Raw genomic sequence first — 72,089 nt, 5'->3', positions numbered from 1 at the left:
GACCTTATGTATAGAGATCCACATGCACCCTTGGACCTGAAACTGGCTAATATAATGGGCAAAACCCCCAGTCTGGGCTGCAAGGTTAAAGTATTACACATAGATGATGGAGCTACCTGCCCACATAGTGACATGAGCTGTGTAGAATAATCTCCCCCAGCATAAGAACAATTGTTGAAATGGAGACTTTTATAAATTTTAATTGAAATACACACTTACCGGTGTCTAGATACTAAAATACATTATTAGATTAACAAAGAGGTTGGAAAAAGAAAGATATTCACATTGCAATGTAAGTTAACTTCTTTTGTCCTACAAAAGCACTGGAAATGAAAATATCTGGTCACAGTTTTCCTCACATAATAATAATTTCATGAAACAGATGTTCTTGAAGGCATAACCTCCTTTTTAGCTGATCATTATTTTTTCACCAATGTGTCACTGTAGATTCATATAATCTGTAGGAAAAGCAGATTATATGAATCAGCAGAGATCAAGAGACTTGGCTCTGTTGTCAACTTGTTGTATGACCCTAGGTAAGTCCTTTGTTTCTCTAAAATTTTGTTGTTCTAAACCTAAGCTGTCTCCTACAGTAGCTACTAGACACATGTGGCTATGAATCACTTGAAATTAGGATAGTCCAAATTGAGATATATTGTACATGTACAACACACATCAACTTTTAAATTTTATATGAAGAAATTACTTATTAATAATTTCTATATTAAACACATATTGAAATGATAATATTCCTTATGTATTGAATTGATTAAAATATGTAATTAAAATTGACGTTATCTGTTTCTCTTTTAAAAGTAGCTACTAGAAAAATTAAAATTACATTCCATGGCTTAGTTTATATTTCTATTGACAGCCCCAGCCTGATCGATCAATGAGGTGGCTGTTCAAGACTACCTCAGAGTAGCCTTGCAGCTCTAAACTTTTAAGATGGAATGTGTGAAAAGAAGTGGAGCTGGGGATGATCTGAGGCATAAATGTTAATAGAAAGAATCAGACAAGATAATGTTAAATGCTGAGGAGACTCAGAGCATTTAAAAGCACGTGGGAACCACAGACTGGGGCAGGAGAAGGCAGTGGAGGGAAGGAAGCACTAACTGGGAAGAACAGAAACTCTTATGATGTTGTTAAGGGTTGGTATTGACGGATTCAACCAATTTTATTTCCTTTGTTTTGCTCCTTACTCTTTTACACAAGTACATACTGGCTGGAATTTTCTGGAAAGAATTTTTCAATGTTAGTGGAGTAAGAAAAGGTAAGTGGCTAAGGAAGAAGAAACAGAGAAAGAATTTCTGGCTCTATAACTTGCAACCCAGTCCTTCAATCTCCCACCCATCTTCCTTGAACCTCATTCTAAGCCGCTGGGGCAGACAGACCACAGAAGGCTTCGTGGTAGAAAAGAGCATTGAAAAGGACTGTGAAAATAAATGGCATTTAGCTTGGTTAAGACAGCTCTGATGCAGGAGGAAAGTGCTTCTCATGACCTTTCTCTTTAGCAAAAAAAGACAAAGAAAATTCAAATCTGGTAAACTGACTCTGAAAACAAAAATGGCCAGAGAATGAAGCTATTTTACGTATATGGTCACCACATAATTACAGACAAAATTTTCTGGAGCCCTGGCTTATAATTTCAGAGATGTCTGAGCAAGGAAAGATGAGAAATTCATACACTGGCATCCTGAATCTCACTTCTAGAGAAGTCTATCCAGAATGGGAAGAAGGAAAAGTTGTAAACTTGCTAGGGAAAGGCAAAACAAGGCTCAGGTGAGTCTTTTGAAGAAAGTAGTGACGGAGAAAACAACATTAGAGGTCATTTGCTAGTGTTTCTCAGAGGGGAAGGACTCATTAGCATTTTGACTGATACAGTTCTTTAGTTTGTGGGAAGTTTGACATATCTGGTCTCAGGCTTTCAACTGCCTTTAACACCTACCACTCATTGTGACAGCTGAAAATGCCCTCATGATTTCCTAGAGGTCCTGTCTTCCTTTCTTCTTCCTGTCTCCTCTTGAGAACTACTGAAGCTACAACATCTCACCCCCTTCCGAAAAACCCACCCCAGTTTTACAAACAAGATTAAGTCAGAACCAAGGTGGGGAAAAAAAAGATTCTGAATAGTCTTTGGATTGGTTGGTGGTAGGCCTTTGCTACAATCCAAGCCTCACAACTCTTAATCCACTGCATATTGTCTCAGGTTTGTTGAGAAAAACAGCATAGGATCACAACGCATCCTGGAAAACCTGTATTATCCAGGCACTGCATTATGTCCAGACCATGACAAGGAAACTTCCAACAATCTCTTTAAGAGATAAACATCTGTTGATCACCGGGGATGAAGATCTGAAATTCATCTCTGATGTTTAAAAACCATTTCAAAATTTCTAGAAAGAAAAGGTAATGCACAACAAGATGTTCCAAATGAATTACAATTTTTAAACACCAAAATACATATTATTCAATGTTTATTCCATGGAACCAGTTAATCACAGCAACAACTTAACCTTGAAGTCTAAATCAACTTTGGCTTAGCTTTGGATGAACGAAGGTTTGTTCAGTTGTGACTGTTAGAATAGCCCCAGAAAGTTTCTGAAGTGGATCGTGTCATACAGAGAGAATAAATGATAATGATGATTTTCTATGTGATTTTCTATATGAGGAACATAGTTATACTAAGTTAGATGAGTTCTAGATAAGGAACAAAATCTGCTGGGGATAGAGGAAGCCCTATACTCACTAACATGCAATTTTAATGGTAATTTTGGTTATACATATCAGTTTATTGAAATGTATTGGGGGGAAAAGTGTAAATCTCAAAAGCCAATCTCACAAGGGAGTCAGAGAAATTACACTTTAGCTATCATTTAATCCAATCTTATCATTTTAGGTACAGAGACACTGAGGCCAAGACTGAGAAATGAAATTACCTTTCCTCAAGAAATGACTCTAACCATCTATCACAAAGTTGGGACAGTATTATAATTAAGAAATGGGTCTTAAAGGAATCAGGAAATAAGAAGGATTGTTTTCCTCCAAGAAATATTTGGTAGCTTAATTTCGTGTGTGTGTTCCTTTTGCATGTTTTAAAATGACTGGTGAAACTGGTGACATTTGGTATTCAATCTTTTCCTCTTAAAAAAATGAGGCAAATACATTAAATCTCTTTCAAATGCAGAGATTAATAAAAACGGTTCTGCAACTGGGTTTAAAAACCTTTTTTCATGCTGTATAAAGAAAGTTATTTTATTTTTTGACTTAGAAATATCCAGTTAGCTGCACTGTAACTGCTTGTAAGATCTTTACTCCCCTCTTGTTAATACTGAGTGTCAACCTCAGTATTAATACTGAGGTTAATACTGAGTGTCAACCTGACTGGATTGAAGGATGCAAAGTATTGATCCTGGGTGTGTCCTTGATGGTGTTGCCAAGGAGATTAACATTTGAGTCAGTGGACCGGGAAAGGCAGACCCACTAATGTGGGTGGGCACCATCTAATCAGCTGCCAGCATGGCCAGGATATAAAGCAGGCAGAAAAACATGAAAAGGGTAGACTGGTCTCGTCTCCCAGCCTCCATCTTTCTCCTGTGCTGGATGCTTCCCGCTGTCAAACATCGGACTCCACGTTTTTCAGTTTTGGGACTTGGACTGGTTCTCTTTGCTTCTCAGCTTGCAGATGGCCTATTGTGGGACTTTGTGATTGTGTGAGTTAATACTTAATAAACTTCCATATATATATATGGATATCCTATTATATTATATTTTATATATATATCTCCTATTAGTTCTGTCCCTCTAGAGAACCCTGACTAATAGGCCTCCTGAAGTTATTTATTTGTTGGTTGGTTGGTTAGTTGTCTCTTCCCACATGGCCCACCTAGTGTTTTCAAGTAATAATGTTGAATCTCCATTTCCATTAAATTTGGAAATACATTTTGAGGATTTTTGCTTCTAAGAAAGAGGGAGATCTTCAAGACACAACAACTATTCCACAAAAAAGCAATCAGAACAGCAAGATACATGAAAACAAACAAACAAATAAACAAATAAACATGTATTTCAAAGAATCAGAGAAGCAATGAAGAATGAAGACTGTAATTCCCCCAAGAAGGAAGCCCCTTGAAGAGGCACCCTGAGCACTTTCAGCAATAGCTGGATGTGGTCATGGATCTTGGGTGTGAGCTGAAAGCGGACTATCTGGTTAGAGGCAGGTGAGGGGCCTCTGCTGTGAGACAGAAACCAGTGGAGCTAATCTCAGTGCAAAGGATTGCAGGGACCAAATTAGATATTTGCATGCCCTCAAAGAGTCAGTTTTCATCATCCAAACATGTACAAAATCCCAAACATAATACCACTCAAACATACACTAAAAGTGCATAGATCAGGAGACTAAAAGGTTAAGTCAAATTTTCAAAACAGCAGAATGGAACTTCCCTGCAGTCTCCCACGCTAAGGAAATAAAACCTACAGGAGAACCACAGATGAGAGTGGGAATGTCTTGAAACCTGGTGACCTTCACTGAGGCCTCCAACAACTTTTTTCCAGGGGACATTTGCCCATGTGGGGAGAGCTGGCAAAAGGCTGCTGTTGGGATATAAAGAAACTAGCAGAACTGAGGCCTTACCCCATTAACAGCAAGTCCTCATTTCTCCTCCCCCCAGCACCTGTCAACCCCTATTCTATTCTTTGTTTCTGTAAGTTTTACTATTTTAGATATTTCACAGAAGTGGAATCATGCAGTATTTGTTTTTCTGTGATTAGCTAGTTCATTTAGGATAATATCCTCCAGGTTCATTCATGTTGTTGCACATGGCAGGGTTCCCTTCTATTTTATGGCTGAATAATATTCCATCATATGTATATACCACATTTTCCTTATCTATTTATCCATCTATGAACATTTTCTTGATATTTGCTATACAACATTGTGTCTATAAAGTACTATATTGTGCACTTAAAAATTTAAGAGGGTAGATCTCATGTTAAGTCTTCTTGCTACAATGAAAAAAAGATAAAAGAAAATAAAGGACATATAAAGCTCCTAAAACAATGCATAGCACATGGTAAGCAATAATAAATGTTAACTATTTTAACACCCACAAAAAAATAAAAATCAGAGGCTGGGCACGGTGGCTCACACCTGTAATCCCAGCACTTTGGGAGGCTGGGGCAGGTGGATCACCTGAGGTCAGGAGTTTGAGACCAGGTTGGCCAACATGGTGAAACCCCACCTCTACTAAATTACAAAAATTAGCCGGGAGGGGTGGCAGGCACCATAAATCCCAGTCACTCGGGAGGCTGAGGCAGGATAATTGCTTGAACCCAGGAAGTGGAGGTTGCAGTGAGCTGAGATCATGCCACTACACTCTAGCCTGGGCAACAGAAGTGAAACTACATCTCGAAAAAAAAAAAAATCAGAACTTTTGTGGTTACTTTGGGAGAAAGTAACAAAGGAAGGGATGTGAATGACCTAAAGATCCCAAGCTGGACTCTGCCTGAAGAAATTGGCTCCCTAAAGAGGTGAGCCAAGCACCTCTCAAAAAGGCAGAGGGGAAATTCCCAGTCTCTCAGTTGTGAGCACACAAACAACTACCAGGCTCTCAATTGACAGTCTTGGTGGGTGACACGTCAGCAACAGGGGCAAGCAACAGAGGCAGACTACATCTTACAAACACTACCCACCTTGCCTTGTCCCAGCTTGGTCATGCAAAGTGGTCAGCATTTCATAAAATAAAACATCATTTGGGGATCCTACCAATTTGCATATACCATGTCTAGCCATCAATCAAAATTAATGGGCATGTGAATATACAGCACGGTATGACCAAAAACTAAAAAAAGATACCAGAAGCAGAGTTAAGAGCATTAGAGATCGCAGATATATACATTAAAATAACTATGATGAATATATTGGAGAAAATAATTAAAAAAAAGATGGAAGCTAGGTGCGGTGGCTCACTCCTGTCATCCCAGCTACTTGGGAGGCTGAGGCGGGAGGATCACTTGAGCCCAGGAGATCGAGGTTGCTGTGAGCTCTGATCACGGCACTGCCCTCCAGCTTGGGTGACAGAGTGAGATGCCGTCTCCCAAACAACAACAACAAATATGGACAAAACAGACTAGAAAAACTGGAGAACTTTCGTAAGTAATTAAAAATTTTAAATAACTTCAATGGACAATAGGCAATATATTAATAAAAATATAATAAAATTTTAAACTCAATAAGTGGGTTTAACAACAGATTGGACACTGAAAAAGACAGGATTCATGAACTGGAGGACTGATTAATAGAAAATATTCAAACTACAATTTAGAGAGAAAAAACTGAAAAAACAAAACAAAACAAAAAAACCTACAGAATATAATGACCTTGTGGGATACAGTCTATTTGTAGGTAAAAGGATTGTGCATGTAGAAAACACACACACAAAAAAAAACACTATAATCCATTAGAATTAATTAATTTAGCAAGGCTACTGGATATAAGGTTTTTATTTTTTAAATCAATTGTATTTCTATATATTAGCAGCAAAATACAAAATTTTAAAACTTTTGAAATGTTCCTAACACTCCTTCGTTGGTTTTCAGGTATACCTTGAACGAAAGCTGTTCAAGTCACCTAAGGTCAGGGTAAAACTGAGTCCAAGGGTTTCATTAGGTGAAGTCGTTACCTGCGGTGATGGAAGCAGGAAAACAGAGAGGTCTGGGCACAAAGCTGATCTCTCTAAACTGAGGTTGTGTCACTTCTCACCACCCTTCAATGCCCACCTTCTGCTCTGGTCCTCATTAAGGCATGCCTTTCCTGAGCCTCTTCAATGATTGGTGCTTTCATTTTGCATAACACTAGCCACACCTCAGCATAATGATCTGTTCATGTGTCTTTTTCTGTCCATGGCCTGTGACCTCCTGGAAAGTAGGCACGATGTCTCCTTCATATCTGTGATGCCAGGGCTTAGCATAAGTGCTAATACATGCCTGCCAGATCATACATGAAAAAAAATGTTGAAAAGTGGAAATCTCTGTTCAAAAAGAACACTATGAGTCAAAATAGAAAAATCAAACTTAGATTGGGAATAGAAACAAGATAGGAAAACAAAAGGCTAGCAACCAAACAGGTGAAATAACAGAGAGGGAAGTGGAGAATGAGAATCAGGTCCATTCACTAATTTTCTCATTTCCTTGACACACTACAGCACACATAAATTTGGCCATAGATTCATAAAGCAGGATTAAGGTAATGGTCTTTTGAGTATGGGGTTAAATCTTAAGTGTACAGTTAATGTAGAATATCTCCATAGGCAGATTGCTAAAAATTTATTGACCTCAGTTTATTTTAAAAGGATAAAATAATATCTAGCTAGTAATAGCTGCCCAAGAGGGTTGAGATGAGGATTCAAGAAGATAATATTCATAAAACACATGGTGCATTGCCTGGCAGAAAGTACTCTCATAAACAGTAGCCTAAATCAAATGAATCCTAGAGTCCCACAAGGCTCCATCTCAGAGCAAGATCACATTATACACCAAAGAAAACAGGCCAAGTGCGGTGGCTCACACCTGTAATCCCAGCACTTTGGAAGGCTGAGGCGGGCGGATCACGAGGTCAGGAGATCGAGACCATCCTGGCTAACACAGTGAAACCCCGTCTCTACTAAAAATACAAATATATATATATATTAGCCGGGCGTGGCGGCTGGCGACTGTAGTCCCAGCTACTCTGGAGGCTGAGGCAGGAGAATGGCTTGAACCCAGGAGGCGGAGCTTGCAGTGAGCCAAGATTGTGCCGCTGCACTCCAGCCTGGGTGACAGAGCGAGACTCCATCTCAAAAAAAAAAAAAAAAAAAAATTAGCCCCATGCATGGTGGTTCACACTTGTAGTCCCAGCTACTCCGGAGGCTGAGGCACAAGAATGCTTGAACCGTGGAGGCAGAGGTTGCAGTGAGCCTAGATCATGCCACTGCACTCCAGCCTGGGCAACAGAGCAAGACTCCGCCTCAGAAAAACAAACAAACAAAAATAAATAAATAAATAAACCAAAGAAAACAAAGAAAAAAATTAAAAACACGGTTTACTACCACCAATTAAATATTATGAAGTACAGCACTTAAAATCTCTACAGTCTCTTGAGAAAATACCCTTTTAAGATAGAATAAATGTATCTTCTTACCCTTTCTCTTTCACTATTGATGCCCTTCTTAATATCCTTTACAATAATAGTGATTCATTTTCAAAATTCCCCTAATTCTGTACCTCAAAAGCCATCTCTGACACCCACCTCGGTGGCCCTTTGTCTCTTTCCTCATATTCCACTCTCACTATTCATTTACTATTTGGCAAATAACTGAGTAACTTGTGCCCAGCATTAGGTATGAGTTGGTGAATCATGCACCCTCGATCCTTGCTTTTCTAACTCTTGTAATCTCTCTATTTTGTAGGTTCTCTTAGCCTTTCTGTTCACTCTTCCAAAGATGTCCCATTTGTTTGAAACTTATAAAACAACAAAAAAGGAACACTCACCCATTTTTTTTTATCATACTGAATCTGCTTGAAAAGTATCTTTCCAGGTTGATAACTCCTTTCCTTAAGTCACTTATTCCATAGACAAAATACTTTTAAAAACGATCTGTACCTTCATTATCACCAAAGATCAAAGCTACACTATGGCAGGCATAGACCACGGGTCTGGAGAAGAAAATACAAGTGTGTGTTGAGGAAGATTAGAAGAAGCAAGAAGGACAAAACACAACTAGAAACCAACGCCCTAAAGGCCTATTTAAACCTCATCATATACCCTAGTAATTTAATACAAAACTTATATTGCCTTATAATTAGTTAACTCACCATAGGTCTGTGCCTTATTTCTCAAACTCCAAATAAATTGTGAACTTCTAAAAGGCAAAATCTTAAGCATCTCATAGCACCTAGTCTTGCTGTGAAAGGTCACAGACTGAGGAAGGAATAAAGAAAGGAAATAATTGAAGGAAGGGAGAAGGAGCAAGAATAAAAAGCAGTGACTCAATATTCCTTTATCCAAGAGAACTGGCCAAGGTCTCTTTTCAGATGTGGTATGTCTGCTCATGAATGGCCTTCCAGGGCCCAGTCTTAAGCTCTTCTCTGATGCCTGCTTAGAAATCAACTAAAAGGCATCTATTTAATGAAGCGCCAGTAGGTTCCAATTCTGTGCTAGTTGCAGGGCTTTTGAGCAGAGGGAAAAACTAGGTCCCCATCCCTGTGGAAGGGCAGGAAGGCTCCTGGGATGATTGCTATTCACCAAGAAAAGAAATAGAAGCACTGATTTGATATAAAATAAATAACTGTTAGTTAGTCATACACATTTGTTGTTTTTCTTTCTCCTTATGTATGTGCTACATTGCTCCCTGAACTAATTGCCTAATTACAGATGGTGAAAGCATTTAAAGGATTAAAGTGAGATCCCTCATATATAATGTGGAGGTAGAGATGTTTATTCATTGCTCCACTGAAAAATAATCCAACATCTTTTACAGCCACTGAAACATTCATTAATCTGCCCCCTCTATCCATGTGTTTAACCAGCATTAATCTCTCTAAGGTATCGCTAAATACCACTGGCCATTTATACTAAGCCCTTTAATTAATCACATTAGCCATCATGTGTTGACCCTCTTCTCTCCTGCATCCCATTCATGCAACTTCCTAGGGAAAGAAGTAAAACACACGTTTTTATCAATGGCTACAAGGCACATGTAACCAATTATTCCTTTAAAATTGGAGTCACCAACCTTTCTGACAAGAAAGGTTAAAATGTTGCTATTTTTATTTTGACATATAGATGTGGCTGACATTTTTATTCTGCTCTATATTTTGTAGAGGAGGACAATAAGAGACATACACAAGGAAGAACCGACTGCTCAAAAACAAAATCAGAGTTCCGTGTAAATCAACATGCCTCTCTTCTTCAATGCCAGTACACTTGGGGGATGCATTAGTCATGATAAATCATGTTATACTGCAGTAATAAACAACCCCCAAATTCCTAGTGGCATAACATAAAGGTTCATATCTCATTCATGCAAATGTCAGTGCAAGTCTCAGTGATGCTCCTATGGTTTCTGAGCAATGCACTCTGCTTCAATTGTGTGGCCCCATCTTCTTAACAGGAAGCCTCTTCCCTAACAGGGAGGATAATTTTCAGGCTGAAATACTGCAAGTGGGCTTTTTACCATCTCAGCCTGGGGTGACAGATGTCAGTTCCAAGACTAATCATATACCCCTGTTCAACTACCAAGAGACTAAGACATTCAGTCTTTTTTGTGTCCTGAAAGAAGAGAAGGGGAAGCAGCTAATGGTAAATACTGTTAATGTTTATCTGAGAAGACTAAGTTCACTTGTCTTTACTGAAACTACCTGTTGGTTATAATAATGATACGTTATCTGATACAATGAATGCTAGTTTACAAAGAACGTTCCATTTCCTCATCTCATTGGTTTTAATTGTATTATGTTTATATCATTATGTTTTATTATGTAACTCAAAGACTAAACCCTGAGTGAAGAGGAATTTAGTTGAGAGAGAAGTGCCCGAACTGTCTACCACTATGTATTTCTATTAGGTGAGGTTTTTTTTGTTTGGTTGGTTGGTTTTTTTGAGATGAGGTCTCACTTTGTCACTCAGGCTGGGGTGCAGTGGCGTGATCTTGGCTCACTGCAACCTCTGCCTCCTGGGCTCAAGAGATCCTCCCACCACCTCAACCTCCTGAGTAGTAGGGACCACGGGCGCACCCTAGCTAATTTGTTGTTAGAGATGGGGTTTCACCACGTTGCCCAGGCTGGTTTCAAACTCCCAAACTCAAGTGATCCACCTGCTTCAGCCCCTCAATGTTCTGGGATTACAGGCATGAACCACAACACCTGGCCTATATTGCTGAGTTCTTAAAAGCCTTCTTATGCTGGGCACCATGATTCAAGATGACAAGGACTTTCTAAGGTGGGGTGTATAATTTTTCATGTGAAGGGGGTCCATAATTTTCAGCAGATTCTCAAAAAGTTTTCATTTTACTGGTCTATTGACTCCTCTACAAAATGTCTCTTACTGATCTGATCCTCCAGAACATCTGTTAAGTGCATGGCATAGGCAAGTGGACAAAATAGATCATTGAGGAAGGAATTTAAGGAAAGAAGTTGAGAGAGAAGAGATGTTCAGCAATTGGAGCGACAGAGGCTGGGACAACAGGTCCAGCAAGAGGAGCTGAATGTCTTGGAGACTGGCAGGAAGGGAACCAGGAAACAGAGTACAGAAACAAAGTAGAGCAGCAATATCTAGAAGACAACCATTTGTGCATTTGCATTTTGCAGAGTCTCAGGGGAGTCCCTTATCCATTCCCGGGTGCTGATGCTCTGCCTCCAGAGTTTGCTTTCCACCAAGCCTCTGGTGAGAGGTTTGGTATGCATCCAGACACTTAGACCACATTTTCTAGAACTAGGGATTAGCATATACAAAGAAATGTTTTAAAAATGAGTGCTATGATTCATTTCGCATTCACACATTAAGTTTGAATAAATCATCCCTTATAGTATCCTTGTGTCTAAAAGCTAGATCTGCTCTTTACTGGTGGGATGGTAAAAGGGTGAGACTCTTGTGTAGAAAAATCCAGCAATGTCCATGGAAAACTAAATGAAACATTTAAAGAAAAAATTATATAGAAATGAAATGTTATCTCAAAAAAGATAGAAATCCGCAACTAATTACTACTGCTACCGCATAGTTCAATCTCTGAGGGAGGCTAAAATCATTTTATTTTTTAAATTTAAAATCAAGGAAATTTGTTTCTTCTGAAATCCCAAGAGGTTTTTCATAAAGTGGCAATGTTCAAACATAGTTTAAAGGACATCTGGTGTACCCGAGCAGGTAAGCACACCTTTCTCACACAAGATAAACCTGCCCTCCCAGCTCAGCCTAAGTCACTAGCCCTTCCTTCTGCATTCCTTGGGGGGAAAGAAACACTCTGGTTGAACTGCAAAATCTGTGGATTTAAAATAGTCTTCTGACTCTCTGCTTTGTCAATTAACATCATACCTGTTTGTCAGAAGCCACCTTAGAACCTCAGGGCCCCACAGACTTGACAGGACCCTCTGATGGCAACTAAAATTTCCGAGGATGTACCATATGCCTGTAAAACAGCACCTTCGAAAATTATAGCTTGGCTTTTCTGACACATTCGAGTACCAATCTGCTTACATGTTTGTTACCCAGACAGACTTCTCAAAAAGGGGGAAAGGAACTTTGTCTATTCATCTTTGACTTTATACCTAATGATATTAGTCATATAGCAGGGACTTAATAACCTATTAAAAAGACAGAAAGATGGATGGAGGGAAGGAAGGAAGGAGGGAGGGAGGGAGGGAAGGAAGGAAGGAAGGAAAAAAGAAAGAGTCTCAGGAATAAATTTTCTACACTGACAGTAAGAGTCAGGGACAGAGGTTGGAACCCTGCCTGATCACATAGCTGCCTCTGAAGGCATCTCCTTCTGCATCTGAATTCCTTTGTCCCCCAGGGCTGGATTCTGAATTTGGAGGTATCCTTCTTGACTTGCTTTGTTACCTGGCTGCAGTTGTCTCAATAAAAACATCTACTAAATGCTTATGTTTTGCCAGGTGCATTACATGCTTCACATGCACTATCTCATATTTTAATATTTGAAAATCTGCAGTAAACATGGACACAGAAAGATTCATAAAATAGTAAATGTATATTTTAATGAATAATTATAAAATGGTTTTCAATGTACATGCCACCCAAATTAAATTAAAAGGATCTTATCAGAACCAGAAGCCCCTCATATGTCCCTTCTCTCTCTCCCACCCGTTAGAAACCCTATCCAGATGTTATGATAACAATGTTCTTGCTTTTCTTTTGGTTTTATGTCCTATGTCCATGAATTTTCTTATCTAATTATCAAAGTTCCATAACTGGTAAGTATGCAATGATCATCATGTGTTAGGGATGAGACATCTGATGATGTCTCAGAGTTCAATGCCATGGCCTGGAACATATGGGTAGCTGAGGCCCAGTAGCCTTACTGGGGCAGGCTGTTCAGAGCTCCCGCTTGTCTTGGAAGCAACTCCAATTTTGGCCCAGAGCTTTCTGATTCGCAGCTGCTAAGCAGCTCACGTTCAGAATTCCTGAACCAGCTTCATTTCTCAGAGAGCACAGCGGGACTCATGTTCACATCAGCCCATTTGACTCAGCTGGAAAAAATGAAAACGGAAAAGAAAAAAAGTCAGTGGTAAGTCACCCGGCGCAACCCCTCTCCCGCCAGCACAGTGAAATGCTAGCTTTGAGTACAGTTGTACTGGAGAGGCTCTGATGCTGTTTTCTATGTGAACAAATCCTTCATTTAAAAACCTTGTTAAACCAAGAGGTTGGATAGCATCTCAGAAATTATCCTGTCAAACCTCTTAAACTTTGAAAGAGCAAGAAACTCAGGCCTACAGGGGGGACATGACTTCTTCAAGGTCACATAAATGTGATAATGCACAGTGGTGGATAATCAGGTCAGGTGAATAAAATTCCTTTAAACATGACAGGCACCCAGCGAAGGTGAGGATTTAATGGTGTTTCCTTTCCATTCCAGGATGGACAACCCAGCTGGCTCATGCTCCGTTTTGATGAGGTTCTGGGAAGCGAGCCAGGTAACTCGAGGGATTTAGATAAAACTAAATAAGAATCGGTTCACTTTCTTTTTCCTAAGCCCAACATTGAGGCCAGAGTCAAGTAATTCAGGCAACGGTAGGTCACCACTGTCCCCACATGAATATACTCAAGGCCATTGGCTTTTGTGAGTGAGTAATGTTCCCTCACATCCACAGGAGACTTTGAACAGCTCTCTACAGTTTACAAAATACTTCCAGACAGATTATCCCACATGATCAACATAAGGATCCTCTGGAAAGGGGCAAGGCTGCTCATTTTATTCCTATTTTTTAAATTAATTAATTAATTAATTAATTAATTTTTTTTTTTTTTTGAGACAGGGTTTCACTGTGTTACCCAGACTGAAGTGCACTGGCATGATCTTGGCTCACCGCAACGTCCGCCTCCCGGGTTCAAGCGATTCTCATACTTCAGCCTCCCGAGTAGCTGGGACTACAGGCGTGCACTGCCACACCCAGCTAATTTTTGTATTTTTAGTAGAGATGTGGTTTCACCATGTTAGCCAGGATGCTCTGAAACTCCTGACCTCAAGTGATCTGCCTGCCTCAGCCTCCCAAAGTGCTGGGATTACAGGCGTGGGCCACCATGCCCGGCCTATTCCTATTTTTAAATGAAGAAACTGAATACTCATCTGAGCCCACAAAACACACAGAGCTGGGGTTACTCGTTTCTATTTCATCATAGTATTTAATGACAGGTAAGAAGAGAGCCCAGAAGAGAGTGTCACGTGCTTCATCCCTCACCCTGTGATTAGGTGACACCAAAAACTATTACAAAATGTTCCACTTATTAACTCTGTGTCACAATCATCTCTCCTCGATATGCCCCCAACATTGAAGGATTTCAGGGGAGATAATTTGATTTAAACAGAATTTTTTAAATAAAGAATTTTTAGAGCTATAAATATCAGTAATTATGATATTATCCTAAAATGATTCAGCCCATCATGATTTCCCAATATGGTATCTCTATACGCAGGTGGAGCATCCCTAATCCAAAATCCAAAATGCTCCAAAATCTGAAACTTTTCGAGTGCTAACATGACACCTTTGCTTTCTAATGGTTCAATGTACATGAACTTTGCTTCATGAACAAAATTATTTAAAATATTGTTTGAAATTATCTTCAGACTATGTGTAGAAGGTGTATATGAAACAAATCTCAAGTCTAGATTTGGGTACCATTCCCAATATATTTCATTATATATATGCACGTTTCAAAAAATACGAGAAGTTCCAAAACCCAAAGCATGTCTGGTCTCAAGCATTTTGAATAAGGAATACTCAACATATATTTAAGTCAGCATGATGTTGGAGCTACAGGCAACTTCACAAATTATCTTGGCCCATCTCTCTCATTGTGGAACTAAAACCAAGAAAAAGGAAGTCATTTTTCCCAGCTGACGTAACAAATCCATGGGTGAGGTAGGACAAACACCAGTATCTCCTGAGCCCCAACTCCATGTCCTTTCTACCCTGCTGACACATCCTAACCCCCTTGTCTTTCATAGAGCATCCCCCAAACTGATTTGTGCTTAAGCAATTCACACAGAGCATTTTGTCAGGGACCTACCAGTACTTGTCAATGTGTCCTGTTTATTGTCCCCTCTCTGAGCCTGAGGTCCTCATCTATAAAATGCAAATAATCTCTGTGCTTCCCACCTCACGGTGTGGGGCTGTTATGCAAGTGAGAGCGGTTATTATCAGGATTTATCCTTGGATTTGCATTCTGTACAATCTTTGCAAGCCACTGTACCTCTCTTTGCCTCAGTTTTTCTATCTATAAAGGGGAGATTCTACTGCTTTGTATTTAGCCCAGAGTAATGCTAGAATGAAAAAATATGTGTAGACATTGACATACCCTGATCTCTTCTAAATAAAATACATTTTAGTTATTAACATCCTCATCAATTTCTCATTACTATTCCATTGATCTACATTAATCATGCTTTTACTTATTCAACTAGCACTTACTGTGTGCCCAGCACAATGAAGAGAGAAAGGGGCATAGAAGACCCAGTCCCTGCCTTCAGAAAACAGACAATTCCAACACAAAATGACATAGACACAAATAAAATGGAAAAGAAATGACTCTCAAAGAGTACACATAAGCGTCTCAGGGATGGCAGGAAAGTAATGTCTCATTCTTAGATTAATCTATTAGAAGGAAGGATTTTCCACTGCTTTGGAATAAAACAAAATAAAGGAGACAATAATAATTATAATGAGACTCCTCCTCCATGCCCCCCACCCCTGCCAAAATCAGTATAAGACAATTCTAGACTAGCAAGCAGTGTGTTTTCTAGAAAGCCTCCCACTGTCTACAGAGCACAGTGGCTCTAGAAACCCAGTCACAATTAGTGGCTTCTACGAATTTCATTGCTCTGTCTGTACTTCCTTTGGTGTTAGTACCTCCACTCCTTTTTCTTATAGTTGTTTGTAAATCTATCTTTGCTCCCTTGCTAGTCCAGGTTTTATTCATTGTTTCCTCCCTCTTTTACCTTCCATCCACACCTATACTTTAACTGCACATGACAGCACTCAGAGATATTCATCCATGAAGACTGAACTGAATGAAATTGACCACCTGACAAAAGACAGGCTTGCCAATTTTCACAGTGTGGTTACACCCTCATTACGTCCCTATAATTCTTCTATTAGGGATCCATTTAAGCTAAGTTGTGTAACTGAGTGAAGCCAGGCCAGGATTTTCCCCCACCCAGAGAGCTACTGGGAAGCTGCAGAGCATACCCCAGAAATGTATTCTTTTAAAAAATCATGATCACTGAAAACACAGACACACATATGCACACTGTAAAACAGACAAAAGCAAGCAAATGCAGAGCCGAATCAAGATGGCAAAAGAGATGTGGCTTAGCTTTCACGACCGCTCATCAGCTTGCATGCACTGTGGTGGTCTATTTCCACAGCCCATCCAGCTGCTTGCGACTGTCACGGACTGCTCCCGGTCCCTACTGCAAAGCTTCACTCTATGGTCTACCTTCCTGTCCTGAATCACTATTCCAGACTCCTACTTCTCTATTATCCAGCAAAACTTTATGGAATGCCTGTGTCCATAGGAAGCTGATTTACAGATCATGCCAACTTTGAAAACTACAAATACTTCAAGCCCCCTCCTAGACATTCTGATTCAGTAGGTCTGGAATGGAGCCCAGCAATGCAAGTTTTAAGGATGATCTCTGGTTGATTCTAATGTGTACTCCTTGTTGAGACCCATAACAGAGTCAGACTGTTATCTAATTCACATGATAAATGGAGGTCCAATAAGAAGATATATGCTGTTTGAAAGTCACCCAGAGACTTCATGATTAAAAAAGGATTCAAGTCTCCTGATTCTTATTCTGTATTCCTCTTTTTAGTACAATAGAGTTGACAAAAGAAAGGAAAACTAACTCCTGTTACTAATCATACTCCATTCTAGAAAGAGACTGCAGCAGAAAATATATGTAACTATTTACATTTTATATATAATATACATTTGTAAATATATATTTCAAAGCCTTAAGAGTCATACTTATCATAATCAGAAAAGACGATTTTGTCTGAATATGCAGCTTGCATTTAAAAACAAGAAAATATAAAGAAATGGAAAGTACTATGGTTCAAATTTTCTATTGAAACCAGTTCTATGAATTAGTTGAGAGATTCTGCCAATATTCAATGTGGAAGAAGTATGAATAGCTGCAGTCATCTGGATAGAATTTCCCCTTTGCTTTTCTATCATGTATCATTATTTATAAATTTTAAACTATCACTTTTGAGATAATGAACTTGAAAAATCAAAGTCTTATAGATGCACAGCGTTTTTATTATAAATGAAACAGCAGGGCAGGGGGAAATTGTTACTGTTTCATTTTAGCTAAAACATTCCATTTCAATTAAGATCCTTGAGGGCAGGAGGCAATACATACACATTTCAAATTGGTGGCATTACACCCAAACAGAGATACCAAGAAAAAATGCAATAAAAGATTGTGTTATATGTAAGAGGGAAAAATGGGGCCCATTCTCATTGGTAACATAGCAACACTTAACAACACTTTGGCTGGGATCAGAATTTCTGTATCCCTAAAATAAAAAAAACAAAGAAAGAAAGAAAAACTATGCATGCACATACCTACTTCTATCAAAGGACTATAATAATAATCAGAAGTAGACAAGTTTCATTCCTTTTATCTCTCTTCTATTTATGGTATAATTCAATACAAAGCATAATTCAGTGGAACATGACTAAGAGATATTCTTAAATTCTGATCAATGAACACTGTCCATTTTCTGAACTGAGGAAATGGAGTCAAGTACACAAGATAATGAATTAATTGAAAGAAGGTAATTTTTTTTAAGTGTGAGAAAAACAGGGGTAGATGGGGCTATCAACACTTGGTTATAACTTTATCTCCCATCTAAGATGTCTGTTTTCATTTAGTTACCAAAAAATGTACAATTCATTCAAAAGATATTAAGAACCAAGAATATCAATGTGAAATTAAAAAAAAAACAAAAACCATGATTTTGTATCTACCCCATAAGAGGATATCTGGTCATGCTAGTCTGAATAGACTGTGCTTTGCTGTGTTCACAAATTAGTCCTCAAATCTCAGTAGTTTACCAAAATAAAGCTTTTTTTTTTTTGGTTTGGTTTGTTTTTGGTCTGATTTGAAGTCAATTATCTCTACAAGATTACTTCATCTCTGATGGCTTCCATCTTTCTACTTAGGGTGTTAGAGCTCCTCCTTTCAAATGAACAGAGAGGCAAAGCAGGAAGAGCTCCCAACACTCAGAACTGCTCAGGCTTAACATGACACATCACATCTGCTCACATTCCCAACAGTGAGAACTCAGGAATATGGGGTTAGAATTGTAACTATGCGGAAGCCGGAGATATGTAACCTCCTTGTGTATCTAGAAAGAGAAATGGTGACCATAACACAGCATTGTATCTGCCACAGACAGTCAATTAGATGTATGGGAAAATCAGAAGTAGAAGAGAGTGGTGTCATTCTGAGTGGTTAAGGAAAGTTTTCCCAGGAAGGTAAGATTAGAGTAGCCTTCAAGAATAGACTAGGTAGAAAAAACAGAGCACATGCCACAGGGAAAGAATTTCAAAACCAAAGCTCTGAAGGCAGAGAGTAGTGTTATTTCCCTACTGAAAAACTGTCAGTGAATAATGAAAGACAAGTATTCACAAGCAGGTGGGGAGGAGCTTATTTTGAATTTTAGAGAGGAGTAGAAATACCTTTTTTGTAGAGTAGCATTATGGTCTGTGAAGCATGACTGTCCAGGTATTCTAGGTATGCCTTGGATGTCCAATCAAGAAAGCTAGAAGTCATCACTTTCCCTAATTCATCCTATTATCAAAATTATCCAAATGATCACAAATCACTATTGATTCTACTTTCTACATAGATCTAAACCCCATACATTCCTCTACTCCCCCACTATCTCTGCCCTATTCCAGCACCTTAAGTTGGCTTACTTGGTGCTGGGCACTAATGTTTGTGTTCTTGCAAAATTCTTATGTTGAAACTCTAATTCCCAGTGTGTTGGAATTTGGTATTTGGAGATAGGACCTTTGAAAGGTAATTAGGTCTTGAAGCCAGAGCTCATATGAAGGGATCAGTGGCCTTATAAGGAAACTCAGTAAAACTCATGACTTCCTACCCCCACAAGGTGAGCACACGGCAAGAAGATAGATTTACTATATTAGTCAGTTTTCATGCTGCTGATAAAGACATACCCGAGACTGGGAAGAAAAATAGGTTTAATGAACACATAGTTCCACATAGTTGAGGAGGCCTCACAATTATGGCAGAAGGCAAAAGGCACTTCTTATATGTCAGTGGCAAGACAGAATGAAAGAAGCAAAAGTGGCAACCCCTCATAAAACCTTCAGATCTTGTCTTATTCGCAGCCACGAGAACAGTATGAAGGAAACCGCCCCCATGATTCAATTATCTTCCACCAGGTCCCTTCCACAACATGTGGGAATCATGGGAATACAATTCAAGATGAGAAGTGGGTGGGGACACAGAGCCAAACCATATCATTCTGTCCCTGCCCCCTCCCAAATCTCATGTCCTCGAATTTCAAAACCAATCATGCCCTCCCATCAGTCCCCCAAAGTCTTAACTCATTTCAACCTTAACTCAAAAGTCCATAGTCCAAAGTCTTATCTGAGACAAGGCAAGTCCCTTCCGCCTATGAGCCTGTAAAGTCAAAAGCAAGTTAGTTACTTCCTTGATACAATGGGGGTACAGGCATTGGGTAAATACAGCCATTCCAAATGGGAGAAATTGGCCGAAACAAAGGAGCTACAGGCTCCATCCAAGTCTGAAATCCAGCAGTATGCAAACTAAGAAACAGGCCCTTACCGGAGACCAACTAGGCCCACACTTGATCTTGGATCTCTAGCCTTAAGAACTGTGAGAAATAAGTTTCTATTGTTTAAGGCACCCAGTCTATGGTATTTTTATAGCAGCACAAATGGGCTAAGATACCTGATCTCTTACCACATCCCCTTCGGTGGTCTCCCTGCCTCTGGCTTCTTTCTTCTTTAGTATAAACCTGACACTATGGGCCCAAGGTATATCATGAGGACCCCTTTCTGACTTGATTCATGCCTACTTCACATTCTACCAATATCAAACCACTTCGTGTTTTTGTGAAAATATCACATATTTATGACTCTTGAAATTTATGTATGCTGCTCCTCGTAGCTGAAAGAACTTTCCACTCTTTCCTGGTCAGAAAAATTATATTTATTCTATTAAACTTCTTTATAAAACAGCCTCCTCCTTATCTCTTCCAGAGTTAATAATTCCCTCTTCTGTGCTTTTAAAGTTTTATTGCTTCTGTTAGTTTGCATTTGTTCATATCTTAGCCACCCCTCCACATATAATGTGAGCTCCACTGAGAACAGGGAATGTGTCTTCTGCACCTTTGCAACCCAGGTCTAAGTCCTATCTCTGATTCACAGGACAAGCTCAATAAATGCTTTGAAATCAAATGTGGAAGTTAATATTATGGATAGTATCTAAGGTATATTCTAAATCAAATACTTAAGCTTATTACTATGTGCTCTAGAGTAATAATGAAATACCACAGAATGTTAAAAAGGAGGAATATAGAAAAATGAAATGTTATTGACTCAGTAGGGTAGGATTCTTTAATAAGGCCTGATAGTGCTTGGGCACAGTGGCTCATGTCTGTGATCCCAGCACTTTGGGAGGGCAAGAAGGGCGGATCACCTGAGGTCAGGAGTTCAAGACCAGCCTGGCCAACGTGGTGAAACCCTGTCTCTACTAAACATACAATAATTAGCCGGGCATGGGTGTGCATGCCTGTAATCCCAGCCACTCAGGAGGCTGAATCGCTTGAACCCAGGAGGCGGAGGTTGCAGTGAGCCGAGATTGCACCATTGCACTCTAGCCTGGGCAACAAGAGCAAGACTCCGTCTCAGAAAAAAAAAAAAAAAAAGGCCTGATAGTTACTAACACCTTACTCTGGGTTAGATGCTGTGCTGAGTGTTTTAATATATTATTTTATTTAATACTCATCAAAACCTTTTAAGGAAAAATACTATTATTCATATTTGAAAGACGAATAAACTGAGACACATGGGAACTAGGCATCTTCCCTAAAACCATACCGTGAATAAGTAGGTGAGCCAGAATTTGAATCCAGGCACTCAGAATAGAACCCTGAGACTAAAGCTGACCTATGGTAGGAGAACAAGCTCAGACACTAGGATCAAAGGCAAAGACTCAGAGAGCAATTAAGACAATATTAGAGCAAGAGGGATGAGGGAATGGAAACATGAGGACTTGAGTAAATTGAGCTCCTTGCTCTTGGTAATTTAGAAATGGTCTGAGAATTTACTGGTAGGAGTGGCATGTTAAGTACATGTTTTAAAATAAAAACCATACTTTATTAACTATGTGCTATGTCTGTAGTTAGATTCATTTTGACAACTTGAAAACACATAAATACCTCATTATGATAAAGATAATTACTAAGCAAGGAAAACAAAATAAATCATCATTGGTAGCTATAAAAATGTGCCATGACACCAGAAATAAACATCTAGAAGAACAAATGAAACACATATCTAAGCAGGCACTTTACTGTTTTGAATAAGCATGTATCTACTTTAAAAAAAAAAATGTGAAGGTATCTGTATCAATCAGCAATGCATTTATTGCAAGTTTTCCATAGATTCCCTACCCTGTGCTATCGGTTGTAGGAAAATTTAAGAAAGGAGGAGGAGGTAGGTAGAGGAAATAGAAAAAGAGAGAAAGCACCTTTGACTCCCAAAGTTATCACTCTCAATTCAAATTCATTTGTATTCAACCAATGTGTATTAAACTTCTACCTTGCAGCATGGATCGTGCTCAATGATGGAAATACTGGTGGGAACATCATAGATACAGTCCCTCCCCTAAAAAGCTCACAGTCTCATAGTGGATACAGACACAGAGCTAGGTAGTGACAATATAACAGGGAAAGAACAGAGAACAGTGGGAGCACCTAGCGGGGCACCCAAGGCAGATTTTGTAAGTCAGAGAAGGCTGCCAGGAGGAAGTGAAATCTAAACTGAGATGAAGAAAGAATTTTTTTGTCAAAAGAAGATTGGAAGAAAGAATCTCAGCAGAGGAAACATAAGCAGTAACATAAGAAACAGCACAGGCTCTCAATGAGGCAGAGAATAGTTAAAAACAAACAAATAGGCCAGGCAGGATGGCTCACGCCTATAATCCCAGCACTTTGGGAGGCTAAGGCAGGTGGATCACTTGAGGTCAGGAGTTCATGTCCAGCCTGGCCAACATGGTGAAACCCTGTCTCTACTAAAAATACAAAAATTAACCGGGAGTGGTGAAGGGCGCCTGTAATCCCAGCTACTCCAGAGGCTGAGGCAAGACAATTGCTGGAACCTGGGAGGTGGAGGTTGCAGTGAGCCGAGGTCACACCACTGCACTCCAGCCTGGGCGACAGAGCAAGACTCTGCCTCAAAAACAAACAAACAAACAAACAAATAAGCTTAATCAGAAAGGCTGAAGCAAGAAGCAAGAGGGCAGGTAGCAAAAGATAAGGTGGAGCAGTAAACAAGAGCAAGATCATGAATCTGCCATATGGTTGTTCAATATTTTCCTGAGGGCAACAGAGAGTTACTGAGAGTTTCAAGCAGGGAAGTGACCTAAAAAAATGTACATTTTAGAAATCACTCTGTATACAGTACAGGGAGATGACCACGGGGAACAACAATGTTGGGATTGGGGGAATAATTCGTAGCCAACTGCAACAACGTAGATGGGAGTGCCTGGTGCCTGGGACTAAGGTGAGCTGTAGGAAGGGACTAAAGGGGACAGATGAGAAAGAGTATGCATGAGGGAGACATAACAGGAGTTGGACATGGCCATATGTAGCCCGGGGTAAAGGGAAAGTGACAGATAATGCCCAGGCACTGGCTTGCAAAACTGGGAGGGCAACAGTGCCTATCAGCAAAATGAAAGACAAAAAGAAAAGCAAAAGAAGTGCTCAGAGCTTGGTACATCCTGGCCTTTCCATGTCTGTGGAACCGCCACAAGGATGTGTCTTCTAGGCAGTTGGATGTTTGGGTCTATAGTTCCATTAGGGAGTTATCAGATAGACACGGGATGAAAGCCAAAGAAGCAGACAAGATCACCCTCAATATGACTTTTCCAAAAGCCATTCAATGAGGATGCATTGAGAAGAGAACGTGGAAACAGAAGAAGTCCTGAAAAACCACTATTGAAAGAAGTTAAAGGAAATGAGTCCACAAAATGTTGTAAGATGAATAGCCAGAGAGGTTGAAGGAAACCAGGAGAGTGACTGTAGTACAACGGAAGGAAAGGAAGAGCCTAGCTCAACAAGGAAGAAGTTGTCATCTGTGCACATGCTTCTCAGAAGTAAGGTAAGAACCGAAAAACATCCATCACATTCAATGCTGATGAGATCCCTGGTCCCCTTGGTGAGAGTTGCTCAGTGATGGAGCAATGGTTGCACAAGACAGCCTGTGGTGGATTGGGATAAACGGCAAGATGGGAGAGTATCTCAAGGGAGAGGTACAGTTAGGAGATGTTTTTACAATGTGAGAGACAAATACGATTCCATGCAACTGGGAAGCAGTCAGGAGAATAGGTGGAGTTATATACGAAGGTGGAGAGAAGGGGTTATTAAAAGTGTGATGTCCTTGAGAGGGCACAAACAGGTGGCATTCAGAGCCCAGGTTGATGGACTTGTCTTTGCCAGGATGGGGCCAGCAAAGGCACTAACAGAAGGGCAATCCAGATGCAACACAAAGAGCATAAAAGTTACTCTTTGCAGAGACAGAACCAAGATTTTCATAATCAGTCAATCAGTAGCCTAAAAGGGAATTTGACACCTAGGACAAGAAAGTTTTCCTGTTTATGCAGGTTTCTGCTCTAACCACAGCCTATGAGTACAGTGTGCGGGGGCACAGAGTTTGAGCGAGGAGAAAAAAAGATAAAGCCTCAGCTCTACGATGGACCTGCAATATGACTTTTAAACAAGCCCCTTGACTTCACAATGCAAACTGATACCTTTATTTACCATCTTCGTATGAGCAAGTGTAAAATGAGTCTCACTGCTGTTGAAATGAACCAGAGGATGTCTAGAGAGTGAAATTCCAAGTATTTATTAAGTGCCTACTCCTCAAGGGCTGTCCCTGTACTTAAGAAGAATTTTTTTTGTTACATTTGAGTAGCGTTTGACTTGTAATTACTATACAGCATCCAAAAGGCCTGGAAAGACTGTTCAAAATGCAAATTTCCTAGAGCCAATCCTGAGATTAAGTTTCAGTAGCTTGGGGATAGAGTCTGGGAATCTGCATTTTTATCAGGTTCCCTGATGATGCTAGAGGACCGTTTGGAAACCCAACACTATACATCACATAGCACAACTTCCCACACATTGTCTAATTTAATACATGTGTTGGGCATTGAAGCATTCAAATTAGTGAAAGCTGAAACAAACACAAATGCCGACACCTCACCAACTAAAACAGAGACCATTATTCACGTGCGCCTTGAGTCAGGCAAGGTGTATTTATTGAGTGCACGTTGCACCAAACCCTATACTTGGCAAAGAGAATATAGACTTGAATTAGATTTTGGACTTTTCTTCAAATATTCTTTAGTCTATTAATAAAGAAAAAGAGGAAAGTCAACCCATGATGCCAGCTCAATTTGATAAGTGTTTTGACAAATTTCTGACATATCTTGTGTCCAATACACAGATGGTGATATGGAAGCACAAAGGAGGGTCTCAGTTAGAGTAGGCTGAGGGGACAGATATATTGGAGGGGCTGACACTTGGAGGGGTTATTAATTTTGAGTGGAGGTTAGATCAGACAGGCAGAGAAAGACATTCCAGAGAAAAGGAAGAGCAAGTAGTGTGTCTGTAATAGTGACCCATGCCTACCCAGGAAAGTTCAACCATCACTAATATGGGGAAGTGGGCCCACACAAAAGGCATGAACTCTCCTAAAATTGGGAGAGAACACAGAGAAAAATGAATGCTAGGTGAAGATATCTTTGTATAATCCACACAAAATAAAATATTAAACCAATTAGTGCTAAAGGTTTTGCCCAGGGAGCATTCATGAGTCTTTAATGGTTCGCTGATAAGAAGCCACAAAAGACACTTTAATATGAACACTCAGTTATGGGAAGGAAATTAGAGAACATGGAAATGTGGAAGCCAAACTTGGAAGAGGGCACTGAAGAGGAAATTGATAGCCAGAGTGTCAATACATGCATGCGGGTTAAGGGAAGCAGGATACCAGCTGCAAGGAGTTTACTGAGAGGGGTTTCCCAGGCCATTTTTGTGGTCTATAAAAGTAGAAAGCAGGTAAGATGTTTAGAGAGCTTGGTAAGTCAGTCACATGGAAGCTGTGAAAATTTCTAGAACAAATAGTAGGGAGACATGGGGTAGTACCTAGAGGGGACAGCTGTGTTCATTAGTGATTTCTTTACAATCTAGGTGACGTGAACCTGCTGAAATGCTGCAGGAGTTCCAGGCAAGTTAGCCTTGGCAGTGAGGACAGATACAAAGAGAGAAGAAGGAGGTGTGTGTGGGGACGGGGGCAGCCGGGGAGATTTTTATTGTTCCGAGATAGGTCTAAAATGAAGGAGAGTATATCAGTCAGTACAGGCTAACTGCTATAATAAATAACCACACAATTTTAGAGTGGCTTAACCCAGGAAGATTTATTTCTTCACAGTCAAATGCAGTTTTCTTGGGAGGGGAAATTATCAGCTCCACACAGTCATTGAGGAGCCCCAGCCTTCTTCCATCTAGTGGCTCCTGCATCTATTAGGTTCTAGGAGTCCTGCCATGAGTCCTCTACAAATGGCCAAATGGCAAAATAAAGCTCTGGAAGACTGTGTTAATGGTTTCAGTTTCAGGAGCGGCACCTGGGAGTGGCTTATTCTACTTCCACCCACATTCCATTTGCCAGAACTCAATCACAGGGCACAGGGCAAATGACTGCAGGCATGCTGGGACTTGTCATTTAGCTGGGTGCCCAGAAGGAAGGGAAATGGGATTGGTGAAGCCATATAACCATCTCTAATCCAGATGGATACACAGTATTCTTTAGCTCAGATCAGGGTGAGTATGTTAACTGCCTGAGGCAGTGAAGGACAGGAGATGGAACAGTTCATTTCATTAAAGGATAAAGTGGGGCATATAATTTTCCTGAACCCTTACTCCAAGGCCAATTTTAAAGGATGACAGTTTGAGCCAAGGACCGGTTCAGTAAAATTTGGAGAAAAGCTTTTCAAATAGTGCCAAAGAACCAACCAAAAAAAAAAAAAAAAGAGAGAGAGAGAGAGAGAGAAAGAGGATACACCAGATGGCACCAGCAGAAAAGATCACATACATTTCATTGACTCCTAATCACTCCCCCGTAACTTTTTTCCACACACAAATTCCTCACACTGGAAATGTTCATTTAAAACAATTAAAAAATCCTTCAGGGAACCCCCACCCCACTCCCTGCCACCACATGATCAGCCCAGAGGCTCACATGCTGAAATCTATAGAGAGCTTTAGGTCTCAGAGTATTTGAAGGAGAGGCAGCGATCTCACCACCTTAACACAGAAGCAGTCCTACACCCCAATCAGGGAAAGCCTTGGACACTATCTATTTCTACCTTTTGCCTGGGGCAAAGGAGAAAGAGAACTGCACAGCTGTCATAAACAAGTAGGGTATGAGACCTCTCTCTTCCACCAAGAATAATAATAAGGTAGCCTTGATTGAAAACTCACTGTGTGTCAGACACTACGCTTACATGTATGAACTCACAACAATTCAGTGAGGTAACCACTATTATTATCTCTTTTTTACAGATAAGGAAGTTTCCTGATGCCCACAAAGGTTAAATAACTGACTCGAGGTTACCCAGCAATAAACGTTGAAAAAGAGTTTAAATTAGTTGGCTTTCAGAGTTTGTGTTTTGGACAACTATATTCTACTTTGGACAGCACTGTATTTTCTCATTGTAAAAGCAGGCAGGATGGAGTAAAAAATAAAAGTCAAAACAATTTGAAAACAATATTTTGTGATGAACATAAAACGTTTTCTACAATCAGCATCCTTCATTCGATTGTCTTCCTTTATTATCTGGTAATTGCCAAAAGAAGACAAAGTGTAGATGTATTTTCCTTAGTTTACTTTTAGCTCCCTTTATTTCAAGCCTCACAGTCAATGTGTTCCCTGCCTTATGTTTCAAGGGGGCTCCAGGGTATTTTTTCTCCCATGTGATTACAAAAGCAGTTAGCCTTTTAGCCTAGCAGGGGGAATGAGAGGAAAGGGAGGGGCCAAAAATTTTAAACTTTAGGCACTATATCTCCAATAACTGACAACATTTTATCTTAATTATGCTTTATAGTATTGGAATACTAAACAAAGAGGAACGACCTGCTTACTCTGTAGTCTGGAGCAGAATGAAATAGAACACGTAGGGCAGAACACAACAAATGAGTTGCAAATGTTTGTGCACAAGGCTTGATCTTGGGGATGGAGGGAGGATTTTTTTTAAGTTATTCAAACGCTGAGTTGCTTTCAAAGAGTTCTTCTCAGACATCAATAATGAACTCTTCAGATACCCTCATCCCAGAGAGCCCTGAAGTCCAGTTTATAACAAGACCAATAACTCACTCCTTATCTCTAAAGCTACTTGTTCAATTCTCTTGACTTCAGGGCCTGAATGAGTTGTTTATTACTTATGGCAAGTATAAAAAAGGCCATCTCAACCTGTGGTCAGTTCCACGAATGGCAACTTGTTTTCTGATAACTCGCATGCACATGGACAATAGCCAAATTTCTAAAAAGATTTAGGTACATCAATTGTATACAGATAGTCATTTAAAACCATTTTTTCCAGCAATATTTTAGCATCTAATTTGATAAATCACTGCATTTGGAGGCTGTGGGGGTGTACAGAGACCTTCAGAAAGCAAACATAAACTGGAGGCTTGGCGGTTTGAAGATATTCAAGCAGAAAAGTCTAGCAAAGAAAAAGGGGGTTCTAATATGGATCAGTCTCCATGTAACCTTGAGCCAATCAGCTGACTTCTCTGGAACACCAGTTTTCTCATTTTATGAAACAGGATTTTATTCAATAAACACTATAACTTAGTGAAAGACTGGATCTGGTATCCCATAGGCTTGGATGGATTGCTGATACTAGTACTGGAGCTTTTGTTTCCCTGTTTGTTACAATTCGGATATTAGTGAGTATCCTACAGAGAAATAACGATTAAATTGTCTACTTAATTTACTCTTAAGTGTCTGGCCACGTATAAGTGGTCAATACAGGCTGTTTTCATTTTTACTATTACTGATGGAACCCACTGCATGGCTAGCATTGGGAAAGAGGCCCAGAATACAAGCTTGTGCAGAATGCAAAGTCTATTCTCAAGGAATTCACTTTGTAGGGAAGAGGTGGGGGGTTCAAATAGGAAGTATCAAATTCCTCATTGGGAAAGAAAAGAGGCTTCATAGAAAAGCTGCTGGAGCCCAGCCTTAAAGATGAGTAGCATTGGGGCCAGAACCAGATGTCTAACAACTCTTTGAGGCTTAATGTTAGGAACTTTTGAAACTATTGGTCTGGAATGTTGTATATATGAAGTTCATTTTTTCAGCATCCAATATTCAGAACACATTCATTCATTAACTTTCCATCCAGAAGTGTAATCATTAACTACTGCTGGAGCCCCCTTTCCCACAAAACCAAACAAAACTTGCTTAGCAATCCCAATTCTGAGGCTTGGAAAACACTTTTACATCCTACTCTCTGCCTGCATGTATGAACTCACATACGTGAGTTGTGAGGTACTCCTCCTATATTCAGAAAATTGGAGGCCAATATCATAGGCACAGCCAGGTAATGCACCGGCCAAAGCTCAGGCTTTTGGGTGGCATTTGACACCAAGCTCCTTTCAAACCGGGCATCAGCTCTGGGTCAGCAGCCTCACTCCAGTCAAAGAAGAGGAGCCAAACGTCGCAGGAGCAATTTCAAAGACGTCTGGGGAAGGAAAAGGGTCTTCGATCCAAGGACCAGCCTAGGGGCCATCAGGAACCAAGGCTCTGGGGGATCCCAGCAGGGCCCAGGCGCCCGCCTCGGACAATGTCGCTGCCTGCCCCGGGCCGCTCGCAGTGCCTGGGCCATACTGGGGTGCCCTGGGGTTTCTTCTCCATACGCAAACTCAGCTTCCCCGCTGGAGTCTTGTCTTCCTGGAACACGGAACGCGGGCGGGCTGTGTTCTCAGTCACAATCAGCTCGAATGAGCCGGGGGGCGCGGGCGCAAGCGGGCAGCACCGCCTGGCGGAAAGCGCCGCGCCCCCCGCGGGTGCGCACACCTCCGCTCTCGAGGGCGGCGCGCGGTCGGGGTGTGCGGGGGACGGGGCGGGGCGGAGCGGAGCAAAGCGCACAGGAGGCCCGCCTCTGCTCCCCTCCCCCGCCGGCGGAGATTGACACAGCTCGGGCACCCGCCCCAACCAATGAGCGCGTCCTGGGGCGGGCCCTGGAACCGGCGGCTCCGGCTACTTAGAGTCGTCGGCGCGGCGGTGGGAAAGCAGAGCCGAGCCGGGACTGTCCAGTGGGAGCAGGCACCCCGGCCTGCGCAGACCTGGAGGCGCACAGGCGCCGCACCGCACGGTTCGGCGAGGGGTAGAGCGGAGCCGCAGCCCCACGCGCAGCCCAGGACCCACTCGCCACCGCCGCTTCCTCAGCACCCATGGGGACCAGGAGACTTTAAAGGAGTTTGGGGTTTCAGGAGCAGGGAAATCACGGGTAGGGAGAAGCGGCTTTCTTTGCCTTGGAAACGGTTTTTCTTCTACCGATTGTTTGGATCCTGTGCTGGGTAGGAGGGAGAGGGGTCTTTGGGCTAAAAGTGAACCTCTCTACACACACACGCTCCCACCCACACCCACACACATACACTGCACTGGCTTTCTCCATCCTTCCCCTGCCTCTTTGTTAGGTTATTTTAGACAGAGCAGCCTCGCCCTGGCGCAGTCCCATTGGCCCTGATGGGGGCAAGGCAAGAGAAGTAAGGGGCAGAGTGCACCTGCCTGTGAGGGCAGGTGTGCCCGGGTGCTTGGGCGTACGTGCAACGGCGAGCGTGCAAGCGTGGAGCTGAAATTGTGTACGAATGTGTGAGGTCTAAGTGTGCCAGTGTGTCGTCGCGAAGGTTTGCCATTGTGGGTGTATGTGACATTATTCACCAGTATACCAGCCTGCCAGTGTCTGGACTCCCAAGTGTCCAAAATGTTGCTGGTGTCAAGTGAATGCCTGAGAATGTGTCTGATTGTCATTGTGCGAGCCGCTGTAAGGGGAGGAAGGCAACCTAGTGCAAAACTGGGAGGTGGGCTGGAGAGGGTGGGGACAGAAATGGGAGCTTGCTCCCAGCTCACTGGCCTTAGGCTCCCTTCTCCCTTTCAGCCCGCCCCTCCGTCCTTCCTGGGTGTCCGTCTCCCACACTGCCACAGCCAGCGCTGTCCTCCCCACCGGGACCCCGCAAGCTCTCCAGCCAGCCTGGGTGTTTTCTTCTGGGAGTTGGACCAGGTTCCTGGAAGGGGTCGGAGGCTGTGTGGTGGCGTCTGCTCTCGCCAGACCGGTGGCGGCTTCTCCGCCCCTCCTACCCCCGGGGAGGCACGGAGGACTCGGCTGGAAAGGGTGACTCCGGTGAGGGCACGTAAGCTAGCCGGCAGGTCCCAGGGGCACTGCACGTCTTGGGGAGGGACACCGAAGGGGGCAGCCCGGACTCTGACGGTGTCTCTGCCTCTCTGTGCCTCCGCAGATCCCCGCTCCTGGCCCTCGCCTCGCCACCTCATTGATGGGCAATCAACTGGACCGCATCACCCACCTCAGCTACAGCGAGTTGCCCACAGGGGACCCGTCGGGGATTGAAAAGGACGAACTGCGGGTCGGGGTTGCCTACTTCTTCTCGGATGATGAGGAAGACCTGGACGAACGCGGGCAGCCCGACAAGTTTGGCGTGAAGGCCCCCCCGGGTTGCACCCCCTGCCCGGAGAGCCCCAGCCGCCACCACCACCACCTGCTGCACCAGCTGGTCCTCAACGAGACTCAGTTTTCCGCTTTTCGGGGCCAGGAATGCATCTTTTCCAAAGTGAGCGGTGGCCCTCAGGGCGCCGACCTGAGCGTCTACGCGGTCACCGCGCTGCCAGCGCTCTGCGAACCCGGCGACCTGCTGGAGCTGCTGTGGCTGCAGCCCGCGCCGGAGCCGCCCGCGCCCGCCCCGCACTGGGCCGTCTACGTGGGCGGCGGGCAGATCATCCACCTGCACCAAGGCGAGATCCGCCAGGACAGCCTGTATGAGGCGGGCGCGGCCAACGTGGGCCGGGTGGTGAATAGCTGGTACCGCTACCGCCCGCTGGTGGCCGAGCTGGTGGTGCAGAACGCCTGCGGCCACCTGGGCCTCAAGAGCGAGGAGATCTGCTGGACGAACTCGGAGAGCTTCGCCGCCTGGTGCCGCTTTGGCAAGCGGGAGTTCAAGGCGGGAGGGGAGGTGCCGGCCGGCACGCAGCCCCCGCAGCAGCAGTACTATCTCAAGGTGCACCTGGGAGAGAACAAGGTCCACACCGCCAGGTTTCACAGCCTGGAAGACCTCATCCGCGAGAAGCGCCGCATCGACGCCAGCGGCCGCCTGCGAGTGCTCCAGGAACTCGCCGACCTCGTGGACGACAAGGAGTAGCCGCCTAGGGGCTGCCGGCCCCTCTGCCTCCCCGCATCTCGCTCCCTTCCCTTCCCCGCACCCGGACTTCGCAGTCGGCGGTTCTCAACCTCTGCCCCTCCACGCGCGTCCGCAGCCGGTGGCCCGGGCCCGGGCTGCACCCCCGCACCCCCAGGCCAGCGGCAGGATGTCTCAGGAACTGCCCCAGGGCCGAAAGGGCGCCGCTGCGAGCGCCTGGCTGACAGCCACTGTGGCGGTGACGGTGCTGGGAGACCCCGCGTGCGCTTTCCCCTTGAGATGTAAACCGGGAACGGGGAAGGGGCTGAGGGGAGAAAGGACATGGCCTTCCCCGCGAGTCCATGGCCAGTGACTGTGGCCCGACTCGAAAACAACCCTCTTCTCAAAAGGGACCATCACCGCCCCGAGCGTGCGCACACAGACCGGTCGGAGGCGAGACCTGGTCTTTACAGGACACAGTTCAGCTCCTCTGTGGATGCGTCCCCAGATCGCAGGATTTCCAAGAAATCGAGCCTGTCCCTTGTGCACTTGGGAATAATTCCCCAAGACAGCACTTCGGGATTCCGGGTTATCCTGAGGCTGCCCGGGACTCTTCCAGCTCTCCAGCCCCAGGTCTCCTGACATTGTGTTCCAGGCTGCGGGCTAAGCCAGACAGTGTTTGCCTCCCGTTCTTTCCACCGTGGGAAGCGAACGCCACCCCCACCCGCCTTTGCCTGCGAGTCTCCCTCGCTGGCAGAAGGGAAGCCGGCCCAGTCCCGGGAGGAAGATGGCGCAGCGAATTCGGTGAGGACAGCCGGCCCCGCCCCCGACAAGGAGCTCGCTGGTTCACCTGGTGTCTGGGAACTTGAATGTGTGAAGGGCGCTTATTGTTCTGAACCCTTGATTGCTCCCTCCTCGGGCTGCATTTCAAAAATAGTCATATTTTTAAAGGAGTTGGAGGAGAGGGAGAGGGAGGACATGGCACCATTCCAGAAACCAGCATTATTACAACACCATAGCCAGTATATTTAGTTTGGCTTTTCCTAACATAGAAATCTTCAAAGGTGGGGAAGTGGAAATAAAGTTTTAAAAATGAGAGAGCAGTTTTCCAACTATGTCAACAAAGCCTATCGTGTTGATGTTTTTATTGACCATTTTAGCAACATGCTAATAAAATTTCAAATTGAAATTTTTATTTTCATGGCTTTAATCCATGATAGTTTAAATACTGGGGGCCATTAAGAGTGGATGTAGCTAAGAGCTTAGCTAACATTGCCTTTTCACTCTATTTTTCTCAAATATAAGAATTCTGTTTTTGAATATTGTAGTTAATTTTTTTGGCTTTCAACAGCAGCCCTAGTAATGGTGGAGTTGTTAATTAATGTGTATATTGTACTGAATTTCTGTCAGTTAAGGGGTTCACTGCTTTGGTGGAAATTGGTGGAAATTGCTAGCAGGTTCCATGATGTTATTTTTTTCTCCATGTTGTATATCATTACCATTTCACATTTGCATTTCTATTTTTCTTCCTCTCCTCCTGATCTCCTTAAAAATGAATGTAGAGTTGGTGGCTTTTTCCCCCTCCTCTTTAGCCAGTTCCACAGTTCAGTTCTTCCTGAAAACAGGGATGAACTTGTAGGATCAGGACAAATGTGTGTTTTTCAAAAACTTAAGGCTGGGTGTGAAACCCCTTCTGTGGACAAGGATTTGTAAACTTCTCTCCTCCCTCCAACTGCGGCCCCAGCCCAACTGATAGTTACTTGATTCAGTGTGCTAGATACTTATAGCATCTATGTCTCTTTCAAGGGAATTTGTCAAATAATGCTGTTTAGCTAATTTTTGCAAGCAATTGCATATTAACAGCTGTGATTTCGTTGGACAGCAAGTATTATGGCCAAAGCCAGTTTCTTGGCATTTCAAAAATAATGCAATAAAAACTAGTTGAGGTTAGCTGAGACTGGAAATGCCTTTTTCATGGTAAATGATTCACTTCTATATTTTTCTTTCTTTTTCTTTTTTTTTTTCCTTTGGTTTTCATCCTGGATTCATCCCCTGATCTTAAATCAAAAGGTCAGATCAATGAACTATGAACTAAAGTATTTTTCTTAAGCCTATTGAGTGATTTATTTTTTAAAAAATGTTTAAATGCATATGCTTTTCTTTCAGCACAAACAACAGCAAAAACTTTTGTAATAACTAACTTACCTTTGCATGTATGAAGAACTGAAAGTCATTTATTTCCCTAACTTATTCCTCTTTCAAGTAACAGGTGGCAGATCATAAAATGAATTCTTTATTGTATCTACACACTCCACATTCTTTACTGTGTCCTACTACTGTATCTTGGCTCCCTGCTGTATTAAACACCATCTTAAGCACCTGTTCCTGCAGGACTCCTTCTTGACATTTGTCTTCCACCTCAAAGTCACTCAAACAGTGGGACCTCATCAAAAGAAATGAATTAGTCTCTATCACACCGAATACTAAGATTTATTTCCTCTGATGGTACATAGATTTCTCTCTCACTAAGAGGGTCACTCTCATAGAGGAATGTCTTGTCAGTTTTATACTTGCTGAGGCTAGACTGACAATAAAAATGAGTTGGGCAGTTAAATTAGCATTCGTTACTGTATTGGCCTATAAAGGATCGGGTTGATGATAATACCTCCACAAATACGCAATAATAAAACAATAGTTATGAAAGAAACTTGAAAGGTTTGCAAGGTTTCTCCTATCCCTGTTGAAATTATCATTTATTATCTCTTTGTCAGTGTTAGTAAGGTAACCCATGACAGAATAATTTGAGTGATAGTTCATCATGCAGAGGATATGATCAAGATATTACCTGACGGTTTTATCCTGAAAAAGTTGTATACTTTTAGGGCATTGTTAACAATTTGAGTGAAACCAAGGTGGTGCAAGTTCCCTTTGCAGATGGCATGGGCACGCTTGATTTTTATCATGAGTGAATGTAATCTTTCTGTATTTTACCAGAGTTACAGCAATTACCTGAAAAGTTTCCTAACATTTTAATAATGTTAGGGATTTCGTTTTGGTTTTAGATGTCCTCAAGAGACAACAGCTTCACAGTAATTTCCATGATGTTGGGTGTGGCTAAGCTGGGGATTGGTTCTGTTCCCCCTGCTCCAGTGTAGAGAAAAGCTATATTTATACTGCATTCTTTCTCAACTTTCAGGTAAAACAAACTATGATTTAAAAAAAGAAAAAGAAAAGAAAAGACAGGTACTTTTACTTCAAAGAGTGCTTTGCTATACTTTTATTTAAACCAAAAATCAAATAAAATAAGGAGGAGGGCTGGGTATACTTTAAACAAAACCAGCCCTGAAATGCTATTATTCTCAAAGTACATTCCAAAAAAAAAAAAAAAAAAAACTATAGAATTTACATATGTTACATTTTTAAGTATGAGTTAAATTGATATAAAGTATTCTTCAATATTTAATAATGTAAGCTGTTGTCATGACCGTATTTTTTAAAAATAATAACGTATATTATAGTTAGGAAACACTTGTGCCAGATCAGAATATCAAGCACAGAAGCAGCTGTATGATTTACCTGTTTTTTTAAAACTTTAATGTTTACCTTCCCCTATGTTTAATTTTTCTGTGGTGAACACTTTTGTTAGAACATGGCTTTTTTATTTTTCTTGGAAAAATATGCTATTAGTATTTACAAAATAATGAATTACCTGAATAAGCAGTATATACTAAAAGTCTTCAAACATTACTTTATTGATTACTTATGTTTTGTGGTGCGCTTTCAACATCCCTAAGAGTTAAATGTCTTGGTCATCTACTAAATGGAACAGGGTCAAGTTTCAATGAAACTAATACTTATTACACAATCATAATACAGCAACCTAATTTTCTTTTATTTATAGGCATATCTTTAAAGATTTCTTCTCTTTTTTGAACAAATGAAGAGAATCCAGTTAGTTTTTGCCTTTCAGAGGTGATTTGCCATGTGCACAAAGGGTCTGTAGGTGAAAAGACAGGCTTTTGGGTTTCTTGAAACATCAAAAACTGAATTTAGAGAATGGTTATCTAACACTCAAGTCAATGTTTTTTTTTTTTTGAAATTACTAGCTATTGGTATAATATACATATGTGTACATGTATACGTATACATACACACATATATACATTCACATATATGTAAGTATACACTCATATACATATATACACATGTATATATACCTGTGTACACATACATTTTTGCCTATAGCTAGCAATTATTTCATTCAGATCCACACACACACACACACACACACACACACAGGCTACTTAAAAACAAAATGGAGAGTGACTTGAGATATACAGAAACAGGAAGAAAAGCCCTGGCAGTCATATGTGGGAGTTGTGCAATTTGTTTTATTCTCATTTTTTGGAAGAATATGTTCCTGGTTTCTCTAACTAAAAGGAAAAAATTCAAAGGAAAGTTGCAAATATTAGGAAGTAACTGAAAAATAAGAAGCAAGATAAAGTGGGGAGGCTATGAGATCATATAATGAGCTAATAAACTTTTCAACAGGGGACACTTGTTCTCCCTTCTAACTGAAGACACTAAAGAGAAGCTAAGATCCAATCTTTCAATCATTTAGTAATTTATAAAATCCCATTATTTCATAACTCAGAGTTTACCTTTGAGGTTGTATGTTTACCTCATTTGAACTCGAAATAGAAGAGGTTTAAGTATTTGAATAGGTTGAGAAAAAAAGGAAAAATAGTCTTCCCTGCCCTTGTCACTGATGGTGACACTACTTGTAATTACTGTATTTTTTTGGCAGGACACTCAGATGAATGGCTTCCTGCGCTGTGGACTTTTATCATTCTTTTTGATGGCTGATAGTAGAAAGCACGCAGTAGGTACTCCATAAATGTAAGACTATGGCAGCTGTCTAGTACAAGTGCTTCTCACTGATTCTTGGTTACCAGGAAAACCAGAAAGCCCATCATTTGCCTTGCCTGCAAAGGCGAGCCTAAAGAAATTTCTCTAACCAAAATTGGCAGGGTCTTTCCACCACAAAAGGCTCTTGGAAATATACCTTATGGGGCTTAAGGCTAATTTCAGTTGAATGGTATTTGTAATATTTGATTTGCTTCTAGCGGAGAAAACAGTCAAAGAATCCAGGAAAAGTAGAAAATGTTCTCTTGTCATTCAGTCAGAAAGGGAAAAGCAAACTAATAGTTCCAACTGTAACTTTCACGACTTCATCTCTCATTCACCTCAAGGAGAGATTTTTCTTGCATGAAACCACAAGATTACTCCTTCAGAAGGAAGCTTATTGTAGCTCTTGCTAAAAATTTTCTTCGGTATATGGGAATAGATTTACTAGATGTACACTTATCTCTGGGAAAATTAGATTTGATGGAGTCTGGTCATGGGTGTTTTTCTAAATACACGTTACTCATTTATATATTAAAATAATTGCTATGCCTCTTGGCTTTTATAATCCAATTCTTAATATGAACATGAGTTCTGAACTTTATTTTGTCCAAAAGATAGATGCTTATGAAATACTAGGTATGAATAGTCAGTGTCCTAAATTTCAAGCACAAAATGAATGCTTCAAAAGTTACTTTGAGCACCATTTAATGTTTCAAAAAATTGAAAAAGATCATATAAGGCTATTGCTTATATGTATCCTAAGGAAATTCTTGCCATCAATGTGTGATATAGACATTAATCTTCTATTCGAGAGCTTCTTTATTATAAGTACACTGATATTTACTTTAGCAAATAAGTTATTATTCTAAATTCAGTTATATTCCCTGTGACAGCCCTATGACATACCAGCTCTTTGCTCACTTCCAAGTCCACTGTAGATTTCAGATTCTGCAAGGGGGTGAGCAGATCTAGGGAGATCATACCCATGATGACTTTGTAAAACATCTCTCAACTCCCAACAGCACACGCGCTTTATTTCTTCCCACCTTTCGCTTCTCAGTGCAAGTGTCTGCCCAGGGGGTCTGAGCTAGAGGAAGGCAAGGCTCAGAGGTAGGATTGCCAGATTTAGCAAATAAAAATACAGGATGCTCAGTTACATTTGAATTTCAGATAAATTATTATTGATTTTAGGATTATTGTTTTAGGATAAATATGTTCCCTGCAATATTTAGGTTGTTTGTACTAAAACTTATCTGCTTATCTGAAATTCAAATGTAACTGCATGTCCAGTTTATTATCTGGCAACCCTTCTCAAGGATAATTTTATCAACTCTAAGAAGCAATAGAGCCCCCTGACTTTTTGGAGCTGGAAAACTAAGGACACACCCCCTACCCACAACATTGAGGTCCTGTGAGATTTTCCATGTGTCTTTTAAGGCCAGAGTCAAATTCAGTCCTAGGAATGAGCACATAGTACAGGAGAAGCCTCAGAAGAGTTCACAGCCCCCATGATCGTTGAGAGAGAGTTGGTTGTGTGTATGTGTAGATGCAGGTGGGTAGGTGTTTCTTGTACTCCTTTGATTCTATTTTATAAGAGACACCATCCTTTACCTGGGGTTATGATGAATACTTTCCTAGATACAGTCAGGAATACCGTATGCTACTGTTTTTTATCCCACCTATTTATCCCAATCTGGATTGTCACTTTACATCTGGCTATTTCTATAGCTTCCTCACCTGTCTCTACCCCTCTAGCTCCTCTATCCAAACACCTGTGTCTATAGTGATGTATCTAACCACAGAGTCATCACTCCCAAGTAAAGGCTGAGCTCCTTAGTGGGGCAGTCAGCATCTTCCATGGTCTGGCCCCTATCTTCTCCAACTTGCATTTCCTTCAACTCTCAGCTTATACTCCGGCCACACACGACTTTTTGTAGAACATGTAGTTGTCATTCGTACTTCCATGGCTTTCTATGTTGTCCCCTTAACCTGATTACCATTCTAAATTGCTGAACAGCAAACTCTCCTTCATCTATGCTTTATGGCCGAGCTCCATGCTAGCCCCTCAGGTGGCTTTAGTTATTTTCTTTTGTAGTTCCCATTGTAGTTTGTTAGCACCCCCAGACTCTCTCTTCAACTACAAATACCATTTATGTCTGTCTCTTCCTAGGTCTATTGGGGAAAGCTCTGTGACTTTCTCTTTTTTGTTTCTGGAAAGTCTAACACTTGCAGTAGGTGCTCAATTAGAGTCTATTCACTCAATGGAGGAACCGGGGAAGGTATGTGAGGAATACCGCCCAGCATCCCTCTAGGAGGTAAACCACGGTAGGAATGGGCTAACAGTGCATATCAACTTATACGAGATTCTTCTTAAGAACCATACAGTAGAAATTTAGTTTCCGTTTAGAAAATAAGCTGGAATGATGTGAACCTTCACTGTGGTATATTATACTGCAAGTGATGGGAGATCAGCTATACAGAGTTTAAAAGGTTTCTCTGTCCCGGGTATACTGGTACAAACATTTCTTCTTGAATGAACTTTATGAGTTGCATTACTATGGAAATACAAATTTTTCTCCTCTTGATCATTTAATTTCTGCCCAGGTGAGGTAGCTTTGGGTGTTGCAAATTTCGAAGGCACCTGAGGTTTGATTTGCAAGAATTAAAGATGAGACCAGACATTTCTTGAATAGACCACTGTAGTGAATGGGCTGTAGACTGCCAGAGATGTTCAGTCAGTGAAGAAAGAGTCTACTGAAAACCTAGGCATTGTTTACCTTTTGGAAAGTGAAATCTCTCCCAATCTTACCAAGCAAATTCACCTACATTCACCTACAGCATGTATGGGGAAACAAAACAAAACAAAACAAAATCACCTTGCCAGACCTTCCAGTAAGGGGAGCAGAAGAAAAACAGCCTCCTTTGATTGACGGTTGGACCTCCAGGCTGGTTGAACAGCTAGAATAATTTGAAATGCAATTGAGCGCTGAGAATGTAACTAGATTAATGTCTTATGAAATATATATGCTTTTATATTGATGTGTTCCTTGGAACTCCTAGGAGGAGCACCCCTTCCTTTTATAGGGAGTTATTATTCTCTTAGCACCTCTGGACATTTAATTTAGTTTAATCTGGTTCTGGACATGGTTAAGGTTGCCTGTATCTAAGACAAGCTATTTTAATTTGGGATTTTAAACCACAATATCCTGTTGAGAAAAAAAGTGTCAACATTCTAGAGAGCTTCTTTAGAGTGAAATATTACTAATTTGGGATTCGAAATCCAGGTAAATAGAGGTTCTGGTAAAACATTGCTTATGGCCTGAGAGCAATTTCCAGAGTAGACAGTGGAGGAGATTTTTCATTATGCAGCCTCACTATTCTGATTTCAGAAATTGGTGCCCCTTGCATGTGTCTGCTTTATTTGTGTATAATTTTATAAGACAGGATCTATGAAAGAAAATGGGAGGAGAGGTAGTTACTCCATCCTTTATAGGCCAACAAAACAAAGGCTCTAAATCCAGATTATTTCTGCCTATGTTACCTCCTTACAGCCTTCAAGGGCTTTCCATAACTCATAAGATAAAACCCAGACTCCCTGGCAGCACGCAAGCTCTGCTCCAGTCTGTCCCATACTCCCCTCCTCCAACCCCAACACCCAACCTCTGAAGCTTCATCCCCTGATCTTCACAGTACATTCTCACTGGGAGGCATGTGTACTGGACCACCTACCTTTCCCCAAAAGCCTAGTGATTGTATGCCTTTGCTCAAGCTGTTTCACTTGTATGGAACATTCTTCTACTCTCCTTGGCACATGTAAAAGTCCTCCTCATCCAGAGTCCTGGTGAGAACTCTGTTCACTCACCAGCTGTTCTGTGAAGCTTCTCCTTTGCCTGCAACACCCCCTACAAAAACAGCTAAAACTGGCCAAATTCATCCTCTCCCATTTGAACTTCTGGTGTAGCACTTTCTCCAAACATTTAATGATCATGCCATCCATTTAATATTACAGTTTTCGCCCCTAAACTATGTCAAACATCATCTATTTAAGTTAATGAGAACCTGATTGCCTTCTGAAATAAGTTTGAGGAAGGTGTCTTGGCACTTTGATCTTTGACTGGTTAGTAACTAGTAGCTGGTCCATAGTAGGTCCTCAATCAATGCTGACTTAATTCTCTGAATCTAATTTAGTTCAAAAACAACTATTCTACAACAAGAACAGTAAGTTGTATTTTGAAATTAATGTCCTAGTGGGAGATAAACTCCTTAAACATGTGTTGGGTCCCTAATAAAGGCAAGCATTTTTTTTTTTTAATTTCACATGGATACAAAGCATAGTCTAGATTTTAAGAACGAGACAGGACAAAGGAGACAGGCCCACTATTAGCTATAATCCATTATAGCCTGGAATATAGGTAATTACCCACGTATAATTTTTTAAAAATACCATAGGAGGTCAAAGGAAGAAACATTTGAAGGTATACATCAGCTTCAAAAATCAGCCTTTGACTGGCATGGAGTATTTGAATGATGTTTCTGAGATAATTACACATTTTTGTTAATTTTTATTATTAGGTGGAAATATAGATAAATATACTTTCTTGTTATTTAAATATAATAGACTATCTTCTGTCATTGTATATTAAATACTATATTAGAGTGAGTTTGGTCTTATGAAGTCTGCAGAAGTACAGTTTAAATGTGTTTAAGCGAAGTCCTTTTGATGTTAAACTACCAAGATCAGCAGATTATTAGCATTGGATTTAACAATTAATTCACCTCCCAGTGTATACTTGTAGACACGGTCTTTGATTGATAGATTGATTGGATGCCTAAGATTCAGTTCACAGGGTTGGGACAGGTTCTTTAATCGGTAACTGTGAAAATACAAGAGCTTCTTGGAGTGGGGCTGGACCCAAAGCAGTGATGACCTGAGAGGATAGTCTCACCCAAGGAGAGAGGCTGAACTGATAGACAAGAAGACAGGGTCATAGGCCAGTGCTGAGGAGCTAGGGGAGCTATAAAGAGAAAGAACAAGCAGGATGTTGGAGCTGTGAGGACAACTATCAGATGCAGTGTGCAGAATGTTTCAGGACAAAGACCCTTTTCCAAAGTAGAAATAATAATTGAGGTGCAACAGTTGCCAAAAGGGAATTAACAACTCTAAAAAATGGTATTGGCTCACAATCTATATAAATATTTCAATTTTAAAGCATATTGTGTTTAATTTAAAATGGCCTTCTGAAGGAAAAAGCAAAACAGAAAACCTGTTAACTTTGACAGTATTCTTTCAATATAAATAATTGAATTTCTTTGAAGAAAAACAAATCTGAGCCTCTTGTCCAAAGAAATCTTGAATTTGCTCATGTGTTTCCAGTGGCCTTTGGCACATAGCATTGGCTTTCTAAATGCCTCTAATAACTACAGTAAATGTCTCTATGAAATTCGGCACATCATACAAACAAAATGTTCCTTCTTGTGTGCGATTCCCATTTACTTTAAGAAGGAGAAATTCCAGGTTATATACAAAGATTGATAAGTTTGCCAAAGTATCCAGGTATATAACCATCAGCTTCTGGACTGCAATTCCTTAATGTTACTGAATTCCAAAGAAAAACAGCTGACTTTATGCATTTATTTTAATAAGGCTGTGAAAACAGTCCATTTACAGTGTAAAAACCCCTTGTCTTTTAAAAATGCTAGACGGAATCTTTTCATAAATTAAATTTATCTGCCTGTCAAATCTGTCAAATTGACAAGAACTTTCAAGGAGTATTGCTGATGTTGTAGTTCTGCTTTTCCAATAGGATTACATTTGGAATTTAATAAGGGCTGCTTAGAGGAAGAACCCATCCATCAGGGTAATTTTAAGTAACAAATACTTATATAATATCTTAAGTCTCCAACCTTATAGGGCCACAATGATTTTGTTTCCTTTGAAAAACCTTTTATTACTTACAATAGTGTCCTGAATATCATATTTGCTTATAAAGATGAAATAATGTAAGGAGGCAACTAAGTCTACAACATCAGAAAAATAATTATTGACATTTGCTCAGAAATGTATAGCATACGTAGTCAATTGTCCTGATGACCAACCTTGTGTCTGTCAGGTCTTACTGTTCCCTGCATACAAATAGGGACACTGAGGCTTAGAAGGGGAAAATATCCAACTCAGTATCACATATCTTGCATTTAGTAGACCCAGCACTTTAACTCAGGGGTTCTGATCCGAAACATTACATCTCTCTGTCCCTTGTAAGATTTTCCTGGAATAATCAAATGTCTCCCTCCACCTTTTTCTTATAGAACAAAACCTATTTAATGTTTTCAGTGAATGCGTGGGGTATTTATATCAAAGCTCTAGTAGTGACCAGTTAATGAAGATGAGCTCTTAATTTTTCACAATGATCTACCTTAGAGAGGTAGGTATCAGGGTATTCAAAAAGGCAAATCCATTCAAACTCTGGACCAATTGTATAACACACACTAACCACCTATACTTGATGTCCAACCTCCTGGAATGAAAGTCTCAAGTACATGTCCAAATGTCAAAATGGAATCAAGCCTCAATTTTCAGATTCTTTGTTTTTCATTCTCAACTTTAGAAACAGAGGTGCATCTGTTGGATAATAGTCAAGGTGTCTGTGTCGGTAACCAGGGGTCCAAGGTAATTCTCAAAGGACTTTTCATTTATTCATCAATAAATACTATGCTGTTGATCATGTGTTGGGAAAAATGTCTTTCAAAAATAAGTTGAACAAGAACAAACGTCAATGCATAGCATGCTTTTAATAAGAAGTTAAATATTCTGGATGAAAAGTGTATTTGCAATTTTAATTAAAATTTTTCCAGCAACAACCTGCAATAGTTGTACAAAATAATAACTGTTCAGTGACTGGCCAGGCCTAACAGCAGGGTAATGACATGAGACAGGCCAGGCACTAATCTGGATGAAGGACCTATCTACAGATGTAAAGATCCCTATTTAACTGAGCTGGAAGAGCATTACCATGAGATGCTGCAGTAAAACAAGTTACCCATGACCATTCTCATGAAAACATATCTGGTATTCATTTGTAAATGAGATTAGTTATTCCTCATGAACCATGAACTCACTGGAGATCAAAATAGACCCAAATAAATGAAACCCACTCAGTAAATAGTCTCAGAGAAAGATGGTATATGGGAAAGGACATTGGACTTGAAAAACACATGGCTACACATCCAGCTCTTTGCTTCTTGGACAAGTCACTGCCCTGAGCCTCTATCCCTCAGCCTTTTAACAGGAGACTATGAACCCTAACTCACAATGTTAGGATGAAGCTAACTAAATGTCTATAAATCTGTCCACCCACAATCCTTTGTACATAAAAGGCAATCAGCAGACATTAGCTGAATTAAGTTAAAATACTAAGTGAATTTTCTTTTATCACTGAGATTGCAGGTTTCCTAATTTTTGAATGTGTTTTATTTGTCTTTATAGGTGATAAATCTTTGGAAAGAATGGGTCTTCTCTTACTCATTTTTTAACCCCCTTAGCTGAATTTCAAACATGAAGTAGTTCAAACACTTCTTGATAAAAGTCAAAGGGCAACTAAAATTTTATCCAAATAGAGGTGCTCTGAGGACAATGAAAATGAGTGTTTCTTAGAATGAATATATGAACTACTTGCTGTGGACTCAATCATTGTAACCTCCCCAAATCCATATGTTGAAATCCTAACCCCCAAAGTGATGATATTAGGAGATGGGGCCTTTGGGAGGTGTTAGGTCATGAGGGTGGACCCCTCATGAATTGGATTAGTACCTCTATAAAAAGACACTTAAGACCTTGCTTTTTCTCTCTATCAGCCATGTCAGGATACAATGAGAATATAGCAATCTGTAACTATTAAGAGGGCCCTCACCAGACCTTGATCATGCTGACACTGTGATCTCAGATTTTCAGCCTCCAGAACTGTGAGGATAAGTCACTCAGTTCATGGTATTTTAACCCAAATAGACTATGACACTATTCTATTAAAGGAAGTACAAATACTTCCTCCTAATATTTTATTCAATGACTGCATCTAAGCTGCACTGAAAGTCTAAAAATAGTACCCACAGCTGTGTTCCCATGGCCAGAGGATTCTCCAGGCATTATCCTCCTACCCTTCACTGAGAACTATTGCACTCTCGTCTATGTTCACTGCTTTTAAGGACTTCCCAATGCTTACAGTTTACTTCTCCGCCCTTTCAACTGAAAACTCTATTGCAAGGTTTATCTCTGTTATATATTGGAGGAAGGTCTTACACACATGACTCTTTATTATAAAAGTTATGTTTTTATTTGTGTGTTTACTCAGACTTTTAAAAGTGAGAGGAAAATTGTATAAATATTGTATTCCTCAGTCTGTAGAGGCATCAGTTCCTCATAGACTCTGTCTCCTCTTTGGAGCCTCTGCCTATTTTATTAGCACAGCAGTTCTCAACCTTCTTGCTCTCAGGGCCTTTAAATTGCTGGGGAGGCCAAAGAGTTTTTGTCTATGGAAATTATATTTATCAACATTTGCCATGATAGAAATAATACTAGGTTTTAAAATATTAACACTTTTTAAAATTCCAAATCACAAAACTATTACCTGTTACATAGTGATGCTTTTTATAAAAATAACTATATTTTCCAAAGAGAAGAGTGAGAAGAGTGGCATTGTTTCACACTTTTGCAAATTTTTTAAATGACTGTTTTAATAGAAGACAACTGGATTCTTATGTCTGCCTTTGCATTCAAACTGTTCTCATATAACACATCCTGTAACCTTTGTCAAACTCCTGTAAACACTTGCATAAGAATAGAGTAGAAAAGCCAAAACGGTAGAATTGTGAAAATGGTTTTGAGCTTGTGCATCCTGTAAAAGAGTCTCTGGGATCCCACAGGATTCAGGACCACACTTTGAGAACCACTGCAATGAGATCTTGCCTAGCTTTCCAAGTAGCTTTCAACTAGCTTCTCCTGGTGTTCATACTCAGGATGTCCATCTGCCAAATCACCACATCAGTGAAATACACATGTAACTGGCATGAAGTAATACAATCAAAACTATCTTGTTTTTTCAAATCCCACATTTATTCATGAAGGTAGTTTCTCCCCTGTCACTGGGTAAAGTCAGGCCAGTTCATTAACTTTTTCTCTTCTCTCTTAGGTAACAGAAAGTTCTATGCTGCTCCAAGTTGCAGAAACAAAATCTCAAGTGGAGCTTGGAAAGCCTATACCCTTCAAAGAGCGAATTTACAACTTTATTAAAAGTCCTGGGACTTGCCTCTCTCCCAATGGGAACAGCTTTGCCTGTCTTTACTTTTTGACCTATGTTGATAACTCTAGACCCACTCCTCTAGAGCATGTGCATGTGTAGGAGTTGGGGGAGGAGGGATGTAGAGAGGATGGTGGTAGAAGGCTGGTAAAGCAGTCAGGAAATGTATGACTTCATTGGCACTTTTAATAAATAAAAACATTGTGTTTTTCTTGTGCCTAGCAGAATTTTAGAGTTGGATCTTTGTCTCATGGATGCTCTTAGGAGACCCACCAACCACCAACTCCTGGTATTGCAACTGGAACCCCTCGACCTGGGTGAATGTACTCTTTTCAGCAACCATATCCTCCCTCCTCTTGCCAGGTAAGGTGAGAAGCAATTCCTCTGCCTAGAAGCTCTGCTGGGTGAAATATCAGGAGATCCCACCCAAGCTTTCTCTTGCGTGTAGCCTATATCCAGCACAGGAGCATAGGCTCATCCTGCAGTTGGCCAGCCTCTTGTCCTCTGGATATCCTGGGAGGGAATCCTAATGAAGGAATCTCCAGTGGTTTACTGAAGCCCTTTGTGCTAGGCCTGAGGTGAGATGGAATTGCTCCATCCTATGCCCAGGAGGCCTGCGAGGACTCACAGTGCACCACCATCCTCAGAAATCCTCTCTCCCTGTAGGCTGTGGTCTGAATCTTTGTGTCTTCCCAAAATTCATATGTTGAAATCCTAACCCCCCAGGTGATAATATTAGAAGATGGGGCCTTTCAGGAGTTGACTAAAACTTCAAGGAAAAGCTCTCACAAATGGGATTAGTTCCCTTATAAAATAGGTCCAAGGAAACTTGCTCACTTCTAACACCATGTGAGGACACAGTGAGAAGGCACCATCTATAAGCCAGAAAGCTGTCCCTCACCAGACATAGATCTGCTGGCACCTTGATCTTGGACTTCCCACCCTCCAGAACTGGGAGAAATAAGTGTAAATTGTTTATAAGCTACACAGTTTATGGTATTATGTTATAGCAGCCCAAACAGACATTGTATTTCCTCAATGTTGGTTTAAGAGTTGTCTAAACCAGTTTATTATCATACTGTGGATGTTTCTAGCTCTCACTGTAGCATTCCATCTCTTTTCTATCTCAGTGACTTAGTCAAAGCATCTAGTTGAACACTCTGTTATTTAAAGAAACCAGCATTCACTGGCTGTTCCCAGCTCCAGGAACTCAGGTGGATTCATAATTTGTTCTGTTTCCTTGCACTTAGGAAAAGTACTGACAGCTCATAATTGGTTGTATTTCTTAGGATATTTGCATTTAAACTAGAAGCAATGCTTTCTTTTCTTGGTATAATTTGTCTTACATTTTTTAAAGTAATAGCTATTCATTAAATTACATTTGAAAATGCAGGAAGAAAGAAAAAAATTGTCTATAATTCTACCACTCATATAAAACCACTATTCACGTATGGGTACTTTCCTCTATTAACCTTTCAAAGCATGTCTCAATTTTAATTGTATTCACACAAATACAATTTTATGTCATACATTTTACTTATTAATATGCTATTAGCATCACCAATGTCAATATAAACTCCATGTAAACATCAATTTAATGGTTGCAAAGTATTATATCAACTGGATATGCCATGGCTTATTTAATCACTGTATTTATTGTTAAATATTTGCATTGTTTACACTGTTTGGTATTGAAAACCATGCTGCAATAAATATCTTTGGATAGATACTTTTTTCTTTATTTTGGGCTATTTCCTTAGAATATATTTCTGGATATGGAGTGACTGAGTAAATGAACACGAAAGATTTTAGGATACACACATACACATTTATGTGCATATACGCGCACTGATTTGCAAAAAGCTAACATATGCCTATGTTCATGGCCTATCACAATCATTGATACGTGAAATCTCACATTCTTTATTGATTGATTTCTTTTTATTTACAATCTTAATTTCCATCCCGCTCATCCTCATCATAGGACCCCAGTCTAATAAGTTTAATATATATCTCTTTATTTGTACATGGTCATATTAGCATGAATTTTTATTTTGTGTGTACGTCCTATAAATGCACACAAATGATGTTGTGCTATGGATCTCATATTGTTTCTTTTTTTTTTCACCTAGCACTAGGTTTCTAAGATCTATTTACATCATAGATCTGTCTAAGACTACTGGGTGCTGCCTGATTTGCTTCTATGCATCCATTATGCTATACTTCTCTTAACTAGCAGACTTCCCTGGATTGCATCTAGCTCTGCACTACAACAAATAGTGCTGCTATAATTTTCCCTAGTCCTTGCCACCTCCTGGGTAAGAGAGAATGCTAGGTCATCAGACATACATACACCTATCTGAACTAAGTACTGCCTGATTGCTTTCCAGAGTGATTCCTCCAGTCTGCGTTCTCCGCAGCTGTGCATATGAGTCTCTGTAACCACAAATCCCACCCATACTGGGCATTATCCATCTTCCTAATTTTCCCACTCTGGCAGTTGCAAAGTGATATCTCATGGTTGTTTTCATTTGTATTTCCCTAAATACTAGTGAGTTTGAGCATCTTTTCATATGTTTGTTAGTCATTTGTGTTTCTCTAATCTGATTTGCCTGTTTATATCTTTATCCATTTATCTGATAGGGTTTTCATTTTTTCTCATTATTATCATAAATATTAATAATGTATTTTACATTTTTGATAGAATTTTATATTTTTTTGAGAAAATCTTGTGGTTTTGTTCAATAGATTGATTCATAGATCTTTTTGTTATATCTAAGGTGAATGTACATATTGTAAATTGGTGATAAATTTATTTTTTGATAAATGCTATTAATTTTTATATATTGATTTTATTCCAGTAGTCTTGGACCTTCCTTTTTGTTTCTCAACTTTGTCAGTTCAATCATATTTAAAAAAATAATAAGGTCTACACGTTGGAGGCTGAGGCAGGAGGATCACAAGGTCAAGAGATTGAGACCATCCTGGCTAACACGGTGAAACCCCATCTCTACTAAAAATACAAAAAATTAGCCGGGCGTGGTGGCATGTGCCTGTACTCCCAGCTATTCCGGAGACTGAGGCAGGAGAATCGCTTGAACCCAGGAGGTGGAGGTTGCAGTGAGCCGAGATCACGCCACTGCACTCCAGCCTGGGTGACAGAGCAAGACTCCGTCTCAAAATAAATAAATAAAATAAATAAATAAATAAATAAATAAATAAATAAATAAATAAAGTCTGTTTCTTCCCCTAGAAATTGAGAAGCTCTTTAGAAATTGGGAAAATTAGCTCTTTGCCTTAATAAGGCAAATGGCTTATTAGCCCTTTGTTTGTGAATGTGTTACAATTAGTTTTGCCTATATTTTGGTGATTTTGCCATACCATTATGAAATAGAATGTATCAGTTTTTTATTTTGTATCTTGCTTACAAAGGCCCTTTTTAAAGAAATTATATTGTGCTTTATTCTAGTAGGTTTATATTTTCATTAATTCAGATTTAAATATTTAATTTATTTGAAGTTTATTCTGTTATAAGAAGTGAGGTATAGATCCAAATTTATGATTGTAATGGCTACACAGTTGAATAAGCCCTCTTTCCCTATTGATTTGAAATGTCCTATTTATCATATTCTACATTTTTTCATCTATACGTGGGTCTATTTCTTATTATATTATTTGTCATTGGTCTGTGTTTTAATGCTTTATGTGTATGCCATAAAAATTACTGTAGCTTTAGTTATTATTTTAATAGCCAATAGGACTGATCATCCCTCAGGACCTCCTTTTCAGAATTTTCCTGCATATTTTTACTTACTTATTTATTTCATTTTATTTGTTTTACTACACTGACTAGAACATCCAGTACAAGATTAAATAGAAACCATGTTAACAAGTACTTTCATATTGTTCCTGATATTAAAGAAAAAGCTTCTAAAGTTTCAACATTAAGTATAATGTTTACTGTAGATTTTTGGTAGGAACTCTTTATTAAGCTAAGGAAGTTCTTTTTATTTCTACTTTACACTACACACCAACCACAAGGTAAAACTGAAAAGACTGACAATACCAAGTGCTGCTGAGGATGTGAAGTCCCTGGATCTCACATACACAATTAATGGGCATTTAAACTGATAACAGTACCTTTGGGAAGTTTCTGCTAAGCTTGGAAATACTCATACGTTATGACCCAGCAATTTCACTCATGTATGGATTCTAGAAATGTGTACATAGGTGTAACAAAAGATGCGTACAAGAATCTTAAAAGTAGTGTTATTAGTCATAGCAAAAGGCTGGGGAAGACTCAAATCTCCAACAGTACAGTAGACAAATAATTTGTGCTGTATTCATATAGTGGCATACTCTACAGCAATAAAAGTCATTGAATTGCTCTTGCATGCAATAATATGATGAATCTCATTAACATAATGCTGGACAAAAGAGTACACATTCCTCTGTTTACATCAAGTTTTTAAAATAACAAAACTAAGCTATAGTGTTATATATAAAGATAGTGGTTACTTTTGGATAGAACATAGTGAAGAGGAGAAACACTAAGGGGCCCTCTGAGGTGCTGATCACATTCTATTTCTTAATCTGGGTGGTAATTATATGGCTGTGTTTTTATTTGTTTAAATAAGTTTTTAAAATATTTAAGCGTGTTGAATGAATAATTCAATAAATGAAACAATCAATGAAATCTAGTGTAAATTAAATTGAAAAAGACTCTTGTATTAGAAATGAGGAAATATGTTTGTTTTGTTTTGTTTTCATTTTGCCTCATTCTCCCTGTAATGAGCTATGAGATCTTTCATCAAGTCACTGTTCCACTTTGGACCTCTGTTCCTTATTTCTCAAAATTGGAGACTGAATTAAATGATCTTTAAATATCCTCCAAGTTCTAAAAGTCTATAAGGCCTGTTCCAGATGTCACTTACATTGATAATTTTTATGAATTTTTATTGAAATAACTGGCTTCTTTTGTTATTCTTTATACTCATTCAGACACTTCCCATTATCCCTTGGCTTTCCTAATAGCTTCCCATATGATCCTGTTAAGACAAACTCCCTGTGCCAATCAATAGCTATTTTTCTCATTCTAAGTTAGCTTCTTTTTCTGGTTTATACATCCATTTTTAAAGAATATCTTTATTCTTTAAAATAGCACCATTCAGGCTGCTATTAAAATACCAAACCACCCTGAACTGGGTAGCTTATAAACAACAGAAATTTATTTTTCATACTTTGGAGGCTGGGAAATCCAACATTAAGGCTTTGACAGATTGGGTGTCTGGAAAGGACCCTCTTCCTCATAGACATCTGTCTTCTCACTCTAACCACAAATGGCAGAAGGATTGAGAGTCCTCTCCAGGGCCTGTTCCATGTAGAAATGAATTCCATTCATCTCTCCAAAGGCCTAATCACCTCCCCAAAGTCCTACTTCTTAACATCCTCACTTTGGGGTTAAGGACTTCAACACAGGAATTTTAGGAGGATAGAAACATTCAGAACATAGCAGAGAGTAGGCTTGGCACAAATCTTTGCCCGTATATTTTTTGTACCTACAAAACTGAAAAACAGCTCTAGTGACTCTATCTAAATAACCAGCTTGTATTTTTAGAAAACCACATTCTGGGCCATAAGGGAAATCAATGAGAAGAATTCCAAGTCTTCCACTGATGGCTCTTGATCAGATAGGATTGAAGACACCAAAAATATCCTACCCACTATTCCTGTGACAAAAAACCATTAGCTATATGCCTTTAAACACTCTCCCTGTCTACAGTAAGAGCAAGTCTAATATTGAGTTCTCTACACAGCTTCCAAGAATAAACATTATTTATCTTGCACTTTGGTGTGACTAGGTTCTGAAAAAGGAAGTGTAAACAGGAGTGATGTTGGGTTTCCTGACTGGACCCTGGAGGGATGAGGTGTGCCCCTCCCAACTCTATTTTCTCTTTCCTGCTGGCTGGCATGGAGATGAAGTAGTGCACAATTTATGGCTTTGTAGACAAAGAAAACTCTGAGAATGTTCGAGAAACTGGATCAAAAGGAGCCTGGGCTCCTGAGAGATTCATAGCCCACAGCTGCCATCTCCATGGCATCTTCAGGCTTTTTGGAAGAAGCAAAGTAATTTCTGCCTTGTGTATACCACTGTTATTTTCAATTTTTGTCACAAGGTACTGAAACTATATACAAACCAATATACTTCTTAAATGTGTTATTGGAACAAAGCACCATGGGAACCATTACTAGTGACTTTCTATAATATGCAGATTGAACTAGACAACTGCGCTATCCTCTTTCCTAAAGTTTTTAAATTTACTGTTAACATTCAAGACAAGACTATTCTTCCTCTCTTCTTAACTTGGCTCTGTATCTTGCAAGAGGCCAAACACTGAAAAAAAGAAAATTCAGCATTGGGACTGATACTCAAACTGACCTTAAGATACTAACAAATGAGCCAATTTATCACGGTCTAGGCTTTTTGGAGGCCTATTTTCAGAAAATACCTGGGAAAGAGAATAATTTAAAGTGTAGGGGTCAATAATCTGAACTCATTAATATCATTCATTAAGAAAACAAAAAGCATGGTTCTTTGGACTGGATAGTTAAAGGCGTTTTGAAATTCTCCCTTCTTAGAGAAACAGCAAATGTCTCTTATGGTAAAGACCAGAAAGAGAGAGGTGGAGAGGTGTAAAATTTAGAAAAGAATGAGAAATGCATAAATGGTTAGAGATGCAGAATATGTAAGGCATCAACACAATATATTTTGCAAAATTGATCCATCTTATGGATAATAGATTAAGAACATAGATATCCTTTCTCATACTTATTGTTTGCTACTACTGCCACCAAGGGAAAAGGACACAGAGGATACTGCACTCGATTGTTATTGATTCAACATTTCCTATATGCTGGGCATTCTTCAGGTGGCTGGTGAACAGAATAAAGTATCTGCCCTCATGCAGCTTACATAGGGGAGACAAACAATAAGTGAATACACAAAAATATACCAGATAATGTGAAGTGTCCATAAGTGCAACAAATAATTTTAAAAGTCCAATAAATACATAGTGAATTATATGATGGGGAAATGTGCTGTTTTAGAATGAATGGCAAGGTCTATCTCTCTGATCAATTGATATTTAAACAGAAGTTTGAATAAAATGAGAGAATGGCAGAGAGCCATATCTAGGAGAAGACTTTTCCAAATACAGGGAACAGTAACAGAAAAGGCCCTGAGGGTGGAGAGAACAGGATTCTTTCAAGCACAGATAGCAAACCATCACAGGAATGCTGCCCCTCCCCCATCCCCCACCCAGCCATGTCCAGGGAAGATGACACAGGTATGAATCCCTGCACTTCTCACTGAGCTAAGACAGGTTCAGAGTGTTTCTGAACACTAAGAGTAAGTGCTAAGATGAAAACCATTTCTTGTCACTGCCTTACAGATTAGGCTTCTGAGTTTCAGACCATAATCCTATCTTCAGATTGTTTGACTTTCCAGTGTCACTGACACTATAATGGATATGGTTGGAAGGGGGAATACGAAAGTCACCTTGTTGGGGATACCTCATCAGTTAATTTCTTATACTTCATACTATGCGGTATTGCTATGTATCAGGCACTCTGCTAAGTCTTAAGAATACATAAATAAATTATTTCATGTGTCATAAATAAGAAAGATATGGAAGAAAAATCATTACAACATAGTGAAAGAGATACTGTGAGAGCTCTGAAAATCGTACGCCTAAATTGACAGGTAATGGAGCATTGCCAGGAAAGGACTCATGGCAAGTGGGAATGGCGAAGGCTTTAGGACCTAACAGTCTTGTGTTGTATCCCAATTGTGTCACTTTTTAGCTAGCTGTGTGACTTTTGTGCTATTAAATTTACCTCTCTGAGACTAAGATAATACTCGCTAATCATGTGGTCATAAAACTTAGAAAGAAGTACTGTAAGCACATTGCATAGAGGCCAGCACACAGTAGACACTCAAATAGTAGTTTTTATTTTAAAAAAGTTGACATAGATACAGCATTTGTGAACACTGTTGAGTGTTTAGATTGCCAGATGTACACAAAAAAAGAGGAAGCAAGATTCTATGTGTTTAATCAAAGACACATGAAAAAAAGTATAACATTATTTTTAACTTGCACTAATACAAAAATAATATGCAAATTGTTTATATGATACATCCCAATATTAGATATAAATATAAACTACATCCCAATATTAGAGATGTTAAAATATGAAAAATGTACATCATTGAATCAATAAAAATGTACTTACATGTTTTGATTTTATAGCTGGAATGCAAGACACAGGTGAAAGTGAAAATAAGAAAGGTTGGATAAGCAAGAAATAGTCATGAAGTATATTTTATATCAAATTAAGAAACCAGGACATTACCGTTTGGGCAAATGAGAGTGCCCTTAAAGATTTTCAGTTCTGAAGAGGTAGAAAAAGCTTGGAGGTAATGGTGGTATGGATTAGAGAAATGGCAGGACACAAATTAGTTAGGAAATATGTGGCATCCTTTAGACCAGAGATTATCACTTTGTGTACTACAATCACCTGTGAAGAATTTCAAGGAATGTGATAATTTTCATTTTCAGTCCTTTTTTTTTTTTTTTTACCATGATGAATCTAGTTAGAAATGTATTGGCTTTATAAATCTTTTTCTTTGACCTAAGCATTATTTAAAAATATGTCCCTTAATTTTCAAATATTCTATAGATATTGTTTATGATTTCTAGTTTAATTCTAGCATAAAAAGAGAGTATATACTGCATGAATTCAATGCTTTGATATGTGTTAAGACTTTATTTATGGTCCATGTAGTTTATCTTGGTACATGTGTCATATACACTGCAAAATAATGTTTTTTCTGCAGTTGTTTTATATATGATGTTTTATATATGCCTATAGGGTCAAGTTATTTAAGAGTGTTGCTCAAATCTTCCATGTCCTTAATGATTTTTTTTTTATTTCTGCTATTCCTGAGAGATATCCTTTTATCATTTTTGAAATATCCCTCTATCTCTGCTTATACTCCTTGCCTAGAAGTCTACTTTGCCCGACATTATACAGCTACACTATCTTTCTTTTGCCTAGTATTTGCATCCTACTACTTCCAACCTATGTCTTTATAATTAAAGTTTGCCTCATAAACACTGCATAACTATGTCTTTTTAAAATATATTCTGAAAATATTGTGTCCTAATTGGAGGGGTTAGTCCAATTATATTTAATGTAATTATTGGTATGCTTGTGTTTTAAGTCTAACATCTTGCTATTTTTCTATTTATTCCTTCTGTTATTTGTTTCTTTCGGGTCTTTTTTGAGTTAACGAAATATCTTCAGAATTCTACCTATTTTATTTTTTGAATTTTTAGCTTTGTATAATTTTCTATAGTTTGATCTAGGAATTTTGGCATTGAATTAATATTATATTACTTGGTGTATAATTAAGAAACATACACCACCTTCCATTCTTTGTATTAGTGTTATCATAGTTTACTTCTAAATTTGCTATAAAACCCATAGTACATTGTTGTTTTTGTCTTTAAATAATTAAATAATTCCTTTTTTAAAGAGACTTTAAAAAAAAAACAAAAAGAACTCTCATGTTAATCACATCTTTACCACAGTACTCCTCTTTATTGCTTCTCATGGATCCCTATTTTTATTTGCTATCATTTTCCTTTAGTATGAAGAACTTAGCAGTTCCTGTAGTGCGAGACTGCTAATGACACATTTTACTGACTTTCACTTATGTGAGATGTCACTATTTCCCCTTCCTTTTTAAAACATATGTTTGCTGGATATAGACTATATTTTTATTTTTTAGGAATGTGATATCACTCCATTCTCTTCTTGTCACCATTATTTTGAATTCATAGTCAGTTGTCATTCTGATTATTTTTAGCCTATGTGTAATGTATCATTTACCACACAGTTCTAATTTTTTAATTAGTTGCTTTTCAGACATTTTTTTAAATTAGTGATTTACTACAGTTTGACTATGATATACTTAGGTGTAGTATTCTTTGCATTTATCCTTTGTGGGATTTGCAGACCTTATCTGCGTTTTGCCAATTTTGATAATTAGACGCTTTCCAGTCAATCTTCCTCAAATATTAATTCCCCATTCTCTCTCTTTTTAGTAAATTACATGCATATTAGCCCACTTGATTTTGTTTAACAGATCATTATAGCTCTGTTCATATTTTGCAACCTGTTTTTCTGTGTTTCAGCTAGTATTATTTTTACTACTCTGTCTTCAGTATCAGTTCTGTTATTAAAATTTGCTCTTAATCATAATTTAATTTTTGAATTTTCATTGTCATGTATTTTAATTCTTGAATTACAGTTAGCTGTTATTTGCAATTTTCATACCTCTCCTTACATTCTTCATCTTTTCTCCTACTATAGCCACATTTCCCTATATATTATTTAGCATATTTATCATAGTTGTTATAAATCCTGGCTTGATAGTACCTAATTTCAAACTCTGTCCACCCTGTACTTGGAAGCTGCTAAAGTCTGTGCTCAGCTCTTTCAATATTTTATTGGTTGTTTTCCTCTGGGCCTTTTGAAGTCTTGACCACATTATGCATTTTAGGATTCAGCCAAGAATTTAAGGGAAATTTGTATACAGATTTTGAGGCTCCCCCCATGTTTCCTTCCTTTTTTAAGATTTCCTCTTCAATTCTCAGACAATGTGATATCCTCTAATTCTAACGTTTGACTTCCCAGCCTAGTAATATGGTTACTTTATGCTTCAACTCTATACCCACATGCTGTGCAGACTGGGTCAATCATCAGGGAAAATGTTTTAAAAATACAGATTTTGCTCACTGTGATTTCCTTCTTTCACAGATTGAATTATCTCCCAGCGTCTGCCTGTTTTGGGGTCATTATCTGTATTTACAAGCAGCTGGGTTCTTCCTCGCCCCACAATTTATAATTATTATCAGCTGAAAGTTTAGTCAAGTTCAAGCCATTTCATTACAGGGTGCAGGAAGTCACCTTTAGTGAAGGTTCTAAAATGTACAGTTGCCAGAGTTGTCTCCCAAACCAGCTGAATCTCTGAGGGTGAGGCTCAGTTTTGTACGCTTTCAAAATAGCTGCCAAAGTGATTTTGATGTCGCTCACCCGATGGTCCCAGAATTCCAGTTCAAACTCCGGAGATTTCAACACGGGATATCAGGCAACTCCTCAGCCAGTCTTAACTAAGTCCAGTTTAATGAAATAGACAAGGTCAAGATTACTCTGATCAAGTTCTCAGATGAGAATAGGGAGCCTCAAAGCGAGGCCAGTTAGTGCTGCAGCATGAACTATAGTCAAATTACAGCCAACAGCTCTTTTGCTTATCTGAGTAACCAGGGTGAGGGACTTAAACCAGTAGCTTATGGCAAGTCTGCAAATTTATCTTGAAAGACCCTTGGCAAGGCTAGCAGGACATAGCACTCTGTATCAGCCAGAAGTAATTATGGCTCTTAGGATATATTTTGATTGAAAGTGCAAATTTTAATTTCTCAAATCCACCTTTTCTACAAGGTCATCTTGTACTTCATCATAGACTAAAAGGACTATTATGTTAAATTGGAAATTTAGACTCAAGGTACAAGTCCAAGTGCAGAAGTTTGGAATTCACTAGGTTGGAGTATTCTTTTTGTGGACATTAACAATTATTTTAAAAATATATTATTAAATCATCTTGAAACCTTATAAATGAAAAAAGTACTTATTTTGACTACCTGCTATGACAATTTTTATGATCCTTTTCTATTTTTAATCCCTCTGCTTTTAAGTTTTATACAACTGTAACCATAACTGACACATCATTTTAGAATAATTTGGGGCAATTTTTCTTTCTAATTTTCTAATGAAACTGCAGGGTTTTTAAATTTTATAATAATTGAATTAATTTAAAGTGTTCTGGATAGTTGGGCTTTGAGATTGTTTCTCATATTTTAATATTAAAAACACCTGCTACAAATAGCTTTGTACTTTTTTTTCTTCCTGTATTTAGCATTATTTCTTTGAAATAGGCTTCCAGAAATGATATTAATGAGTAAAACTGTTTGGGCACGTTTGGCTGTGCATCTATTTTGCCCTTCAAGAGGTTGCACTTATTACTATCAATTATTCCAATACATCTCATTCTTCTTTGCCTTTCAGCCATATCTCCTGCCAGTTCTACTCTCCAGCTTCTCACTCTCTTTAGTAAACTCCTTCTTCTGCTATCTAGATGGATTTCTCCTGTTATTCATTCAACCCCAAACATCAGCTCTAGAGCCCTGCAGAATTCCCAAGAATGTTTGGCATCACTGCCCCCCATTCTGATAAGGCTCTATAACATTCTATGCACATCGCCATGGCAACACTTACTGCATTTTAAAATTTCACCTCCTCTTCCCCACCCCTGTGTTCATCAATAGTGTTATTAAGACCCTCAGTGCCCCCAGTGAGTGTCACACGGAAGATATTTGACAAATATGTTTTGATGAAACTTTATGCCTCTAGAAATAATGAACAAATCCTGTTTCTGCACTCTGACTGCAAATTATTACTAACATTTATTTATCTTGCTTGTGGATTATATTTAAGCATAATAAAAATTAAGACAAGCACAAATCTGGGCTAGCTATAGTGAAAGATGAGAAAAGTAATAAAATAAAATAATAATCTTAACAAGGGAGGGTATGTGTGTGTGTGTTTTAAGCATTTAAGAAGGTAAGGTAAGTCACGCCTAAGGGACTGTTATCCTATTTGAACTACTAAAGTGGGCGATATTAAGATAAATACACAACGGCTGCCTCTCCCCCAGGACAGTCAATACAATACTTCTGAAAGGCTATTAAGGTGCTGAAATGAGAAAGTAAAGATCCCTGTCTGGCTGACTCTACTTGCCATTTAATCTAACCCATTCACTATCTCTTCAAAATTCATTTTGATTTCTACAGAGAATTAACTGTTACAAAATGGCACATATTAAGTGAAGATACAGTGAGAAATAGAGAAGGAATATAAAAGCGGCTTTTCCATTTTTTTCTCCATTGAAAGACAATTCATATTTTGCTCAAAATTTGGAGAAAAAGAAGACAGGAAGTTTCAAAATTGCTAAAGCCATGACTCATGCAATCTATTGATTCTTAAATGAGAAGAGAAGAATTTTACTTCCCCGGAGCAGGAAGAATCCAAAAATATTTGAGAAGAATAGTAATCACCAAAAGCTTAGAGCAAAGCTACAGAAAATATAGTCAAAGAAATTATATTGTTGAAAGTTGCCAACAAGAGACAGCATATAATTGGTTCAGTCACATACAATAATATCAAATAAAGAAAAAACACTATGTAGCATGTAAGGAGCCTTTTCAATTATACTTATTCTAAAAGGTATATATTAACTTTGGCATTTGACAAAAATTTATCAACTGTGGATCTAGTTGGGGACTGTTTAAATATTCACTGAAGAAGGATGAGGAGAAATGTAGGTGAAGGAGCCATCTTGGGCAGGGCCATCCAGTGGGGGCTGTGGCTGGGCTTGGGAGGGAGAACTGGAGTGATCTCATTCTGAGACTGAAGGAGACACTGGGAAACTAGAGTGGGATCTCAGATTGGGTGAGCTGTAAAATCCAATCTGGAGACCCGAGAAGTCTGAACGGTTTGGCATTAAAGAAGGGTTCAAAAGCTCTCAAATCCAAAGTGGTCTTTGAAGCTGGAACTGGGTGGCAAGAGAGAGTTGCAGAGAGCAACAGTCAGGAATAGGCGGGAGTGGCCGTGAGCAATTGTCTGAAATAGATTTTGTTTTCAAGCTGTTTTCTATGTACCAGCCACAGCTTGAAGTATGGCTTTTAGAGCCAGGAGTAGGATGCATAAAGCCTCAGTAAATGTTACCAAATTGTCCTCCAGAATGATTTCACCAATCTATGTTCCCACCAACAGAGAATGTGTGTACTTCCTCACTGCTTTCTTTGCCAGGATAAAAATTAAATGCTTTAATTCTTTTTCTTATTTCGCCAAATTGGTAAAGGAAAAAATATATATATTTTACATTTAATTTGCATTTTTAAATTACCAATAAACACATATTTTATATATCTTTATTGGAATATATTTATTATATTTAAATATAAGTTGATTGTAAATTATAATTAAATATAAATATACATATACACATATACATATATATGTATACATTTTTTTTTTTAAGATGGAATCTCACTCTGTCGCCCAGGCTGGAGCACAGTGTCATGATCTTGGCTCACTGCAGCCTCCACCTCACGGGTTGAAGCCATTCTCCTGTCTCAGCCTCCCAAAGTGCCGGGATTACAGGTGTGAGCCACCTCACCTGGCCTACATATAAATGTGCTTAATATAAATTATTTGATGATGTCTTCTGGATTTATTTATATTGCTGCTTTAATATTTTTATAATGATCTATATAAAACACTAATATGTTAAGAGTATGACTACTCTCATGTTGAAATTTTCTTCGTGATCCTCTATAAGTATTTTAATTCTGATCTTTAATATATAAACATATATAAATATATATAAAGATTTATATATATAAATATATATATAATTATGACCTTTAATATATAAACAGTGTGATCAAATCTCTCAATATTTTTCCCAGTATCCTTATATTTACAATATTTTTTGTCCGAGCCGAAGTCATTTAAGAGCTCACATTTATTCTCTGATGGTTAAATGCTTTAATTTTACAATCAAGTATTTGAATTTCTGGGTTTTATTTTGGCATAAGGCAGGAATCTTTACTGGTCAAATAATGGATCTATTTTAGCTGGTTTAAGGTGAGACGGATTTATTACATAGTTTAAGCTAATTCACTGAATTACCAGGAGGGTAAGGGCACAAAACTTGGATGCCACACAGCCAAGAGCAAGAAATCTTCGATCACCCCATGTGAGCATTTTAGGGGAAACCCACTACTGCTGTATGCTAGGGACCAGAGAGAACTCCCACTTTATCAGCCCCAGAACAGTTAAATAACTCTACCAAGAGGCCCAGTTTCCTGGGGGACTCTTATTACTTCATGGTGCCCATTTCTGCCTTCCAATGGGCAGAGAACGTATAGTGAACTGGGATCTCTTAGATATGCATCTAAACATGTATCTTCTAAGCAAAACCCATGCCTGAAAAATACAGTAAAGCTAACACTATGCAATGCTTATTGCATGCCAAGCATTGCTCCAAGGGCTTTTACAGATATTAACTAATTTAAGTTTTACAATCGCCTCTGAAAGGGTATTGTTATTATCCCCATTTTGCATACAAGGAAGCCGAGACACAGAGTTAAGTGATTACCCAATATCACAAAGCTATTGGATGGCAGACCTAGAATTTTTACCCAGGCTGTCCAGGTCCTGAATCTGTGCTTTCACCCATTGTGTTGTACAGCTTGTGGTTTTAAGCTTCTCAGCTTCTATGGTACAAGAAGCCAAGTTGGAAAGAGGTGGGAGTGGGTGCTGAATCAGTCTATTTGCACAGTACTGCACAGGCACTAATCTAATTTTTCCAAAGAGCTGCTCAGTTTTCTAGTGCCATATATTGAATACTCCTACTTTCTTTATTGATTTATAATATACTAATGTTCTTATGCATTGAATATTTGTTGAATGAATGAATATTTTAGAGTGTACATTTGGACTATCTAATCTAGTCCATTGTCAATTCTGGCATTTTGTGGGCTATTTTCTGTTGTTATTTGAGATGCCCTCTCTGGATCTAATCACTATGTCCACTCTTATCTGGCCCCTGTCTGCTAATGCCTAAGGACTGCATCCACGGACTCCTTTGCTCTCTGGCTTCTGGTTGGATTTGACCAGGGAAATATATCACAGGAGACAGAGGAAGGAGGTAAGTTATGTTGGAGCATTTGTTGCCTTGGCTTCCTTCTGGCCGTGGGTCAGTTTGTCCCTCTAGAGGGGCTCAGCACCTGCCAGGTGTCTGCCTTCCACTGTTCTCCCATCAGTGGATTTATAACTGCCCCTGTCTCCTCACCACCTTTCAGGTCTAAGGTTGGCCTGGAGTATTGCATATAATTCCTTAGTCATTTCTCTAAAATCTGCCTACACTTTTTTTTTTTTTTTTATTATACTTTAGGTTTTATGGTACATGTGTGCAATGTGCAGGTTAGTTACATATGTATACATGTGCCATGCTGGTGCGCTGCACCCACTAACTCGTCATCTAGCATTAGGTATATCTCCCAATGCAATCCCTCCCCCCTCCCCCCACCCCACAACAGTCCCTGAAGTGTGATGTTCCCCTTCCTGTGTCCATGTGTTCTCATTGTTCAATTCCCACCTATGAGTGAGAATATGCGGTGTTTGGTTTTTTGTTCTTGCGATAGTTTACTGAGAATGATGACTTCCAGTTTCATCCATGTCCCTACAAAGGACATGAACTCATCATTTTTTATGGCTGCATAGTATTCCATGGTGTATATGTGCCACATTTTCTTAATCCAGTCTATCATTGTTGGACATTTGGGTTGGTTCCAAGTCTTTGTTATTGTGAATAGTGCCGCAATAAACATACGTGTGCATGTGTCTTTATAGCAGCATGATTTATAGTCCTTTGGGTATATACTGAGTAATGGGATGGCTGGGTCAAATGGAATTTCTAGTTCTAGATCCCTGAGGAATCGCCACACTGACTTCCACAAGGGTTGAACTAGTTTACAGTCCCACCAACAGAGTAAAAGTGTTCCTATTTCTCCACATCCTCTCCAGCACCTGTTGTTTCCTGACTTTTTAATGATTGCCATTCTAACTGGTGTGAGATGGTATCTCATTGTGGTTTTGATTTGCATTTCTCTGATGGCCAGTGATGGTGAGCATTTTTTCATGTGTCTTTTGGCTGCATAAATGTCTTCTTTTGAGAAGTGTCTGTTCATGTCCTTCGCCCACTTTTTGATGGAGTTGTTTGTTTTTTTCTTGTAAATTTGTTGGAGTTCATTGTAGATTCTGGATATTACCCCTTTGTCAGATGAGTAGGTTGCGAAAATTTTCTCCCATTTTGTAGGTTGCCTGTTCACTCTGATGGTAGTTTCCTTTGCTGCGCAGAAGCTCTTTAGTTTAATGAGATCCCATTTGTCAATTTTGGCTTTTGTTGCCATTGCTTTTGGTGTTTTAGACATGAAGTCCTTGCCCATGCCTATGTCCTGAATGGTAATGCCTAGGTTTTCTTCTAGGGTTTTTATGGTTTTAGGTCTAACGTTTAAGTCTTTAATCCATCTTGAATTGATTTTTGTATAAGGTGTAAGGAAAGGATCCAGTTTCAGCTTTCTACATATGGCTAGCCAGTTTTCCCAGCACCATTTATTAAATAGGGAATCCTTTCCCTATTTCTTGTTTTTGTCAGGTTTGTCAAAGATCAGATAGTTGTAGATATGTGGCATTATTTCTGATGGCTCTGTTCTGTTCCATTGATCTATATCTCTGCTTTGGTACCAGTACCGTGCTGTTTTGGTTACTGTAGCCTTGTAGTATAGTTTGAAGTCAGGTAGCGTCATGCCTCCAGCTTTGTTCTTTTGGCTTAGGATTGACTTGGCAATGCGGGCTCTTTTTTGGTTCCATATGAACTTTAAAGTACTTTTTTCCAATTCTGTGAAGAATTGGAAGCTTGTCATTGGTAGCAATGGAAGCAAGTCATTGGTAGCTTGATGGGGATGGCATTGAATCTGTAAATTACCTTGGGCAGTATGGCCATTTTCACGATATTGATTCTTCCTACCCATGAGCATGGAATGTTCTTCCATTTGTTTGTATCCTCTTTTATTTCCTTGAGCAGTGGTTTGTAGTTCTCCTTGAAGAGGTCCTTCGCATCCCTTGTAAGCTGGATTCCTAGTTATTTTATTCTCTTTGAAGCAATTGTGAATGGGAGTTCACTCATGATTTGGCTCTCTGTTTGTCTGTTATTGGTGTATAAGAATGCTTGTGATTTTTGTACATTGATTTTGTATCCTGAGACTTTGCTGAAGTTGCTTATCAGCTTAAGGAGATTTTGGGCTGAGACAATGGGGTTTTCTAGATATACAATCATGTCGCCTGCAAACAGGGACAATTTGACTTCCTCTTTTCCTAATTGAATACCCTTGATTTCCTTCTCCTGCCTAATTGCCCTGGCCAGAACTTCCAACACTATGTTGAATAGAAGTGGTGAGAGAGTACATCCCTGTCTTGTGCCAGTTTTCAAAGGGAATGCTTCCAGTTTTTGCCCATTCAGTATGATATTGGCTGTGGGTTTGTCATAGATAGCTCTTATTATTTTGAGATACGTCCCATCAATACCTAATTTATTGAGAGTTTTTAGCATGAAGGGTTGTTGAATTTTGTCAAAGGCCTTTTCTGCATCTATTGAGATAATCATGTGGTTTTTGTCTTTGGTTCTGTTTATATGCTGGATTACATTTATTGATTTGCGTATATTGAACCAGCCTTGCATCCCAGGGATGAAGCCCACTTGATCATGGTGGATAAGCTTTTTGATGTGCTGCTGGATTCTCTTTGCCAGTATTTTATTGAGAATTTTTGCATCAATGTTCATCAAGGATATTGGTCTAAAATTCTCTTTTTTGGTTGTGTCTCTGCCTGGCTTTGGTATCAGGATGATGCTGGCCTCATAAAATGAGTTAGGGAGGATTCCCTCTTTTTCTATTGATTGGAATAGTTTCAGAAGGAATGGTGCCAGTTCCTCCTTGCACCTCTGGTAGAATTCGGCTGTGAACCCATCTGGTCCTGGATTTTTTTGGTTGATAAGCTATCGATTATTGCCACAATTTCAGCTCCTGTTATTGGTCTATTCGGAGATTCAACTTCTTCCTGGTTTAGTCTTGGGAGGGTGTATGTGTTGAGGAATTTATCCATTTCTTCTAGATTTTCTAGTTTATTTGCATAGAGGTGTTTGTAGTATTCTCTGATGGTAATTTGTATTTCTGTGGGATCGGTGGTGATATCCCCTTTATCATTTTTTATTGCATCTATTTGATTCTTCTCTCTTTTTTTCTTTATTAATCTTGCTAGCAGGCTATCAATTTTGTTGATCCTTTCAAAAAACCAGCTCCTGGATTCATTAATTTTTTGAACGGTTTTTTGTGTCTCTATTTCCTTCAGTTCTGCTCTGATTTTAGTTATTTCTTGCCTTCTGCCAGCTTTTGAATGTGTTTGCTCTTGCTTTTCTAGTTATTTTAATTGTGATGTTAGGGTGTCAATTTTGGATCTTTCCTGCTTTCTCTTATGGGCATTTAGTGCTATAAATTTCCCTCTACACACTGCTTTGAATGCATCCCAGAGATTCTGATATGTTGTGTCTTGGTTCTCGTTGGTTTCAAAGAACATCTTTATTTCTGCCTTCATTTCGTTATGTACTCAGTAGTCATTCAGGAGCAGGTTGTTCAGTTTCCATGTAGTTGAGCGGTTTTGAGTGAGATTCTTAATCCTGAGTTCTACCTTGATTGCACTGTGATCTGAGAGATCATTTGTTATAATTTCTGTTCTTTTACATTTACTGAGGAGAGCTTTACTGCCAAGTATGTGGTCAATTTTGGAATAGGTGTGGTGTGGTGCTGAAAAAAATGTATATTCTGTTGATTTGGGGTGGAGAGTTCTGTAGATGTCTATTAGGTCCGCTTGGTGCAGAGCTGAGTTCAATTCCTGGGTATCCTTGTTGACTTTCTGTCTCGTTGATCTGTCTAATGTTGACAGTGGGGTGTTAAAGTCTCCCATTATTAATGTATGGGAGTCTAAGTCTCTTTGTAGGTCACTCAGGACTTGCTTTATGAATCTGGGTGCTCCTGTATTGAGTGCATATATATTTAGGATAGTTAGCTCTTCTTGTTGAATTAATCCCTTTACCATTATGTAATGGCCTTCTTTGTCTCTTTTGATCTTTGTTGGTTTAAAGTCTGTTTTATCAGAGACTAGGATTGCAACCCCTGCCTTTTTTTGTTTTCCATTTGCTTGGTAGATCTTCCTCCATCCTTTTATTTTGAGCCTATGTGTGTCTCTGCACGTGAGATGGGTTTCCTGAATACAGCACACTGATGGGTCTTGAGTCTTTATCCAATTTGCCAGTCTGTGTCTTTTAATTGGAGCATTTAGTCCATTTACATTTAAAGTTAATATTGTTATGTGTGAATTTGATCCTGTCATTATGATGTTAGCTGGTTATTTTGCTCGTTAGTTGATGCAGTCTCTTCCTAGTCTCGATGGTCTTTACATTTTGGCATGATTTTGCAGTGGCTGGTACCGGTTGTGCCTTTCCATGTTTAGTGCTTCCTTCAGGAGCTCTTTTAGGGCAGGCCTGGTGGTGACAAAATCTCTCAGCATTTGCTTGTCTGTAAAGTATTTTATTTCTCCTTCACTTATGAAGCTTAGTTTGGCAGGATATGAAATTCTGGGTTGAAAATTCTTTTCTTTAAGAATGTTGAATATTGGCCCCCACTCTCTTCTGGCTTGTAGGGTTTCTGCCGAGAGATCCGCTGTTAGTCTGATGGGCTTCCCTTTGAGGGTAACCCGACCTTTCTCTCTGGCTGCCCTTAACATTTTTTCCTTCATTTCAACTTTGGTAAATCTGACAATTATGTGTCTTGGAGTTGCTCTTCTCGAGGAGTATCTTTGTGGCGTTCTCTGTATTTCCTGAAACTGAAAGTTGGCCTGCCTTGCTAGATTGGGGAAGTTCTCCTGGATAATATCCTGCAGAGTGTTTTCCAACTTGGTTCCATTCTCCCCGTCACTTTCAGGTACACCAATCAGAGGCAGATTTGGTCTTTTCACACAGTCCCACATTTCTTGGAGGCTTTGCTCGTTTCTTTTTATTCTTTTTTCTCTAAACTTCCCTTCTCGCTTCATTTCATTCATTTCGTCTTCCATGGCTGATACCCTTTCTTCCATTTGATCGCATCGGCTCCTGAGGCTTCTGCATTCTTCACGTAGTTCTCGAGCCTTGGTTTTCAGCTCCATCAGCTCCTTTAAGCACTTCTCTGTATTGGTTATTCTAGTTATACATTCTTCTAAATTTTTTTCAAAGTTTTCAACTTCTTTGCCTTTGGTTTGAATATCCTCCCGTAGCTCGGAGTAATTTGATCGTCTGAAGCCTTCTTCTCTCAGCTCGTCAAAGTCATTCTCCGTCCAGCTTTGTTCCGTTGCTGGTGAGGAACTGCGTTCCTTTGGAGGAGGAGAGGCACTCTGCTTTTTAGAGTTTCCAGTTTTTCTGCTCTGTTTTTTCCCCATCTTTCTGGTTTTATCTACTTTTGGTCTTTGATGATGGTGATGTACAGATGGGTTTTTGGAGTGGATGTCCTTTCTATTAGTTTTCCTTCTAACAGACAGGACCCTCAGCTGCAGGTCTATTGGAGTACCCAGCCGGCCGTGTGAGGTGTCAGTCTGCCCCTGCTGGGGGGTGCCTCCCGGTTAGGCTGCTCGGGGGTCAGGGGTCAGGGACCCACTTGAGGAGGCAGTCTTCCGGTTCTCAGATCTCCAGCTGCGTGCTGGGAGAAACACTGCTCTCCTCAAAGCTGTCAGACAGGGACATTTAAGTCTGCAGAGGTTACTGCTGTCTTTTTGTTTGTCTGTGCCCTGCCCCCAGAGGTGGAGCCTACAGAGGCAGGCAGGCCTCCTTGAGCTGTGGTGGGCTCCACCCACTTCAAGCTTCCAGGCTGCTTTGTTTACCTAAGCGAGCCTGGGCAATGGCAGGCGCCCCTCCCCTAGCCTCGCTGCTGCCTTGCTGTTTGATCTCAGACTGCTGTGCTAGCAATCAGCGAGACTCCGTGGGTGTAGGACCCTCTGAGCCATGTGCGGGCTATAATCTCCTGGTGCACCGTTTCCTAAGCCCGTCGGAAAAGCACAGTATTCGGGTGGGAGTGGCCCGATTTTCCAGGTGCCGTCTGTCACCCCTGGAAAGGGAACTCCCTGACCCCTTGCGCTTCCCGAGTGAGGCAATGCCTCACCCCTGCTTCGGCTGGCGCACGGTGCGCTCACCCACTGACCTGCGCCCACTGTCTGGCACTCCCTAGTGAGATGAACACGGTACCTCAGATGGAAATGCAGAAATCACCCGTCTTCTGCATCGCTCACGCTGGGAGCTGTAGACCGGAGCTGTTCCTATTCGGCCATCTTGGCTCCTCCCCCATCTGCCTACACTTTTATAAACAGTTCCTTCATTCAACTCTCCTCAAGTCACCCGGTTTGTGTATGCCATCTGTTCAAGTAAGTCAATCACAGTACATTGTTTTAATCATTGTCATTTTAAAACATGTTTTAACATCTGGTAGGAAAAATACTCAAGATTTCCACAACCTCCAAACATGCTTTGCTATTTATTTATTCTTAGGTTAGAACTACATTGAAATCTAAAATATAATGCATTAAATTTTAAAAATTATAATTAAACCTGAAATTAGTTAAAATGTTTTATTTTCCCAACTGAGGACATGAAATGCTTCCCATTTACTCATGTTTCCTTCACATTCTGCTTTGAAAGTTGACAATCTTCTTATACAGATCTGCATGTTTCCTGTTATTCCTGGGTCTTATAGAGGTTCAACAGTGTTTTGTCTATTGTTATTTTATTTTACTCTGCTATAATTTCTATCTAGCCATATCTGGTACCTACATAAGCAGTTCATTTTCATATTTTAAAAGTCCAGCCATGTTACTAACTTGTGTGTTCATTCAAACAGGTTACTGATTCTCTTGGATATCCTGGATAATCGACTCTCTTTGATGTCTTAGATAGGCAAACATGTCATCTTCTACCAATGATAATTTTACTTCTCCTTTGTAATCACTGAAACTTTTATGTCTCTTTCATGTATTACTGAATGGTCTAATTTCTTGAAAGGTTGTGATAATGGGCTTTTAGGACCTTGACTTGCATCTGATTTTAATTGGAATGTCTCTAATTATTCAACATTAGTATGCGGTTGGTTCTTGATTTTAGATATTCTTTATAATGTTTAAAAAGTGTCTCTATAATTTCCAGTTCACTACACGTTGCTGTTATATGTGTTTTCATTTCCCATTAATCTGGAATGGGTAATAATTTCATTAAATGACTTCTCATACTTTTTGAGATTATTAGAAATGTTCCTTCTCTAATACATGAAGATTTATTAAAATAATACAACTAGTTTTATAACAGTCTTTTATTTCAGGAATAAAACCTACACAGTCATAGTATACCAATCTTTAAATACAGTTCTGGATCTTAATTTCTTGGCATTTCCTAAAGTTTTTCCCATTTATTTTCAAAATTACAGATGAGATCTTTGTTCCTTCTGTGCTATCATCGTCACATTTTGGTGAAATAAATTTGTGAACATTTCTGTCTTTTCTCTGCTTTGAAACAACTTCAATAACATGAGAATTATTCCATAACACCATAAAATATTTAACATTGCCTGTTCCTGGGGTCATTCCATGTTATAGGTTTTCTACTGTGTTTTAAATTACAGGTTTTATTCAGGTTTTTCATTCTTCTTGAAACATGTTTGATTGTTTATGTTTTCATTAAAAAATTAGTTTTGAGATAGTGAAATGTATTAATATAGAGGTTCCATGACTTATTCTCAATTCAAAAAAAATTAAAAACTGTATTTTGAATTTTTCAATGCTACACTTTTTTGCATAAATGCATTAGCTTATAATCCCTGTTTGCCCTTTCTTCCTACAATTTTATTTTATTGTTATTTCTACACATTAAAATTTCATAAGGTTCATCCTTAATTAACTTAATTCATTTTGATGTTTTCAATAATGAAATTATTCATTATTATTCATTTCCCTGTGTGTATAGCTTTGGTCCCATTCTCTACCTTCTCTTACAGTTTCTTTATTTTTACTAGGTTTCTAATAAACATATTGTGGCTTTAATTTCCACTTAAACATAGAAATTGTTTAGACAGTGCTTTTAAATAATTTCTAATTAGTGTATCTTTGCTTTCATTATTAAAAGTGTTTTTCAATTATTGTTATTAATACCTAGTGTTACACTATCGGTATAAGAGATAATAACCTATATGATTTCTTCTTGGTAAAGTTTAATAAGAATTTATTTATGACTTGCTAACACACCCTAAATTATTTTAACTGTTATCACCTATAAATATTAAAGGCAGGCCTTAACATCTTGTCATCTTGTGGGGGAGAGGGGTGCGGATTAAGACACATATCATTTTCAAGCCTATTTGTTCTCTATATGTGGAAGGGAGGAAAATACTCAATCCAAGAGTGATTCTTTTATAATGCTAATCCCATCCTTCTCCATCCCTCATACCCACTCTATAAGTACCCATGTGCTGTGGCTGACTAGAGATGAGTGGTGAAATTTTACCTTATCAGGCAATGACAGATGACTTTGTTTACAAACTTTGTCTCTTGTCCTCCCCATTCCTAGGAGAGTTAGTAGGATAGGTTTTCTGCTGCCATTCTCTCCAGGTGGGTACACTAGGTGCTCTTTAGATGTCAATTAGATCAAATTGAATAATGGATGAGAAAATGTCATGTTAACAGTTCAGTACTGCACTAATATGGAAAGGCATTATTTAAAACTGAATTTGGTAACAATAGTATCTAACTTTGTAAAAATTCTAATATATTTTTCCAAATGCTTGGTAAGCCTTTTAATAAGAACAATTATTGCTTCTTACAATTGTATATATTTGGGGGGGGGTTCCAAAGTACTTGTTAATCTATTATTTCATGCAGCCATTTTAAATTATGGTGGTCTGTAAGGATTTGAGTCACTTGACAAATGAAATATTAAGCATCAGATAGATAAAATATTAAGTAAGTAAATTCTGTGCTTAATATCACAAAGATAACAGAAACAGTAAAAGAAGATGAGCTCAATAATAATTTCAATAATGAAATTATTCACTATTATTCATTTCCCTGTGTGTATAGCTTTGGTCTCATTCTCTACCTTCTCTTACAGTTTTCAACTTTTGTAATCACCCATTTGAAAGAGCCCAGGTCCCACCCACATTCCCAGGACAATCTGAGCTGGTTGGATTACGCATCCCATGCCCAGTCTAGCCCTAGCTGTTCCACATTTTACTTTCTACAGGTCTCCCATATTTCACTGTATGTAATGTTGCTTCCTATCTCCTCAGCTGGAATATGAGCTTCATTGATGATGTCAGTTCTCCCTAGGTATCTAGACTAGGGTTTCCTGAGAGAAGGAGCCCTGGGGATGGGTAGAATGATTCACAGAGACAGACATGGCAAGGAATGAGTGTGTTGATGGGAAGCCCGGTCATCTAGGTGTAGACCCTTTGAAACCTTGCACAACCATTCCTTAGACAATGTAGGCCAAGGGTATATGGAGGGCATTTCAACCTTTTCTGTCCAAAAAGCAACCCCCAAATTAGTGGCATCTAAACATAAGCCTTTATTTTTCACTTGTGAGTCAGATGTGAGTGGCCCTGCTGATCCAGCTAGGTTTGCTTCTCATCACTGGTCAGCTGGGGTGATAGCAATTCGGCTTGCCTAGACAGCTGGTCTTCAAGCTGTGGGTCCAGCCAGTGTAGATCTTCAGATCTGCTCTAAGTGTCTAATTCTTGGGTGCAAGATGAAGTGATTTAGCTACTTGGTGGAGAGCAGAGGAAGATCTCATGGCAGTGACGGAGGGGCAGGAGGGCCAGGCCCATTGCACATGCATATTTACATCATATCTACCAACAGCCCGTTTGTGAAAACAAATCACATGGCCAAGCCTATAGTCAGAGGGAAATACACTGTCTTTTGTGGAGCAAACTACAAATTTACACAGCAAAAGTCATGGATACAGGAAAGAGTGAAGGGTTCAATAATTCACTCTACCAACAGAAGGATTTCAAGGCTCAGACCAAAAAACAGATGCCAAGGACATGTACATCACACAGA

At 39.5% G+C, this 72,089-nt stretch overlaps 2 protein-coding genes across 5 annotated transcripts; both read left to right on the top strand.

Moving 5' to 3' along the window:
- Positions 1-29,589: 29,589 nt before the first annotated feature.
- On the top strand, positions 29,590-34,340 carry LRATD1 (LRAT domain containing 1). 2 transcript variants are annotated; one of them, XM_063713778.1, is made up of 3 exons: positions 29,590-30,062; positions 30,714-30,956; positions 31,072-34,340. In XM_063713778.1, the coding sequence occupies exon 3, from the start codon at positions 31,108-31,110 to the stop codon at positions 31,984-31,986; it is 879 nt and encodes a 292-aa protein (XP_063569848.1). In that variant the 5' UTR covers positions 29,590-30,062; positions 30,714-30,956; positions 31,072-31,107; the 3' UTR covers positions 31,987-34,340. The 2 variants fall into 2 exon arrangements, with proteins under 2 accessions (XP_063569848.1, XP_002812326.1); XM_002812280.6 differs by lacking the exon at positions 30,714-30,956 and having other exon boundaries at positions 29,596-30,062.
- Positions 32,325-47,889, top strand: LOC100457405 (uncharacterized). Of its 3 annotated transcripts, none has more exons than XM_002812281.4 (2): positions 32,325-32,766; positions 46,386-47,889. In XM_002812281.4, the coding sequence occupies exons 1-2, from the start codon at positions 32,325-32,327 to the stop codon at positions 46,391-46,393; spliced, it is 450 nt and encodes a 149-aa protein (XP_002812327.1). In that variant the 3' UTR covers positions 46,394-47,889. The 3 variants fall into 3 exon arrangements, with proteins under 3 accessions (XP_002812327.1, XP_063569849.1, XP_054404345.1); XM_063713779.1 differs by having other exon boundaries at positions 46,383-47,889; XM_054548370.2 differs by lacking the exon at positions 46,386-47,889 and adding an exon at positions 46,053-46,361.
- Positions 47,890-72,089: the final 24,200 nt, after the last annotated feature.

This window comes from Pongo abelii, chromosome 12 (genome assembly GCF_028885655.2).
Source record: "Pongo abelii isolate AG06213 chromosome 12, NHGRI_mPonAbe1-v2.0_pri, whole genome shotgun sequence".
NCBI lineage: Eukaryota > Metazoa > Chordata > Mammalia > Primates > Hominidae > Pongo > Pongo abelii.
The sequence above is the reverse complement of the archived record's forward strand: the minus strand, read 5'-3'. Positions and strand labels throughout refer to the sequence as shown.

Coding starts and splice junctions, on each gene's coding strand:
- LRATD1 (XM_063713778.1), top strand. CDS start 31,108: ATGGGCAATCAACTGGACCGCATCACCCACCTCAGCTACAGCGAGTTG.
- LOC100457405 (XM_054548370.2), top strand. CDS start 32,325: ATGGCCAGTGACTGTGGCCCGACTCGAAAACAACCCTCTTCTCAAAAG. Junction 32,767..46,052: donor AAGATGGCGCAGCGAATTCG/GTGAGGACAGCC, acceptor CTTCTCTCTTAG/GTAACAGAAAGTTCTATGCT.